Consider the following 71,476-nt stretch of genomic DNA (forward strand, 5'->3'; position numbering starts at 1 on the left):
AAATCCCCCTTTTTTCCCATCTGTTTGTACAATTAATCAGGAGGTTCAGAGCCTTGCATGTTTCCTTCTTGGAACGCGCTTCACTTTTTCCGAAAAGGCCTGCGGTTTGGAAACATGAACTTTCCCTCCATGTTACTTTTCCTTCTCAAGTTTTGAAATAAGTAAAAAAAAGATTGAAATTTTTACCAGAAGAATATGATCACTTGTTTTTACTTACTTGAGCCAGACGACCTCGAAGTAAACAAATCGTTAATAATAACAATAGCACCTCGACTAGAACCTTGTGTTTCTTACGAATTTCTTCTTCTCTCCAGAAGGAAATTATCCTTCGAAGATAAGGCAAAAATTATGGCATCAACTAAATTTCACGTGATATTTCGTTTTCCCTTGCAAGTCGTGAGAAATAATCAGCACGCTAGAGGAACAGCTTGAAACGGCTATCAATACACAAATCTTAATTATCTGAAGCGATCCCAGAAAAAAAAAATTTATCCCAAAAGACTAAGAGTCAAGCAACATCTGGCTAAATGTTTCACTACAGGGTGAAAACCTTTGAAAAACTGATGCAATCTGGGCATAGTAGCCACATGTTACCTCATTTTGCCTATTACAACCTTTACTTAGGGGAAATACACTAGTAAGTTTACATTGTGTTCGATAAAACTCATTCATAACGAGGAAACAACTGGAAATGGTTGCATTTCATAACTTCATTTTGACTCACTCCATGGGGTTACAACTCATAATAACAACCAACAATAAGCAAACAAAATTCTTTACTACAAATATCAATCATTTACATTTCAAGTGATGTGTAGAAATTTTCCACTTCTGCTTCAGTTAGTATGTTTTTCCCACATTTAGTACTAAAATAAGTCAGCATTTGTCTTCTCTTTGCATGTCAATGAAAAAAATTCATGCAGGAATGAGAAAAAATAAACTGATCTTAAAGGGCATTTTTATCAATAAGCAATGAACTTGTCCTTAAAAGCGCTACAAATTCCGAGGAGATAAGTCAGAAAAAAATCCATATTCTCATATTCATGATTCGAATTTGCATTTCAACTTTAAAAACGGAAAGTTATTCTGATTCTTTTGCTAAGAAATTAGGAATCTCGTTTACAGCTGTTGCTACGCTGTTGTTGAATACACTTGCCGATTCACTAGCGACATTGAGGACTACAGATCTGTTGACCCTGTCTTATCAACTTTACAAAAGGCTGACAGAGATTTGCTTCGTAAAATATGATTTCTTCGGTCAACACAGCACTTTTTTCAGACTCGTTCCCAATTCTCTTTCTACCGAAAACGGCCAGGATGGGCGGCACCGAAACGCAAGCTGTGTGAGAAGAAAATGAAAGAGACAAAGACCCCTTCCCATCACTCATTCCTCCCCTATTTTGATCTACTGCACCAGGCGTGGACGACTGGAGACGAGTCAGTTTTCAACTTTCACTGAGTACAACGATACTGAATAAATGCATAAATGCAATACTTACTATTAACTGTAGTCAAGCCTTTGATAACACAATACATTTTGTTATGAAAAAAAAGAGAAAGAAAAAGAAAGAGGAGAGAAGGGTTTTAAGACTGCTGCATCTGGAACTGTTAAAACTGAACTAATTTCATGCCGTTCTTCTGGTACTTAAGGACTCAACTGTACTCAACGTACTACTTACATATAACAGCTGCGACGAAGACCTTTGCTAGGTAGTGTCATGCACTTTTGGAAAAGGTTTTATTCGAATATCAAATAAGTTAATGATTAAGTTTATGATTGTTATGCAAACACAAGTTTCCTATCTTGGAGGAAACGCATCACTATCTCCATAAGGGTGGGGGGGGGGACTATTTATTATTCCTGATTATTTCCTTAAAAGTTCTCAACGTTGTCTCAATGGCATTATGAGCTACACTCCCTTATTACAAAGAGACCAAAATTACGTAAATGTTATGGCAAACCTCCTAAACTTGGAGTTCACACGCACACCGAAACTTGAGAGGTGAATTATCTCTGCCAAACCTGCCATACTTCCTATTAAAACGGTTAATGTTCTCCACACAATTAATACACTTTACAGGGGTAAATTTGACTTGACTCTTAACCCAGCCTAGGATTTAACAGCAAATGGTCCGATCGCCATTAATCGATTATTTGTGATTTAGTTGAGGGGAGAGGCCCCCTTGTTGGTCGTGCAAAATATTTTGGACCTGTCTATCGCCCGTGTTAGCTTTGTTATCACTATTACGCGCATTGCATTTGACAATGAATGCATGCCACAAACAATTTGCATTTCATTCCCGAATCACACTCGTCATTTAAATACATCATATATCAGGTGCTATTCCTTTCTTTTAGAGGGTTGCGTTGGCGTTTCCATGACTACCATCCCTAAGGGTCCATGCATTTGTTCTATGGTTCACTGTTCGGTTGATGATGCAAGCCCAGTCTTCTTCTCACATGAGTATCATCCGACTGAGAAAATAAAAACAGTTTAGAAAAAAAATCAGTCAAGGTAAACCTTACAATGATTATATAAGGCGTATTTTTCAGTGCTTCAAAACCATAGCTTAACTTAAGAAAGAACGACAAGAAATCAAGTCAAATGAAAGCATAAAACCACTTAGAGCCAGGAAACCGCTTCCGTTTGTACACTGACGCACTGCAGTATCTACTCGCACATAAAAAGGACTATATCGGCTTCAAGATGATAACTTACGAGTTGTTACGTGAAACTGATAGATCTACCGTACACGACATTGACGTCTTTAACCCTTTCACTCCCAAGATCTCATTAGTAGTTCTCCTTACTGTCTACCATATAGTTCTTGTGATGTAAGTTTGGAGAATTGGTTATTGGATCAACTAGTAATCTCTTAGTTAATATGTTTTTATTCTCATCACTTTTCTACTTGATATTGTATTGATATTTTAAGGAGAAATTTCTGTCTTGGTCACTCATGGGAGTTAAAGGTTTAAGCAAAACTATGAAACTTACATCATATCCAGCCTCTTCGCGCCGAACAACTTGGAATTGAGCCGTCTTAAGGGCCAGTAAATCTTCGTGTTCTGACAGAGAACCTGTTCTTGGTCTGACACGAACAAGATTCTCTTCTTCTTCATCGTACTCGTCGTCTTCCTCCGAGGCCGAGTACATGTGGTGACCGGGTGGAGAACTGGAACCTAGCAGTTCATCCGAGGATGAGAATGGTAACCACTCGTGAGTGTACGGAGGTTCAATCCGGGATATCTGCTCCGCCAAGTTAGTGAAGGTACTGTGCTCTGACGCCTTCGAAAACAATTCAAAGAGCATGTTCAAAACTAGTTTTATCGTGTCAAGTATGCTTCAAAGAGAAAAAACGGTGCCTAGTCTTCTTCGTCGTCTGGAGAAGACTAGCAGTATGCAGTCGAAACGTCGCGATCTACATCACACGTGACTACATCGTGAGACAAACGAAAAAACTTAGCTTTTGTTGTTATTCACCACGATGAATAACCACAACCTTTTCTACGAAAATATATCTTAATGATCAAATTTAGCCTCATTGAATATACAAGTTAATAGGGTTAGAACGATGCATTGCCAACATTTGAACTCTTTATCAATGTAGGAAAAATTTGTTTCTTGACATTTTTGCTACGGTTACGTATCAATAGTATCACGCCCTGCCGAGCGAGATAATTTTTTCCAGTTTGATTTCTTACCTTCCCCACAGGTTGCCCAGTAGCATATGCGTGGGTCATGTGACTCCTAGATGGATGCTCTCTGAAGATGTCGGGTAATTTGTTTCCTCTGACCCAACCTTTGAAAACAGTCTTACCGTGATGGTATCCCACATCCTGCAGAGAAAATTCAATGAAACAGCAGCAATCAGGGAGATGAGAGCTTAATTGGCAAAAAATAACAAGGTAATGAAACGTTTTTGATGTATCAAATTCAACTCACCACTATCTCATCGAAGCGGCCGAACTCCAAAGTCTTAAATCTGTCAAACATTAATCAAATCAATTTATGAATTCAGTCTTCAATCGAGAAAGTAAGCAAGCAAGCAAGCACACAATTAATCATTCAACCAATCGAAAAATTAGTCACCGATCAATTGATACACCAATCAGTCCGTCCATCAGTTGCCATCAATAAATCAGTCAGTTAAATAGTCAGTGAGTCAGTCAGTCAGTCAATCAGTCAGTCGCCAAGTCTTTCAGATTCAGTCAGTGAGGCAGCCAGTCGTTTGGTGAGTCAGGAAATCAGTTGATCAGTCAATTGGTCAGCTCCAGCCGGTCTGTCCACCAGTCAGTTTTGACTCGTTCGATCAATCAAACAGCTCAGTCGCACATTATCCATCACCGACAGAGAAACCTCGATGCACTTTCATGTACTGCACGGACCCTAAAACTATATCTGACTATTCTTTCCAAGTGTTTTGAATTGTGTGAAGGATTCTGCATAGACATACCTGTCGATTGGCGGTCTTATGTATTCACAGTAACTGCTCTCTTTTACTTCCGCTAATTGCCTAACACAAGATACATAGGCTAAACGGGACTGGATTTCGGCCATGTCTGGAATCTTTCGAAGTAAAAAAAATTAAGAGCATATTGCATTGAGTATCAAATAACAAAAATCGCTTCTCGTATAATCTCACCAACCTTGACAGTTTCAGCAAAAGGATTCCATTTATTCCACAGTAGCCACCAGCCCGATAATTGATCGCCATAGTTCGTGAGATCATCGGGATCTTCCGATCCTACGTCGATCGCTATGATCGTCTGTGCTCCCATTGTCTTCATTACATCCGCTACAAATTGAAACAACACAAGAGTCAGGTGTAAATTTGTTTATTTGTTTATTTTGCCATTTTTTGATTATAATGCGAGGAAACTCTAAGAGGTTTATTCGAGCTACAGGCTCCTCAAAAAACATAACAGGAAAAGTGGTTTGATTAAAATGGTAACACTTGCTCACCGGGTAAATTATTGACGTATCCACCGTCCAGTAACAGATGTCCGTCTTTGGGATCACAAAGTGGTGGTAGATAACCCGACAGAGACATACTAGCACGAACATAACGCCATAAACAGCCTGTAAAGGGAAGAAGCTGTTACGTTAAATTCATTCCCCTCGAATATAATTTAAAAGTGGATTTTTAAAGTAAGTAGTTCGATTTTGTTAACCAAATGACTCCTCATCTCAGAGGAACTTAAATGTTGAAATAAAAGGGAAGACCCACTAGGTTGTAAAGGATCGGTGGCACAAAATTGGCAACGGTTAAGGGCATTTACTACATTCACATTACCGACGATTTTGAATTCCTCTGCACTGGGAATTGGCCTATATTTTGAAAGCACAAATTTCATTGTGTCACATAAAAAACAATAGGGAAAAAGAAAGAAAGAAAAAATAATAGGGTAGTCTTAAACGTGCTTCATGCGGAGTTAATCTGGTTTGGTAGGCTAATTGCGTTTTCATAGGTCGGTAAAGATTTTTCAGAGGGAGTGAGTATTTGTTGTGGTGTGAGCTACATCATAGAATACATCATTAAAGGGTTGAATGATCCAACCAATTGCGATCTGGATCTGTCAAGAAGCTGAAAAAAAAAAAAAAAAAAAAAGGAAAAAAAAAAAAAAAAGCGAAGGGAAGCGAAAAAAAGTTGAATACATTGCAAGACGCGGAATGAGACAAATATAGCACTACTTACCATCGGTATGTACTCTCATTCTCGAAGACGTTATATCAGTTGTGATGCAAAAGTATGGCAACAAGAGATCCTGCAAATAAATGATAAACACAGGTCACATTAGTAGTAAATTTTCAAAGTCAGTATTGAGGACTACCCGCCAGATATGTCGTGTTTAACTCCACTTTCCTCTACGTGATTATGTGTTTGTTTACAAAGAACATCAGTTTGTTTTGCTGTTATTCTTTCTATTTAAGAGTTACTCGATAGGTAAAGAATAATCTCTTACCATACAGTTTGTATGCAGTTAATTATCGCGATAACACAATCAAGTTATCTTTTTCTTTGTACCTCTATTTGACGCTCTCCAAAACTACTTCTAATGCTCGCGTTAAATCCACTTCCTGCAATAGAAGAAAGGATAAATGGCTGCATTACATCAAACTAATCTTGAAAGAAATACAACAACAAAAAACCAATAAAATATATAAAATGGAAAAAAAATTTAAAAATGTCAGAAGATATCAGGCTCAGTCTTTTCTCAGATTCAAATTAAGTGTACTACATGAAAAATCTCACCAGAAAACATGGAGGTGAACGGATACGTTAGATCAAGGATCTTCTTAAATAAGGACGTCATGTCCTGCAAAGTGTAAAGAGAGTAACATTGTCTTGTTAGCAAACAACCCACAGATCAGCCTAGGACTCGTAACGCTTTCCTTCCTCAGGGTATGGCCGAGTTACGAGCCTTGTAGAAGGTGGTTGTTGAACCGATAAAGGTAGGAATTTGTACGAATAGCTCTCGTTTGTTTAGTCTTAAGACTAGAACTAACTCAAAGTGAATAGACAAAGTTTAATGCGAATTTCTTCACAGCATACTACACCAAACCTTTAGGTTACAAATCACGTTGTAAGGAAAAGATGGTCAATCCTTATATGTCTATTTGGGTTTCACTCAAGTGTTGCTCTACAAGTTCTTACCATTGACCACTCGCGGACCTTCTGACACATCCTATTGACGTCAGCAGTCTCGGCGTATGTTGCACCGACAAAGGATCCCATGCTGGTGCCACCCACCATGTCTATAGGTATACCTACAAGAAAAGCATACATGAATGAGATACATCTGATGTCAACTCCCGATTCAGAATATTTGGGTATTGCAACTGTTTGTGATCTCAGGGTATAGAGTCCCAGAACATAAGCCGAAAGGAAATTAAAGCAGTTAGGGAAAGGATGCACAACTTTTTTTAGGTGGTTTAATCCCTTTATACTCTTACATCAGTATGCATCTTCTCCATACTGTTCTCTATACATTTCCTTAGGCGTTGACAAGGAGAATTGTTTAACAATCAAAAGTTTATTTAAATGTTGATCATTTCCTTTATTCGCGTAACCTGAAAGTGTGATTCGGGAGTGACAAAATACGCGACAACCAAGCTTTCCAAAGCCTACAGAAATTCACAGCGTAACATATTTCACAAGTTTTACTACGCTTTTTCTAACTTAAAAGGCTTTTTAATAGAAGGTAGAGAAAGGTACTGTTCGTTTTGTCACAATTGAGCTCAAAGTTTATCATCTTTGCTATAACATTTACACATACGACGCTTTTAACATCACTGATCGGAGTAGTGTACAGTTTATCACACCTGAACTTAGGAATGGCGTAGGTCGTCACCGAGCTCTCTGTTGCTCAGTAGTAGAACACTGGATGGTGAAATACAAAAATCTGGGATTCGAGCGCTAAGGGAAACATCTTCCTTCTTTATTTTAAGACCGAGCTCAAAATTAATTATCTATCTCATTCAATTCACTGGTCCAAGAATCCACATACATGTAAAGAAAAACGTACAAAGCAGGTGAAAGGTCTAACCTGCTTCCTCTAATGCTTTGATGACTCCAACATGAGATAATCCCCTAGGAAATAATAAATTCTTAGGTTAAAGACATTTATATAAGGAAAAAAAGCTGCATACTCCGGTCTCTCTCTTAGACCTAGACCGATGTGCGCTTTTGGACTCTGGAAGCCAGGTTAAAGTATTTATTTCGGTACTGACTGCTGCCCTGTGTTATCAAATATCTTGATGAATGCATTTTCCTTAACTTTTGTTTTTAGGAAGCATCGAAAAAATCCTAAGGTTGACAAACCGAAAAGTAAGTGCTATAATCACCTCACACGAGATGGCTTATGAAAGATACCACGTCTTCCTCGACCAGAGGAGGCGCGCGCAACCCTGTCACCCCCCCCCCCCCCGAGCAAATGTACTATTATCAGGAAATCCTCAAAAAAAAGTAATTTGTACTATAAAATTTTACCTGGCTCCGCCTCCTCCGAGAATTAATCCAATGGAGGTCCCTGTAAGTCTTCGCGCAAGTCGGGAAAAATCAGAATTTCTGAGAGTAAAATAAAAAGAAATTAGCCCAAGTTGTTAAAAGAAATCTTACTTTATCTTATCAGGAGATTGAAAGTTAGGGCACATTCGCAATCAGCTTTAGGCTCGAACATAAAGTGAGATGAGGATAGTATGGATTTCCAACAAAGAGATTAACGAGTTCAAAGAAAAATTTTTCTCTTGAGAGTCGAAAGTATTTAGAGATCGCATAGGTTTTGCTATGCTTTGCTCACCTCTGTCATTGGTATCGAAATATCGCACCATCTTCCCAAACAATCAGATTTAAAACTTAAACCGACAGCTGAATAAAGGGGGTAAGTTTCTAACTAAACTGTGATGCTGCGTCGGTGGGAGAGGGACAGGGTAATTTAGTATTAACAACTGAAATGAACGTAATTGGCCACCCGAAAGAGTTTTAAAGCCGACGTTTGGTGCGTTAGCCCTTCGTCAGACCGAATGTCATACGCTCTTACGAAGGGCGAACGCACGTCAGCTTCAAAACTCTTTATGGTGGCCAATTTATACGTTATCAACTCAGTTGATAATACTTAATTATCACGTTGAACCGATGGCGACTAGATGACGTGTGTTTTCTCGTGTTTGACTCCGGTCACGCGCGTTAGCTCTAAGAGCTCATTGGCACCTTGTGATACTTTTAAATGTCCTACTTTGTTGTGATCACTTGGCATTCTGGTTTAACGAGCCTCTATCAAATCGCGCTCTCACTATAATATCGAGGTAGAGCAACACTCACCTTTCTGGTAATGGGTACGCTGCAGGATTTTGTGCATACTAAAATGAATGAAGAAACAAATAAATGACACATCAACAATGAATCAAATCGAAACGGTCATGATACGCTAACAAAATGACTGATGCGGTAGTTTTGAATCCTTCCTACCCTTTCAGACAACGGGCGTCGTCCAAAGATTTTCTTTGCGCATCGAACCTAGAAATAACAAGTGAGGAAGTAATCAATACGAGTCTAACAATCAACAAGGCACAGTGGAACTACTATATCTCGTTAGAAAGTGAACTTATACTTCAACTAGTGTACTCCATTGTGAGCTGGAAAAATCTAACGCAAGTAATTTTATCTGAGATTGAAAATAAGCGAAAAGGGAAATTTAACTGAGAACTCAAAGTTAAAACAAGCAAACTGTCGAATGCGCAGGAAAATAAGGGAAACGATTCGATTTGTGTAAGTTTTACATTTGATTGGTCGGGAGGACAATGCGGAATTTTTAGATCATTAAAGAGTGTTGTGAAGTGAGACCAAAGCAACCACGAATTACTTCCAACACTCATTTCAAAATAAATTGCTCTTAAATGTGGTCTTACATGATGATGAGCGCAGATCCAGCCGCGCGCGTTCAACCAATCTACTGTGTGTGAAATTCGGAAACCTTTAGCGCCATCCTCACGGTGTAAGAGAATAAGCTCCTTTTGGGATCGTACACCAATATTCTCCAGCTGTTTTTCAAGCTGAAAAGGGAGGTAAATATAACAGAATGATCACAACGCACTGAAATACGATTAACTCTACAATGTACATGTACATCAGAACTTTATATCTTGTCTAAGCCTTTAAACGGGAGATTAAAAATCCAGGATACCCCAAGTAAGCATGTATGTCAAAGAGTTGAATAGTTTGATGCATTTACACTGTTTGTTGCGCCAAAATATAGGGCCTTATTTTCACTACTGCCTAAGTACTGTTCATTACTACGAAGATCACGTTCATTTCTTTGTCCGCAGTTCACATGTATGATTTTCATATCTCTACAGTCATTTTCACACCACTCCAAGGGTTTATTTGGAAACCAACATACTGACCAGTTCCAGTTGGCTTGTTCAGTCAGTTGTTAGAGCGCTGCAATGGTATCGCCGCGGTCATGGGTTCAAATCCCGTACAGGCCTTATTTTCACTACTCCTTATGTAGTGTTCATTACTGCGAGGATCGCTTCTATATTCATTTCTTTATGGGCAGTTCTCAAACTCATTAATAATTAATGCTGAGAAAACAAAGGAAATTACAACCGTGAAGGAGGTTTGGATATGTGATCTTAATTATCATAAAATCTGGTGACTTTTTGCTTTGATTTTCTCCAAGAATTATTAATGGTTTGAGAAGCTATATCAAACATTCGAAAGGGTATTTCATCCGATATCCAAACACCTTGAAGTTGGTTAAAAAATACTCGGCTGCCCCTCGTTTTCTCAACCACTTCTCGGTGTTTGGATATCGGATGAAACGCTCTTCCTCGTGTTTGATATATTACTTCATATACATGATTTTCGCATATTTGTAATCAATGTGGGCCCTTTAAGTGTTCCGTGAGCCAAACTAAGAAAATCTAAACCGCTAGTCAGAATAAAGGACATTATCTTAGCGAACCTTTACAGGAACTCAAAATATTCACTCTCGACCGGATTTAACCGTGGGTAAACTTAGGTGAGGGAGAAACAACGAGCTTTGGTTTAGCGACACTCGAAAGAAGTGCATTCGAAACTCCAAGCTGAATCTGAGAAATGTGTGAAATGGCAAAACTGGTAAGGTATATATGCTTTATCAGAATAGAAGTTTTCCAAGCAGTGCTTGAAGAACAAACTGTTCCAAATCAGAGCGCTTTTCGATCGAGTGTGATAAAACCAAAAACCGAGGTTATCACAAGGTTTATCAGAAGAGAGGAAAATATCAGAAGAACTTAACCCTTTCACCCCAAGAGTGACCAGCATCGAATTTCTCCTTACAATATCACCACTGAATCACACATCAATGTCATGAGAATGAAGGAAATGATCACCAACTAAAGAAACTCTCGATTGTTAGACAAATTGTCCTTGTCAGCACCTTCGTAACTGTCCAGAGAGCAGTATGGAGAATGTGAATACTGATGTTAGGGTGTAAAGGGTTAATAAGAACTTAAGGAAAAAACAAAGAAGACTTCCTGGAGCGTGGGAAAATCCTGACTAGTTTTGGTCGAAGAGGGCATCGAGTTTTTTTAAGACAAGTGAGAGGGCGTAGTAAAGAGAAAACGAAGTAGTCCTTCATTATGGTCAAAATTCAATTGAAAATTGAAATATGAGAGGATTAATCGATAAAAATCAAATCAAATTGATGGAGCTGATACCTGACCAACTGCTGGGCTTCCGTCTGCCACACCAACAATAACAATGGAATCCGCCTGAGAGAGGAAAACAAAATAATACGTTCAATTAAGAAAGGAAAACAAAGAAAAATTATTATTAAATTATGCAATCGACCTTGTACACAACACTTAACGTTTGATGACTGTGCTAGCATTCTTGGCTCATTGTTGTGGCAGAATTTAGTTACAAAGAAGTTAATGCACAGCTCAGTTCGTGGACAACGACCCTCAAATTAACGTGTGAATAAGCTTTCTCAGAGAGGGTGATTTCCCCCGTTATTTCCTACTCCATCGTAACTTGGACCGGGCTCAATATACATCAAAAAGTAATAGAAAAACTCGATCACTGCACACCCTATCTCTCTGTGGATTCGTTTTTCTATCGTTTAACATTGGCCAATGAGGGAAACTGATGATCTGCTCCCCTACAGATATAAAGGATTTGCTCTCTCACAAGGACCAACTATTCTTTGACGAGAACTGAGTTGAGAAGGAAGGTTCAATTACAAGCATAATTTAGGAAGTTTAGGAGAGAGTCTTGCTACTCTTGGGCATCGTCAAACTCTTGAATCTTCATGGCGTCTTTAAGTGTTTAGACTCTAACTTAAGAATGCTTCAAATAATACTGTACGCCATCGACTGTCGCTCAGTTAGTAAAGTATCCCACCGTAAATCTGTGACGATCCGAGTTCAGACTCCTCAATGAAGACTCAGGTCTTTCCTTCTTATCCCAAGCTCGAGTATTATGCTTAAAATCTTTCTTTAACCGTTTATAAAATTTCACGAAGGCCTGAAGTGTTGGTTATACTACTGCTGAATAATTGAGTACTTTACTTACAGGAAAACATATAAACAAAGAGCATATTAAATCTTGTCGTTCCCTTTTGACCCAGTGTTACGTCTTGCGCAGCTAGATGTATCCTGCCAGCACTAATTCTGTTGGGTGTGTTCAAGCGACCCAGCAAGATGTAAGCTTATTACAAAGATGAGTAGCACAGTCACGCCGCCATTTTGGACTCAAGTGCCTTTGCTAACGAATATCTTCGGGAAGGTTTAACCTCTAAATCTCACACTTTCCACAATATAAGCTTAGTTATCCTACTTCATTTTGGTGTAAAGAAAACAAGGTTTGCGACAAAGTGAAAATTGTAAAAAATAAATATTTCCTGAAAATGCGTGAATTTCTGGGTGTAACGCGTAACATGAAATGTATCAGACGGAAGAAAAAAAATAAAATATCTCAATATAGAACGCACATGGGGCCACTATTTTTTGGCCGTTAGTAGTTTATGACAAAAGCAACAGGCAGTATGATTTGCAACAGGAATGGTTTATTCTAACGCAAGTTATAAACGTCTGTTTTTATCACTGAACAATGTAACGCTCGCAACTATTAAAACAACCATAGTGTGCAAAACTAGCAATAATGATAATTTCGACTGTGTAAGCAACAAACTAATAACAAAAATGTGATGGGCATACATCATAATATTTACAAACCAACGCTGAAGTTGAATCGTCAAGTAGAATGTTTTCCAGATCAAAATAAAACGCGCAGAAACATTTCGTAACGGCCATATTGAGCTTAATTCCATCACATATCCACCAGTAGATCCGTTGTCAGACGCGATTCTTGTTAAGTTGAGTAAACAAGCTCACCTCTCCTGGAATGGGCTTGTATTAAGCTAAATTTACAGAACGTTTCAACCCATTTCGTTAGATCTAACGCTAGAAATTTACGTTTGGTCGACGCAGAAACAATTTCCGCCATTGTTTCCGTGTTCATGAACCGTAACGAAGGAAAGTGACGAAGGAATATGGCGAAAAACACCACCAAAACTTTCACGAAATCCGCTCCTTCGCAGCTTCTCTTTGAAAGCACATGGTTTGTTTACACAGACAATAACATGGGAGTCCATACAGAGTTTGCAGGGGCAGATTATTGCACAACAGTGAAATGTTTTACGCGATTTTCAACACTGAGGGAATTCAACCGCAGCAGATGGAAACAAAAGAGTCCAATCTAAATTCAGGTATTTCGCGAAAGAAGGCGGCGCAAGAAAGAAAAGCAGCGGCAAAAAGAGAAAGGGACAAGGCCTATTATCAACAAAACAAGGCAAAAAAGATTGCTCAAGTTAAAGAACGGCGAAAGAAATTGCAAGCCGAGAAATCAATTCGGCCGCACACACGAAGCATTGCCGAAAAAAACAAACGCCAACAAAAAGCAACGGAGCACAGAAAAGCTTCCCGTATCGCAGCACAAGAAAAAAGAGAAAAGACAAGGCAGCAAACAAGAGAAAGAGTTAGAAAATACCGTGAAAAGAAGCGAACAGAAGCACAAGAATTTAATAATAGCGTGGATTCTCCAGGTTTCGCAAACCGGACGTCGAAAAAACGTGCTATAGATGAAGTCAAGAAGATACTCCCTTCCACACCCCGAAAGAAGGCGGAAATTGTCCAAAGCATTGTCAAAAGCCGTTAGTAGTTTATGACAAAAGCAACAGGCAGTATGATTTGCTCATGTTACTGCATCAGTTGCATTGTGAATGATGAGGAGAATTGCGCTAACAAGGCATGGCTTGATGAATGGAAGCTGGTGGAGCTAACCAGAGAGGGTGATGTGGCAACCACTCGACAGGCAACTGAAGCACCAATTTTAGACCATGATACTGCTTCCTACATAGCTGACCTGGCCAGCAAGGGAAGTACAGTTGCGATAGCCGCTGAAGATGATCCTGTCTACGACTTCTATCTCCTTCAGGTCACTTCTGATGGAGTTGAAGAACTTGACAGTAATGTCACAGATGACTATCAGTGTCATTATTACAGAGGAGACAGAGTTCTTAAGGGGCACTTTTACATAAGGGAGAACATTCATGACATGACCTTCACAATTGACGAAAAACGGAAAGCGTTTGTACATGCTGCTACTGTCCGTCACATTTGCGGTGACCTACCAGTCAGAAAGAGAGGACGAAAGTCTATTTACAAACTCCCTTTAAAAGAAAATGAGGAAATCATTGCTTCAATGTGAACTAATGATTACAAAACCTCTTTTTTTCCATTTTTACATTGATTTTCTTAAGATTTTATGAAAAACCAAAAATGTGCCACGCCCACAAGGGATTGTGGGTAATACCAAAATTAGTGTTATTAATGCAAAATAATAAAAATATTTACAGATATTGATTACAATGTACATTTTGATCAAAATTAAAGTCAAAAAGTGATAAAAAGTGAAAAAATAAAAAAATAGTTATTTTTGAACTATGTTACAGCAAATGGCTATGTGACTGTGCTACTCATCAAAAGAAACATGTTTTTATTTGCATTTGTACCAGGTGGCACGAAAATTTAAAGACACGAAGTTCCCTCTGGTGATTTCGCTCCTCTTTGTCCTCATCGCATTTCCAACAATAGATTCCAAGCCTGCGAAGTGGGTGCCACTCAACGAAGAGGTAAGAATTCTAACCACCGTAGACTGTCCTTAAATTCATCTGGTAAGACCGAGCTAGACCGCTGTTTACTTTTTTTCTTTTTTGGCAACTTCTGCAGTGTGGAAGCCCATGATGAGTTTAGACCTCCCATTGGCAAACGTATCGCTGATATAAATTTCAACACTGTGGACGACCTAAATTACAAGTTGCCGGTATCGACTTCAACACTGTGGAAGACCAAAATAAGTTCCGTCCTCCCAGAAGCAAACGCAATGCTGGCATAGACTTCAACACTAAGGAAGATTAAGATGAGTTTCGGTCCTCCAATACAACCCACAAACGAAAGTAAGATGATTTAAAGAGGTTGCAAATAGAATTTTCTAACGATAATCACATCATCTTAAAGTAGCATCACGTACACAAAGTCATGTTTTTTTGGGATAGTTTTTATGTTTCTGGTGATCGCTGAAAGAAACACGAGTTAAGTCCTTCCGTAGGCAAACGCAGCGCCGTCATGGACTTAAACACTATGGAGCGCCAAGATAAGTTAATTCCTCACCAAGAAAAATCAGTGCCAACATCAACTTTAACACTGTGCAAGACTAAGATAAGTTATTCTTCCCCCGGGCAAACGCAGTGCTGGCATCAACTTCCACACTGTGGAAGACCGAGATAAATTTCTTTCATCCGCAGGCAAACGCAGTGCTGGCATCATCTTCAGCACCGTGAAAGACCAAGATAAATTTCTTCCTCCCGCAGGCAAACGCAGTGCCGGCGTCAACTTCAACACTGTGGAAGACCAAGATAAATTTCTTCCTCCCGCAGGTAAACGCAGTGCTGGTATCATCTTCAACACTAACACTGCATCCATTACCAATATTCTGAGAAATGCTCTATTGAATTTGTGACGGTTCATTGACTTATTCCTTCTTTAATTGTCCATGTGTCTATGAAATTTAAACTTCTTTAAGTTTTTAAGACGCTTGTCGAACTTCCCTTGAGAGTCCTTGTGAAGTTTCCAATATTTTCCAAATTGCCAATTTCCAAGATTTGAAGCCATTTGCTGAACTTCAGTTAAGTGTATGGGCAAAGTGTTCACTTTTCTTAATACTAATTTATGTCAAGGTATTTTAACAATTTTAATTAGCCATGCCATCAGTCACGCCACTATTCAAATTCCTACTAAGGCACTTACGGTTCTTTTCCAACCCCTGTGACCACCATTGAAATTAAGTGTCTATTTTGGAAAAATACTAATTTCAACTTCAATTCTAAGCTAAAACCGTTCGGGCGAAAAATCAACAAAAACTTATCATTACAAGTAGAGGAGGAGTTTCTAAAGAAAGTTTCTAAAGAAACTGAAGTACTGCGTCGGTGGGGGGTATGACTAGATAATTCGGTTTGATCAACTAAGTTGATATATAATGCAAATTGACCACTGTAAAGAGTTTCTACGGCTAAAGTTTCAAGCGTTAGCCCTTCGTTAGCCATTTGCTCATTAAAAGTGATTTGTTCACAGTCTGTGTCAGTGACATCGCCTTTAGGTAAAGGAGCAATTTGAAAATGTCTTAAAACCACCCTCCAAAACTGACTCACGCTTGCAATCTCATTTCTCTGTCACAGAAGCTTCATTTTTGCATAATTACCCTAACAATGAACACCAGTCAGGGGTGGCCAAAATGTGATCACTTACGGTCTGCAATGCAAGTGTCCCTCAGACAGCTCACATCATTTAAGAATCCACTTCCATAGTTTTCTGATGATATCTTATAATAGAACACCGAAACTTATATTGACAATTCAGACCTTAAAACTCTTTCAAGTTCAAGGACGGCCGGGACTTGAAAAGCATTTAAGCATATTATGCATGTTAAATTAAAAACCATGTTAAGTAAACAAAAATTACAATATCATTGAACCAGAGCGAGAAAACTCCCCTTAGTCTTCTTCCAGCGTTATTTGGTCCCGCTATGCAACGCGAGCGTGTTGCTCTCCTGCACATGTAAAGACTTGTTCTCTCACAAGGACCAAATATTCGTCGACGAGAACTGAGTTGAGATAAAATTTTAGCTAGAAGCTTTGAAGTACAGGATCGAAAGGTAAGAAAGGTTTAATAACAAGCATAATTTGGGAAGTTTAGGAGATCATCGGATCATGGGCATCTTCAAGCTCTTGTATGTTCATAACATCTTTAAGTGTTTCGACTCTAACTTAAAAATGCTTCAAACAATACTGTTCGCCATCGACTATCGCTCAGTTAGTAAAATATCCGAAAACCGTGACCGTTCGGGCGGTTCAGAATCCTCAATAACTACTCATGTCTTTTCTCCTTGACCTAAGCTCGAGCATTATGCTTAAAATCTTTCTTTAAACGTTTATAAAATTTCACGAAGGCCTGAAGTCTTGGTCGTGTCACGGCTGAATGACTATATAGTTAACTTACATGAAAACTAATAAACAAAGAGCATATCAACTCTTGTCGTTCCTTTTGACACTATGTTGCGTCTTACGCGGCTAGATGTGTACCGCTAGTAGTAATCCTGTTGAGTGCGCTCAAGCGACCCAGCGAGATGTAAGCTCGTTACAAGAGAAACGTGTTTTTATTTTCATTTGTACCAGGTCGCACGAAAATTTAAAGAAATGAAGTTCCCTTTGGTGATTCCGCTCCTCTTTGTCCTCATCGCAATTCCAACAATGGATTCTAAGCGTTCGAAACGGGCATCACTCAACGAAGAGGTAAGAAATCTAACCACCGTGGACTGTCCTTAAATTCATCTGGTAAGATCGCTGTTTTGACTTGTTTCACTAGAAAGATGCTTTATAGTGTTAGAAGTAATTTCCTAACACTCGTCGTTCAGTTGACTATTTCTTTTATTCTCTATTTTATTACGCAAGTCAATACAACGGGGACTGGCTCTGGTCTCTCTAGGAAAGTGTGGGTCACCGCATATAAAGGTGACGCTTACTGTGCTGTAAATCTCTAACCTTCGTCATTCTCTTAAACTTAACTAGCGAATCACGCTAGCTACACAGATCGGAGTTCGCATACTAAGTAGATACCTTCGCGATGTTTACGCTTTACAAAATGTCTTTCTACCTTAAATTTCTTAGTCTCACGGTCAAGGTTGAGCGAAACAAAAACCAGATTGATAATATAAAAATTATAATAAACTTACTAACAGAATTAAAATCAAAGTTGAGGAAATATCCTGAGAGAAAATGGTCCTCGAAGACTGTCACATAACGACAGAACAAACAGAAAATTCGGAGAAGAAAGGGCGTACCCAAGGTTCCGCCCCCAAAAGAGCTACGTGCTATGCGTATAAATTACCTGATTATAAATTCAGTGCGGAAGATGAAAATTACTACATGTTTACACCTTAAGTCACCTCTAAGTAAAAGAGGTGTCGAGCGTGCTAAATTATACCTGTAAGATAAGACCGCCAAAAGGAATAAGAAATGATCAATTGGCTTATTACAACTTTTACTGTGTGGCTTGTGCTAATATATTATTTCCATTCATTTTCAACGTTCAAATAAGTCAAAAAATACCTATAATGAAAATTCTTGCTGGATGCCAATTTGTCTTTTAACAATAGTTTTTTCTTTTTTTTTAAATCAAATTATAGGGAAGCGACAACTTCTACGGTGTAGAAGCCCATGATGAGTTTAAACCTCCCAAGGGCAAACGTTTCGCCGGCATAAACTTCAACTCTGTGGAAGACCAAGATAAGTTTATTCCTCCCCTAGGCAAACGCAGTGCCGGCATCAACTTCAACTCTGTGGAAGACCAAGATAAGTTTATTCCTCCCCCAGGCAAACGCAGTGCCGGCATTGACTTCAACACTGTGGAAGACCAAGATACGTTCGGTCTTCCCCTGCAGGGAAAACGCAGTGCCGGCATGGACTTCAACACCATGGAAGACCAAGATAAGTTCCGTGTTCCCGATGCCGGAATACCTCCTCACCCCTCAGGCAAACGAAAGTAGGATGATTTACAGAAGTTGCAAAGACAATTTGCGAATGATAATCACATCATCTTAATGTAGAAGGATAGCATATCACGTATGCAAAGTCATGTTTTTAAGATAGTTTTTGTTTCTGGTGACCGCTGAAAGAAACACAAAAATTTGCAGATCTAATTAGCTGAGAACCGAGGATAAGCCGAAATTACAAACTTTTTAAAATTTTTCCCGTAACTAAGTTGATGGAACCTTTAACTATTTTCCAAGAGAGTTTCGCCAAAACAAATAAAAATCGATTGCTTGGGACTGACTATCATTTCTCAATATTCTCACAAATGCTCTATTGAATTCTTTGTGACGGTTCATTGACTTATTCCTTGTTTACTTGTCCATGAGTCTATGAAATATACACTTCTTCAAGTTTTTGAGACGCTCGTCGAACTTCCATTAAGAGTCCTAGTGAAGTTTTCAATATTTTCCAAATTGCCAATTTCCAAGATTTGAAGCCATTTGCTGAACGTTAGTAAAGGGTATCGGCAAAGTGTTCAGTTTTCTTAATACTAATTGTGGTCAAGATATTTTAAAAAATTTTAATTAGCCATGCCCTCAGGCACGCCACTAGAAGCTGCGGTGTCATTTCACACACTGCCTATTGTTCAGCTTATCATTTTATCATTCCCGTGCGTCAGAGTCAGTACATGTTTTTCGCTGGGAGTCACATTCACCTGACCTTCGCAGCTTCTAAAAATTTCAATAGCTTTTAATTTGCTTAATTCTAATTCCTATTAAGGCGCTTAAGGTTTTTTACCAGCCCCAGTGACCACCATCGTACTTTAGTGTCTATTTCGGAAGAATACTAATTTCAACCTCTATACTAAGCTAAAAACCGTTCGGACTTCAAACTGAAAACCTGCCAGTGAGAACCGAGGATAAGCCGAAATTACAAACTTTTTAAAATATTTCCGTAACTTAGTTGATGAAACCTTTCACTATTTCTCCTTAAATTCTTCATCCAGGAAGTTTTGGCAAAACAAAATAAAAATCGATTGTTTGGGACTGTCTATCAATTCTTAATAAACTCACAAATGCACAATTGAATTCTTTGTGACGGTTCATTGACTAATTCCTTGTTTAATTATCCGTTTGTCCATGAAATATAAACTTCTTCAAGTTTTTCAGACCCCTGTCGAACTTCCATTTAGAGTCCTGGTGAAGTGTTCAATATTTTCCAAATTGCCAATTTCCAGGATTTAAAGGGTACCGTCTCTAAAGGGTATCGGCAAAGTTTTCAGCTTTCTTAACACTAATTCTTGACAAGGTAATTTAAATATTTTAATCAGTCATGCCATCAGACACACCATTATTCTAGTTCCTATTAAGGCGCTTTACCGCCATCGTATTTAGGTGTCGATCTTGGAAGAACACTAATTTTAACTGCAGTTCTAAGCTAAAAACGTTCGGACTTCAAACTATAAATCTTGTCTATGCAAAGGTAAACAAAAATCAACAAAAACTGTTTCATTAAAAGCACAGGAGGTAAGTTCTCAAGGAAACTGTGGTGCTGTGTCAGTGGGGGAGTAACAAGATAATTCGGTGTGATACACTGAGTTGATAATGTAAATTGGCCACTGTAAAGAGTTTCTACAGCTAAATTTTCGAGCGTTAGCCCTTCGCTCATTAAAAGTGAGTTATTCACAGTCTATGTTAGTAAATACTCCTTTTGATGAAGGAGCGATGAGTTGACAGTGTTTTAAAACTACCCTCCAAAACTGAGTCACGTTCACAATCTCATTTCTGTGTCACAGAAACCTTATTTTCGTATAATTACCCTGAAAATGGACACCGGTTAGGGGTGGCCAAAATGTGATCACTTGCGGTGTGACAATGCAAGTGTCCCTCAGACAGCTCACATCATTTAGGAATCCACTTTCCATAGTTTTCTGATGAAATCTAATAACAGAACACCGAAACTTATTTTGACAGTTCAGACATTAAGACTCTTTCAAGTTCAAGGACGGCCGGGACTTGAAAAGCATTTTAAGCATATTATGCATGTTAAATTAAAAACCATGTTAAGTAAACAAAAATTACAATATCATTGAACCAGAGCAAGAACACTCCCTTAAGTCTCCTTCCAGCGTTATTTGGTCTAGCTACGCAACGCGAGCGTGTTGCTCTCCTGCATATGTAAAGGATTTGTTCTCTCACAAGGACCAAATATTCGTCGACGAGAACTGAGTTGAGATAAACTTTAAGCTAGAAGCTTTGAAGTACAGCATCGAAAGGTAAGAAAGGTTTAATAAGAAGCATAATTTGGGAAGTTTAGGAGAGAGTCTGGCTACGCTTGAGTATCGTCAAACCCTAGAATGTTCATGGCGTCTTTCAGTGTTTAGACTCTAAGTTAAAAATTCCTCAAACAATACTGTTCGCCATCTACTGTCGTTCACTTAGTAAAGTATCCGACTGTAAACCGTGACCGTTCGGGCGGTTCAGAATCCTCAATAACTACACGGGTCTTATCTCCTTGTCCCAACCTCGAGTAATCTTTCATTGAACGTTTATAAAATTTCACGAAGGCCTAAATTGTTGGTCATACCACGGCTGAATGACTAAATACTTAACTTAAAGGAAAACAAATAAACAAAGAGCATCTTAACTCTTATCGTTCCTTTCGGCACAATGTTGCGTCTTACGCGGCTAGATGTATCCTGCCAGCACTAATTCTGTTGAGTGTGTTCAAGCGACCCAGCAAGATGCAAGCTTATTACAAAAGAAACATGATTATTTGCATTTGTACCAGGTGGCACGATAATTTAAAGTCATGAAGTTCCCTTTGGTGATTTCGCTCCCCTTTTTCCTCATCGCATTTCCAACAATGGATTCTAAGCCTGCTAAGTTCCATCCTCCCAATGGCAAACGCGGTGCCGGCATGGATATCAACACTGTGGAAGACCAAGATAAGTTCGGTTTTCCCCCGGGCACACACAGTGCTGGCATCAACTTCAACTCTGTGGAAGACCGAGATAAGTTTATTGTTCCCCCGCCCCCGCAGGGAAAACGCAGTGCTGGCATCAACTTCAACTCTGTGGAAGACCAAGATAAGTTTATTCCTCCCCCAGGCAAACGCAGTGCCGGCATGGACCTCAACACTGTTGAAGACAAAGATGAGCTAATTCCTCCCTTGGGCAAACGCAATGCTGACATCAACTTCAACACTATGGAAGATTAAGATGAGTTTCGGTCCTCGGTGACAGTCCGCAAACGAAAGTAGGATGATTTACAGAAGTTTGAAAGAAAATTTGCGAATGATAATCGCATCATCTTAATGTAGAAGGATAGCATATCTTGTACGCAAAGTCATGTTTTTAAGATAGTTTTTGTTTCTGGTGAACGCTAAAAGAAACACAAAAATGTGCATATCTAATTAGGTGAGAACCGAGGATAAGCCGAAATTACAAACTTTTTAAAATTTTTCCCGTAATTGAGTTGATGGAACCTTTAACTATTTTCCCTTAAATTTCTTCATCCAAGAGAGTTTCGCAAAAACAAATAAAAATCGATTGCTTGGGACTGACTATCATTTCTCAATATTCTCACAAATGCTCTATTGAATTCTTTGTGACGGTTCATTGACTTATTCCTTGTTTACTTGTCCATGTGTCTATGAAATATAAACTTCTTCAAGTTTTTGAGACGCTCGTCGAACTTCCATTAAGAGTCCTAGTGAAGTTTTCAATATTTTCCAAATTGCCAATTTCCAATATTTGAAGCCATTTGCTGAACGTTAGTAAAGGGTATCGGCAAAGTGTTCAGTTTTCTTAATACTTACTGTGGTCAAGATGTTTTAAAAATTTTAATTAACCATCCCCTCAGGCACGCCACTAGAAGCTGCGGTGTCATTTCACACACTGCCTATTGTTCAACTTGTCATTTTATCATTCCCGTGCGTCAAAGTCAGTTCATGTTTTTCGCTGGGAGTCACATTCACCTGACCTTCGCAGCTTCTAAAAATTTCAATAGCTTTTAATTTGCTTAATTCTAATTCCTATTAAGGCGCTTAAGGTTCTTTACCAACCCCAGTGACCACCATCGTACTTCAGTGTCTATTTCGGAAGAATACTAATTGCAACCTCAATACTAAGCTAAAAACCGTTCAGACTTCAAACTGAAAACCTGCCAGTGCAAAAGTTGAATAAAAATCAACAACATCTGATTCATTAAAAGTAAAGGAGGTACGTTTCTGAAGAAACTGAAGAACTGCGTCGGTGGGAGTATGACAAGATAATTCGGTTTGATCAACTAAGTTGATAAAAGCTAGGGGAATGACGGGTTGACCACTTAATACAGGCTAACCACTGAGTACAGGGTGACCACTGAATACAGGGTGACCACTGAATACAGGGTGACCACTGAATACAGAGTGACCACTTAATAAAGGGTGACCACTCAATAAAGGGTGACCACTGAATACAGGGTAACCACTTAATACAGGGTCGCCACTTAATACAGGGTAACCACTAAATACAGGGTGACCACTTAATACAGGATGACCACTTAATACAGGCTAACCACTGAATACAGGGTGACCACTGAATACAGGGTGACCACTGAATACAGGGTGACCACTGAATACAGGGTGACCACTGAATACAGGGTGACCACTGAATACAGGGTGACCACTGAATAAAGGGTGACCACTCAATAAAGGGTGATCACTTAATAAAGGGTGATCACTTAATAAAGGGTGACCACTGAATACAGGGTGACCACTTAATAAAGGGTGACCACTGAATACAGGGTGACCACTTAATAAAGGGTGACCACTGAATAAAGGGTGACCACTTAATAAAGGGTGACCACTGAATACAGGGTGACCACTTAATAAAGGGTGACCACTCAATAAAGGGTGACCACTCAATAAAGGGTGACCACTTAATAAAGGGTGAACGCTGAATACAAGTTCCACAGAATAGGACATTAGCGTTTTAAATCGTTATATATAAATAAATAAAATAAAAAATTTCTTTCCGACATTCTACCTGTCTTATACAGCGTTTTGTCCAGGCAGACATAAATGTATCAGCTTGATACAACACAATACGATGAAGATCCTCTTGTTGTCCAAGCCAGCTGGACAAACGGTATTCATTCATGCTAGGAACACAAAACAGAAGAAGGTTAAATAATACGCAAAAGGAAATTCTACTTTTAATAATAACATTTATTGGGCCAAATTTTCATTAGCACGATTCCTTTCCAACGCAGCACTCAAATACATGAAAGATTTCCTCAGAGAAAAGTCGCCCTTTCCGAACGGCGAAATGAAATTTTTGAACAAAAATACTTGTTCAGGGAAAAATGTGGTTAAACCCCCACCCCCCCCTCCCACACACTCTTTGAGAATTTAATAATTTAGACCAAGAAAGATTAAATTCTACTCCTGCTGCTGTCGTCGATAAACTTTCATTTCCGAATGAAACAAAAAACGTTTCTTTCTTGAAGAACACACTTGCCACGAAAAAGTTTCCAAGAAGTTCAATACCTGTCCATCGCTGAGCTACCAAGCCTGCTTCGGACCAATGAACTGGTCAGCAACAAGGTGGGGCCTGAAACAAACAAACAAACAAATTCCAAATCAGTAAACCTGCATGCAGGTGAATAACAAACCCACATTCCAAGATTTTGTGATGGTTTTACACTTTAGAGTAACAGTCTTTCCGGTGTTGACCCTGAACATCTTTTCTAGTTATTCCTAAAATTTAAAATAACTTTAACCTTTGGAATAAGACCATCTGTATGTAGCAATTCAGTCCACTGGCTTACTTTCTATATGTCACTTCGACCGAGTACCGTAAACCTACAATCAAGGTAATCACACTGGCCGAAAAACATCATAAGCGGCCAATGAGAACTCGATGTAGAACAAGCAAACTGCCTTAAGCGCGGGAAAACAAGAGTGACCATGTCGCGATTGCTTTCAGTTTTTGCGCGAAATTTGCTGTCCAATCTGAGAGTATCGTGGAGCAAAACCAACTTCTCCTTCATTAGGTACTTACCTATAGTATGAAGAGCTAAGCTGAGTTCAAATGAGAAATTTGAGACTGGGACATCCTCTGACGCAGGGATGATGGCAACTGTGCCGAGATTTGAGCCTCCGAATATCTGATTATCAACCGGGAGGTGATTTTCTGCGTACCAAAACGTGTTTACCATATGAGTTGAAAAGAGTATTCCAAGCATCTTACAAACATAGATCTAAAAATGCTTCCCTGTGTGTGTAAAACACCCCAGCACAGAAGGAAGCAAAATCGCTAACCACTAACCAAGACAATCTAAGAACAATTACGGCAACCATCACGATACGAACACGCAAACGAGTATTCGACCCAACAACGGAGAACGGAACGAAGAGATCAAAACTCGAACGTACAACCAAATCCAGTAAACTAGTGAAGCTGGAAATGAACAAACTAATGCCTCTTTAGGTATTTATTTTTGGTCAAAGCGCTCATAGAGTTTATTACAAAATCAAAAAGTAACATTCAAGAGTTGACCAGACTGTCCAATCTGCTGAGATGATTAGAATTTGCCGTTGATTAGTAACTTCGGTGCTGTGAACAATACTTTAAACTTTTTTTATCTTCGTTCTCACACGTACGCTTCACAACACAGTAAAGAAGTATCTTCATACCAAGCAATGTTTCGCTTCTTGCGTAACTTCGTCTGTACTGTCCCAGCAGCCGTTCACCAAGTAAATGAATTAGACGAGTAACTACCTGTAAAAGAAAGAGAAACCAAACTGAAACGTTTTTGCGATTTCTTTCTTTAGGGGATGATTATAAATCCCACTTGAAAGTAGAAAAAATAGGCATGTTGTTAAGTCTTAGAGGACAGCATGGGCTATAAAGTACATTGCCCAGATACAATTGACAGCAGAATAAAACGGTGTTGGTCATTTTGTTTAACGATAATTACAAGTTTACCTGAGGGAAATGTCTCTTGATTGTGTTCAACAACCCATCGGGAAGAACTGCCAGCTCAGTATCCCTGTGTGTGGAAACATGAAAGACCGGTTATTTTCACGAGGTCTAACCTATACCGCGGCTTTACGCACGCAGTGGGCCTCAGAGATTCTATATAAAAGGGTTGATTTAATTAAATAAATGTCCTTCCACTGTTAGTTTTCGGCTCTCTTAACACTGTTCACAAAAGTAAATGTTCAGCTAAAAGGTTCTGCTCAATCGAAGATGGCTTACAACGCTGTTTTGAGAAACAACGGCTAAATTTTGTTTAAATAACAGGCCCAATGAGCATGAGTTTACAATAAAATACCTCAGTTGCAGTATTGAGAGCTATACTGACGGTTTTTATACCTATTGAGTGGTTGCAACTACTAAAAACAACCATCCTTTAATACATGGTTTGATGGTAAAAATTGATATTGAGGTCAAATCTTCTGCTTGAGAGTAGTCCTGAAAAGGACTGATGCCATTGACAATGTCTGACGACTCGACGACTTAAACGGAAGTCATCATTAAAATAAGGTGACTCCGGCCATGACGGATTAATGTCTGTATCAGTATTGATCCATGACGGATCAATGTCAGAATCTGAGCAACTGCTAAGGTTAGGGGAGGGGTAGGTGCGCAGTTTCTCAAATACTGACATTGATCCATGATGAGTACTGCTCAGGTTGTCGAGACGTCACCCAAACATTTTATGGGCTGATGTCAACCATACGTCAGACAACATAATTAGAAAACTTATTTTCAGTGACATCCGATTAATAAAAGTACAGATAGCACTTGAACACACTTCATTTATTTTGATCTGTTACATTGGTGAATTAATTTCTTAATGTAGTTCAGTTTTTTGTTTTTGTTTCAATTCTTTTGTTGTATTTGTATTGTATACGATCGCAATCGCTGCCTTCGAAAGGAATTTAGATGTATCTGTAGAAAATAAACAGCCCTTCATGGAATCATACATACAAAAGGATCTACAAACCGAATAGCATGAACTGTTGTCGCCCTCGGAGCTTGTGTCAGCACTTCAACCTATAAACAAGGAATAAACCTACATCATTGACATAAGTATGTCAAAACCGGCAGAGTGTTAAGATTCGTTTTTAACAACATCGACCATGCTATCGAGTGAATAGCTTTGCCTGGACTGTTCTAGTATGCGAGACCCTTTATAAAGTTAGATAGGGGGATGTCAGTGGGGTAAACTAAATATGGTAAAACAACAGAAATTTGAAAGGTAAAAACGCGAAAGTCGGAAATTCTATCGATAAACGAGAGTTTTTTTTTCTGCTAGTCTACCAACAACAGCATTTACGATCCCTTTCACCAAAATCAGGAAGAAAAGAGAACGAATCCTTTGAATAGTTAAATGTATCTGGCCTTCGCGTGGGAATAGCGAATAAAACACGTAAAATCGCGTGGAAAACAAATAAACGTACGATGCGATGTTCACGTGATAAAAATTCCTTGGCGTTTTCTAAAGCAGGGAATAATCTAGAAATAGTTTAAAAGGGTTTGAATCTTTGGGATTCACACGGGGCTTTTGAGTCTCCTTGTTCAATATTCACAATCCTATCCATGTAGGTAGAAGAGGCAAATGCCCTGGGAACGAGATTCGTGACAATTGTGTACATGACGTAAGTGGACGATACTCACCACTCCCACCAGTTCTCCGCGGCCAGCCTCGCGATCGAGTTCTTTCTTGCCATTGCTTGACGTCACAACTGAACGAAGGCGGCCATTTAACACAATATAAATACAGTTCGATTGTTCTCCTTGCCTGAAATACAATTTACAGAATACGTGGATTCACTTTCCTTTAAAAGTACGCCAAAGAAATATCGCGGTTTGCATAAACTAACAACGCATGCACAGAATCGTGAATACGCTTGCCGACCAAAATCTAATACAAACTGAAAGAAAAAATGGAAGGAAAAATGCAAGGTTAAAAAGGGAGTTTACGCCACAAACTTCAACAGACAGCGAGAAGTCGTTCATCGCGTAACCGAGACTTAAAAAAGTAAAGCACTAGTGTCGGTCATGAGCTCTGAACACACGTGCTTAATTTAAAAAAAAAAACCTGTTATATGCAACAAGTGTACCTGTAAACTGCTCTACCGGCTTCAACATGCATCCAGTCCAAAGCGTAGTCGATTTGTCTCAGGAAAGGAGAAAGATGACCAATAAGGGAATGAGCCACGTTCAGAATAACTCTGGGCTTGTGACGAATAACGCTGAAACACAGAATTAAATCAATCAATGAATCAATCTGTCAATCAATCGGTCAATCAGTCAATCAATCAATCAGTCAATCAATCAATCAATCAATCAGTCAATCAATCAATCAATCAATCAATCAGGAAGTCAATCAGTCTATCAATCATCAGTTAATCTATCAGTCAGTCAGTCAGTGTAACTGTATAACTGTCTGTCAACCCGTCTGTCTGCGAGCAATCTTACTCATTCTCATCTCACGTTTTGAAACGTCCGTTACAACAAAACGAACAAAATTATTATTGAATTAAAAAAAGATTAGATGTTTTTCACTTTAATCGAGTCAAAGTTGGACTTTCATCCTACAAAGGACCTTTACGCCCTTTACGAGGAACGGATTCGGTGTCAAGGGGTAAGGCGCTCTCCATTCGCTATATAACATTGAGTGCCATACCGTCCATTATGCCAATCTCAGAGCGAGGCACTAATGTCAGAACATCATTTAAATGGGAGTAACTTGGCACTTTTCATTATGCTGAGGAAAAATTTCCAACAAGACATTTTTTATTGAAACGACTCGGTGCCCAATAAATACTATCCAGCAAATCTCACTGAAAATTGTACTGTTTAAAATATAAGTGCTGCACTCTTGGATAAAAGTGTGAGGGCGTAATTTCAGATAAGATTCAAACCATGAATTTTGAGATTGAAATCCCAATGTGTCATCACTCATTCAAAAGCCATTGAGCAACTTTCTCAGAAATTTATTGATGTATTTTAAGCAACACGTTCTCGCGTAAATGTGGGAAGGAAACGCTGGAATATAATCTTTAAAATGGAAAACATATGAAACTAAGTTTTCTTCAAAGGAAAGATTCCAAATATGAATTTTGAGAATAAAACCTCAAAGCAAAACCCTTTCTTTAGGAGCCACTTAGCACGTCAAACTCGCATCTTGTTAGCTTTATCGAGTGATCTGTTCGTGTTAAATAAAAAACGAAACACTCGTGTATTTCCATTCGAAAGGAAGAAATATGACACAGTATGTTCTGTTCAGGAAGAAATATGGCTACCTGTGAATTTTCGGAGAGCAAAACCCCAGCGTGTGACCAGTTAAGCAGATGTTAATGGGCCCTTTTTTTCACTGTGACGTCTTTATATGGAAATCATGATCGAGTTTTTTTTTTTTATACTTAACCGAAAAACACCCACGCCAACGCCAGTTTTAAAGAGTTCATTGAGCGAAAACCGCCAACAAGACGCAACTAAATGAGTTCTGTGAGGACGAAATTCTGCATCGTTTTATAGATGGAAGGTATCAGCTGGAACCCTGTTTGCCTTTCATGTTTGCAGGGAAAGATATTTTAAGTCAGACTAAAGACTGGGCAGTTTAAGCGTTCAAGACGGTTTATTCGAACCGTGTTAATCAAAGAAAACAGAAAGCGCTGAGAGAAAAGGGTGTCATTTCCACAGTCAGGCGCTCAATTCCTCGACTTGGCAGGTGGTCTCGCGTTAACTGAAACATCGACCAGTCTAAAATGAAGTTGGATCAATAGAAGATGGCGAATCCCTGTTTTGGAACAGAACTAAAGTTTTCTACATCGATTACACTGGCTTCATTATACGGCGTGGTAGCGCTACCCGCCATCCTTGGAAACGTAGTGTTTCTTTGGGTTATCTACAAAGCTCGCACTATCAGAACTTTTTCCAACCTTCTACTGAGCTCGTTAGCAACGGCGGATCTTTTAGTGGGGCTACTCATTGATCCACTGTGGATCGCAAGGTGCGTCTTACCACGGCGTCCGTATCATAATCCGTTTAAAATCGCCATCGACTCGCTATGGATTCAAACGAGTGTAACCACAACATTTAGCTTGTGTATTGTGAGCTTGGACAGGTACATCGCAGTACGGTCGGCTCTTCTGTACAATCAGATCGTCACAACAAGAAGATGCTGCATGGCGGTAGTATTTGTATGGCTGGCATCTCTGGCGTTTGGACTTTCAAGGATCTTTGTTACAAACCCTGCAAATTTGCCGGCACTATGGATGTGTGTGACGGTAGTGACAATTCTTATCCCGATGGTTTTAATCATTTTTTGCTACTACCGGATTTTGGATGTTGCCAAAAAAAAATATGTAATAATTGCGAAGCACAACGTCCAGCGAGGCGTAGAGCTCGTCATCGAGGGAGTTCGGAACCGAAAGACAGCTACCACGGTAGGCTTTGTTGTAGCGTTGTTTATCATCTCGTGGCTACCAAGTCTAGTTACGTCCTTTATCCATTTGACAACGAGTGATCATTGCTTGAAGCGACAAATGCGTTCAGTGTGGCTATGGGTCGAGCTAATAGCGTTCTCTTCATCCGGAATAAATCCATGGTTATATTCACTACGAAACGACGAATTCAGGAAGGGAATGAAACGCGCTTTCGCAACTAAACGAATTTCTTTACGAAAAAAAAATGCGAAAAGAGTGGACGTGAAGTAGAAACCAGCCATTTCCTCGTTTAAAATCTTATTTGCTGCATTTTTTCTTAACCGGGATATGTATCATAAAAGCTTATTTTTCAAGTAAAATTTAACTAGCTTACAAGATAACTCATTTATTTCACTAAATCTTAGTTTCTGTCTTCAGACCTCATCTTATTTTAACTTCTGTAAGCAAAAAATACACAACAAATATATTTTGTATCATAAATGGTAAGAGCGTCTACGCTATAATGACGCATCCTAATCAAATTATTCTACAGCTTCGACGAGATTATCTTTCATTTTAAAATTCAGTCCGGTTAGTGATTGAAAGATATGCTGATTACAACCGTTCGGACAAAACCCTGCTATAAATATCACAAATGCTTTATCAAGTAATGCTGAAATCAATGGTGGGGCCTTTTTTTTTGTCTATTTTCTGAGCACGTCTTTGACAACTTGCGGACATCGGCTCTTAGAATTAGCAAACATTTACCTAATGGCGGTGGTCATTCGACTAAAGTGTTAAAACACCAGACATGGATCTGACGTTGATGTTTTTAAACAGTCAGGTAGAATGACCGGAGGTCCACAGACGAATGAGTCGTTAAGACGACCTTGAATGGCACGTACGAAGCAAAAAGAAAAAAAAAAAAAAAAAAAAAATTCCGCGATGAGAAAAACAGAGACGGGCAAACTCTTTTTCTTGGGAACTCTTTGCCAATAACGTTTGTTCAAAATGCTCAACGTTTTTTTTAAAAGTCACTACTGAGCGGCACTTTAATCTGCGCTACCGAAAGCTTGGGGCGAGAAATCAATCAGATGTTTCCGTGTCGGAAGTACTGATTCCGATTCCTTGCTGGCAAACAATAAAACATAACATTCTGAATTTGATTATTAACCAGCGATACACAATCGGTGATAAATCTTGGCTCATGGAGCGCCTGACCTCGTCACACGATAAAGAAGAAGAAAATAAATGAATAGGTTTATGAAGTGAACCCCGCCGCTGACAAAAAGACCCATGGGCATCTCAAAAACTCATGCAACCTCATATCACACATCGCGAAATCATTATCACTGTCCAATAACTGGCTTCGGTAATCAGGCTGAGATTACTCAGTGACTTGATCATGTTCAATCTGTCTGTTAAAATTTTTTCTCATATTTTACTGATTTTAGTTTGATGATAAGTAAATAGAATCACGAAAGAAATGAGCCAGAGAGTAAAGGAAACCAAGAGTTATTGGGTAGGGTGGAAGTAGTCAGCTGTTCTCCCCACCCCCGAAAAGCTTGAACGTTGTACTCTGAAAGAACCGTGAGAGAATTGGATACGAGTGTCGAGGCAAACAGCAAAGGCGTGAGGTGGAAGTATCAATCTGTACCCAATTCCTTACCTCGAAAACACCTAGACATCATTTGGAGCTGAGATAAAATGGACACTAAAGTCAAAAGTTTCCAACCAAGTCATTCTTGTTACTTACATGTAAAAGTTGGCCTTGCTGATTATAACCACGTGACATTGCTTGGTTGCCTTGACATTGAAGAAGGAAGGTTCTCCAGTGACAACTGCCAAGACGCCAACAAACTCACCGGGGAGGGCCGTGTACAGGTGGTACTGAGAATAAAATTTAAGACCAAAAGCAAATAAAATGTATGGAATGTATGGAAGATAATTCTCTTTCTTCTTTTTTTGAGAAACACTCACCTAGATGGAATCAGGGACAGCCCCTTGATAATTTTGCTGTATTCTTAGGCAAAAAACTTTACTCTCACAATGTCTTTATCCACCGGGAGTACAAATTGGTAACACCAAACTTAGAGGAAAACAGACGAATGCATTGGGGGGGGGGGGGGGGACGCTTATACCTTAGACTATGTAGATCACTAACGCAAAAGGCGATAGGTACAAACAACCATACCCACAACAGACTGAACATGTTAATTACCTCTTGGTCGCCACTGAGACTCTTCTGTGTTACTTCCAAGGAGTTGGTCACCACGAAATACAAACTGCAATCCTGTCGGTGAGAAAAGCGGGCCTTGTTGGAATTCTATCGGACAATTTTCAACGAAGAAACTAAAGTAAAATAAAAAGAGGGGTTTCAGACAGAAGGAACAAAATTAAATTTCACTCACCACGTCCCCTTGTTTGATAAGGACCGTTCCAGAAGGAATACATGCAACTGAAAGAAGTCCTTCCAGTAGTGAGGAGTCCTGAAAAAACCAACAAAAAAATTCAATACTCAGCTAGTAACACATGCATGCCTGGTTGAATATCGTGCGGATGAAGTTAAAAGTGATGAGCCAATGACGCAGGTCAGTATTTTTCATTTATTAGCAAACTTCCAGGAGGTAAAATAATATCGAAAATTGTGGCTGCCATGTTGGATGAATGCGAGTTGGGGAAAAACATTCCACCCCACCACCCCTCCCCGAAGGTGGTCCACGGGCCGAGGAACGGCCGCGACAACACATCAATAACGTCGCACTTCATAATTTTACACGACAACTATTGTATTCCCCTGATGGCAATTTTCGTACCGGTAAATCAAGACTTTTAGCGATCTCGCTTGCCGCTGTCTTCATCATTTTATCTTCTTCTTCAGGGTCCATAGTGAGAAACTGTTTGGACAGGTCCTCAGTTACTGGAGTTGCAGGGAAGTCAAAACGACCCTCCAAGGAGGAAGAGGGGCTGCCTTCTGTGTCGCTGGCCTCCAAGTCGAACATGGCTGTGCGGCTGGGTGACTCTGGAAAACCAGTTAAGCGCGCACGGCCAAGGGCCGCGTCAAAATCAGAAAGGTCTGCAAGCGAGAAGAAACGGTTTAGCATCTCTCGGTAGGCAGGTAATCCTGCTATGGGAATAGGCCTAGGACTTTTTTAAGCAAATTGGGTGTAACAATATTGGTCACGTTTTGTTCAATTTGAGGGGTAGAATTTAATATAGGAGTTAATAAGCTCATATTATTCCACTTATTTTAACCATTGGGACTTCATGCATGACATTAGGGCGACAGCACCTTGCAAAACTAAACCTTATTTCATTCATTTTTCTTATAATTCCTACATTAACCCTACACAACAAAAGCAAACATTTTCGTTCCAGTACCAAGCGGCTGAATACTGAAAGTCAATTTTTACCGTTTGCCGTAAAAGTAAGGATTTGAAAATTTCTTTATAGACCGGTAGCCGAACCTGGAGACAAAAAAGCCGTCCAAAAACACAGACCGACGATCAGACAAAGAGAGAGAAAGGGGGCTCTTTCCTTTCTCAGTCTTGGTCTGAGACGAATTCAGGAAAACGTGATCTACAGCACTCACCTGAATCGCTTCCAAAACCCAACATGGTTTCCAGGGTGGCAGCTGACTTACAGCGTCCAATTTGTTTGTCAACTTTTCGCTCGTGCTCAGGCTCCGTGAAGCTAACACTCCTGTGTAACGGCACTTTCTTCACTGGGATTGGCTTACTGTTTTCCTTTCCCAAGATTCCCCGTGGCTCTGTTGAAGTCGAACACGACACAAAACATTGACGTTTCAAGTAAACAAACTTAGGAACGGTACCGGAAGGAAAAACCTCACTTACACAAACGATTTCGGATGAACATGGAATTTAAAGCAGAAGTTACTATTATTATTAAACCCCCGAAGGCGCCATGCTTGACGTAGAGTAATTTCGAAGAGTTTCAAGTTTATTTCGTCTTCCCGTTCACATCCACAATACTGACTAGGCAAATTTATGCGTTGTTGTTACTTCTGCATGGTTTTTAAATACAGCCTTCGACTAACTTGGGCCGTGAACAAAGCTGACACTTCAGACAAAACATAAAGTAAAACGGACTTCTGAGCTAAGCACCTTTATTCTCCTTCTCCTTAGGATTACCGACGGCTGAATCAGGTGTCGTTGTTTTACTACTTGCAGCGCTGCTCGCACCAGAGTCAACTTCTAGAGGAATCTTCTTAGTCGTCTTCGTTTGATTCTCTTTCCCCGCAGGAGTTTCTGTCATCTTTCCTTTCACTGGACTTGATGTGATTCCATAAATTGACGGCCTCCGTCGCGACGCTGGGCTCTGAACAAATGTACACAAAATCAATTTGTTGAATAATATTTCCACCACACGTTTAGAATTGATTTTTGTCGTCGACCGCACCAATCAGCCAGCTCAGGGAACTTAAATGAGTCCGGTGAAAGTTCGAAAACAGAAATGGCTGTCTGGCCGATCTTTCACCCTTAAATTCCCAGAAGTGATTCACATGTAACTTCTCCTCATAACATCCATACATAATCCAGCAAACAGGTAATGAGAATACACAAACTAATCAGATAGAGATTGTTATCTTGATCTGACACCAAATTCTCGTAGCTAATTTACAAGGAAATGTGTGGCAGCTAAAGGGAAGAATTATCAGTCAGATTTTTGGAGTGAAATTGTTCAAGGAAGAAAAAATCGTCGACTTGAGGAAAATTGCACGCAGTCGGTGTTTCGAGTGTTGGTAAAATCACAGACAATACAAACGCAGGTGAAAATCATAAACATAAACATATGTAGCCCAAGAACTATTCAATGAAATTCAAGGTAAGGACTATATTTTGTCCCTGTAACAGAATTTTTGGTAAAAAGCGAAGATGTCACAAAAAGCCTGTAAGTAATTTGTCGTCGCAAAAGATTTCTTAGTTTATCGCGAACTTTCAGTGAAGGTTAGTACATGTACACTTACACTCGCAATGAGCTCGTAGCTAAGTCCCAGGAAGTTGTGCAGCGCCATGAATGTAACTTGCTGAAGACGAAGCATAATAATCTGAAAAAAAGAAATAGATTTCAGCCGTGACATTCCAGTTTAAACGCAGAACAGGCAAATTGGTCTAACGATTGACGCTCCTTTGAAACTTTACACACGCTAACAAAAATACCCTGTAAAGGTGATACGTTTCTTTAGTAAAATCTAGGGAACATGAAAACCATTTTTAATATTCCCTTGTTTAATAAAACAGGAACCGATAACACTAAAAATAATTACATAATTTGCGGAGAGGCGACACACAAGGTTTACGCAAATAGGCTGGAATTTAAACCTTCTTCCTTTAAACGTTTCCATGCTATTTAAGCAGAACACTTAAGTTCTGATTTGTTTTTCTGCTGAAACATTTTTGCCATTTATCTTGAAACTTTGGCAGTGGGAATTAGCATGAGAGTTTGACAGACCTGCACAACTCTGACCAAGGAATCTGGATGCTGCTCAAACACTGTTTGAAAAGCCTTGCCCGGCAACCTGGAAAATACATTCAGGAAATTAAAAAGACAAAATCATTAAACTAAAATTGATGCACAATAAATCAAAAAAGCTTCATGAAACTGTGCTAGGGTTGAGACATAATATTGGTGCAAAACAGATGACCCACGCATGACTGCAATGATTGTCTCAACATGACAGCCGGAAAAAATATACCACAGTCTTAACAGTAAGCGCCAAAGCGTACTATAAGGGCACAACGAATGGCGAAAAGTGAATGCTTGAAAGGGGAGTGAACATTTAATTTCGGCGTCGCAACCTTGAGGATGAATCCCTTTGAGAAACAGAAGTGCCAAATGTCTATCCCATTGTAAGACTCGCATTTGCCGCACTGACAACGGGAAATATTTGTATGTAAACGTAATGGTTAAAAAGTAGTCACCTAAGAACATGAGTATCCACAACTGCCCGACAGCATATTTGGGGAAGGGTCATATGATGACCCTATAAGAGACGAATAAAAACAGTTAGTTTTTTTTAAAGTTTTAGTCTTTTGACCCTTTAACCTCTCAAAGTGACTAACATCTGATTTCTCTTTATAATATCACTCCTGAATCGAACATTAAGGCTTCAAGGATAACGGAAACGATCGCCAACTGAAGAAGCTCTTGATTGCTAAACAAATTCTCCTCGTAAGCATCCTAAGAAATGTATGGAAAACAGTATGGAGAATATGCATACTGATATTAGGATGTAAAGGATTAATTTCTAAGCAGATCTTTCACATCAACAAGGCCATTCTTTTTGCATGGAATGATACATGAAGTAGATCTCACGTTACGTCTTATCACTTCATACAGCTTCCACAACAGATCACGACTCTCTGCAAATACCAATAGATCAGATCACGACTACCTACATACATCAGAAGATCACGATTACCCACATATACCAACAGATCACGGTTACGCAAACGCACACAATGTACTGCTGTGGGAACACAGCCACACAAAACTTGGTTATGGTGAAAAATACCAACAAAAAAACCTTATATATTCCTGAAATGTCCCTTTCAATGTCTAATAGGAATGAGTGAGGTGGGGAGGGGGGGGGGGGTAAGTTTCTAAAGAAACTGTGATGCTGTGTGGATGGGAGGTTGAAGCTCTGACGAAGTGCTTACGCTCAAAACCTCTGCCTTGGTTTCATCAACTCAGTTGATGAAACCGCATTATCTTGTAATATCTATTAAGTTAAAAACGACACAATCCCGTGACTTACCGTAAGAACGTCCAGTATAGTAAGCACGCTGTATATGCTCTCTCCAGTGAGAACTTCCTTCATGCACACCTCCGTGCCATCCTGTTAACGTAAAAACACAGCATGCGAGACGCAAGTTGACGATCAGTTAAAATTACTTTAGCAGGTGTGGTAACCCATTGGGGATCTTCTTTTGATAAATTGGTCGATATATTTGTCGATAGTCGGTCGATTCATCAGTCAATAGTCGGTCGATAAATCGGTCGATAGTCGAGCGATAGTCAGCCAATGGTCGAGTAACAGTTGGATGACAGTCCGTTAATAGTCAACCGACACTTGATAGATAGTCGATCCATATTTCGGTGTGGCGATAGTTCGCCGACAACTACACCCGAACATCAACCGAGTACTGGTCGAGTGTCATTCGACTATCGATCGTCTTGGGGCACACAATAAACGACCGATTATCGTCCGATGTACCGATTGGCGGAGTACATGTTGTAACAACTAAATCCACTATATCGACTGAGGCTGCCTGATACACACGATACTCTTCATTTCTATCCCATCATCTTTTAACGGCCTGATTTACAAACACATGCTTGACTGTGTAAGTCATATTTTGGGACATTCTGGCAGGTTCAGAGCCACATTAGGAGCTGGGTCTGGTGACTAATTTCGGCATATGACTTAACCTGTTTTATCTCTAGCACTCACCTTTTCAATTATAGAGACAGAGAGCTTTCCACTCTGGACTACGTATATGCTATCATCATGCTGAAAAAAATTATATCTTCTTCACTATTTCAAGATCATGTCTCACAGTTACACACTTATATGGTAACCCTTTAACTTCCATTAGTGATTGAGACAGAATTTCTCCTTACAATATCAGTACCATATCAAGCAGACAAGTGATGAGAATAAAGAAACATATCCATTAGTTGATTATTAGTTGATCCAATACCAAATTTTCAGAATCAACATCATAAGAATTGTATGACAGACAGCAAAGAGAAAGACTAACAAAATCTTTGGGAGTGAAAAGGTTAAATTTTGATGCAGGAGGCAAGTGCACAAAATGATTTGAGCTTTGTCATTCAATGAACCTTCTTCAATATGACACAAAAAACATTTTTTCCCCAAGGTGCAATGCACCTCTTTGCTAAGGTAATGCACCTTGGTGTGAGAATGCAAGGTCACGTTCTATAAAAGAAACCTGGCAAAATTCTACGAAAATGGACTGGTTCTTTATTCATCACAAATGGCAAACCCCTCAGTCCAATGGCAAACCCCTCAGTCCAATGGCAAACCCCTCAGTCCAATGGCAAACCCCTCAGTCCAATGGCAAACCCCTCTGTGATGCTAGATTGTGGGGCTATTTCATGTACACTATGCATCACTTATAATAGAGAAGTTGGGGTGAATCAGCAGACTAGACTAACTATAACTTTTGTATGTAGACTTGCAATTTCCAATACTTATGAATTGTCTTACCTGCCCTGGTTTAAATAGAAGAGCATTGGCTGGAACCAACTTAGTCTGAATGTATTTGCACAGCTCAAAGAAAAGGGGCTTCTCAAAATGACCAAATACCCTTTAAGACAGCAAAAACAAGAAAGTGGAAAATTTTCACTGAGTATAATTTTGGAAATACAAATTTTGGAAACTCAAATGAGACCTGAAAGTAGAATTAGAACTTTTAAGTTGAACAGATTTTTATCCCTAATTTCTAGCTAAAGTTCAGGACTCATTTGAACTCCCAAATTTGAGAGACATTGAAGCCCTTCCAATTGCTATGAGGTTTGTAAATGTAGTTGTCAAAGTGTGTGCTGCATGTGTTTTCATTTAATTGCAACACACCAAGTCAGTCTTTTCAGCAATAATGTAAGCTTTAAATTAAACTCCATTATTCTCTTCCCTTCTAGAAAGCACATACATTGTGGATGACAACAACTTAACTGTAAGCAAGATTATGGCAAAGCTGTAACTCAATTCCTCTTCCATATACCTTCAGTAGGCTATTAAAGATTCTCAACTCAAGCGAAACAATCTTTCGTTATTGCAAAAAGGTTCCTTAGAAACCTTGGACCTAAACATTGAGGGAATAGAAGGTTTAGGATGGTAGAATTTACCTTACACTCTTCAGCATGTACACAACCTCTGGGGGAAGACGAGGTTCATTGATATCAACCTACATGTAAAAACAACAAAAAAGTAATCAAAAATACACATGAACACCCTTCAGGTTTTACACATACTTGCTCACAGACTATAGCTACATGATGAAGACTAACTCCTACAACCAGTAACATTCCATTGCACATACACATTCTGTATACATTCTGTCACATAGGAAGGCAATTCATCAATTTTAGAAATCCTGATTTGAAGGTTTTCAAAAAAAGGGGTTCTCAGGTCTCACCTCAGCCAAGTCAGCTTCCAGGAATGCTGCTGGTGGCTGTTTAAGTTGCCTTCCAGGCTCATTATTGTCAAACCTTAAAAGCCTGAAAATGAAATGGGAGACTAAGCAGGAATACTACCCATGCCTCACGCATACATACAAAGTTCCTATTGCATGTATTTTTTCTTCAAAACATTTATCATAAACTTTTTGAGAAAACTTTTCATAACCTGACCTAACATACTACTTCATGGCACAAATGCAATGTTCAGAGCTACAGAACACAACTTAGATTTAAATTGCTTTAATTTATGTAGATTTAAATTGTTTGTTTGCAGTGAAAACAAAAAAAAAAAAACTGTCATTATTTTATGAGATCCTTTCACCTAAATTCAGCACCATAAAAGAAGAGATTAGACATCGTTTTCAAGAAAATGTAAGTATAAACTTTTCAAAGAACAAGATGTAAAGCAAATTTTAACAGACTGAAAAAAATTATGTATAACTCAATGAAAATCACAGAGTTAAAGGAACAGTAACGCTTATATCACATTGCAGGATGAATATAATACCATAAATCTCCAGGTAATACCGACCCAATCATTTGATTATCACAAGAAAAAACACACTGTACCAGCTCAGTCCACTACACTCCATGTGTTTTAGATATTGTCTTAAAATGATTTAAATACCAGTCGGTTGATTAGTCATATTGATTAAAGTAATATTTTAAGGATAATGTACAGTAAGTACACAGTATATGATGTTATTCCATAAATGAAGAGTAGTACAACTTATTCATTTTAAAAATTAAATGTCTGTTAGGAATTTTTGCAAGAGACAGCCTCAGAGCAGGGTTATCCTTCATTAGCCCTAAATTCATTTTCAGCTCTGAAGAGAGCAGCTGCCTCTTAAAACTAAATATAAGGTAAATGCTTAAAAGATAAAGCCACAACTAAAGTATTGTTACTAAAAAACTGTTCCCTCCTTACCTAAAGGGCCATGTAACACATGTTTCAAATACATTAAAGTCCAAGCAAGTACTAAAGAGATCCCAGGTGAAATCTGGAATTGATTCCATGGACTCACAGACACAGCTAGATTTGCCACTTTTCTACATGACTGGTAGTCTAATTTTCAAAGGTGCAAACACAACTGTCTATAGTAGTAACCAGAATGCTGTTTCAATGCAGCACTGCAAATGTCCTTGATTTCAAATTACAAAGGTTGCAAAATAGCAACCAAAGATTTGTTTCTGAAACCCAGATTCAGCATGTAAGGAAATCTTTGAGCAAGTAAGCTTGTGGACAGCTGGTTGATGGGTGATCAATAATTAATTGCATTAAGCTCCAACATTTTGCACATAAAGGCAAGTTTACACAATACAGCAGGTGCTACATTCTCAACAACTGGTAAAAGGCTGCTAATATTCTTGAAACACCATAATAACCCCACCCCTAACAACCAGCAGTTGGAATATATAAATCTAGTTGTCAAGTGCATCCAAAAAAGAACTAGTTAAACACATCCTATAAAATTTTCATCTAATTAGGTTTTGCAGTAAAAGTTTAGTTTTCTCAGGTAACATGGGAACTGAAAAATAATTTTGAGAAAAAGTTCATGGGATTTCTCATCAGACTGACATTAAGAGTAACATGTGTGTTTTAGCTGCCCATTCATAAAATTCATTAATTATTATATCTTGAAGCAGCAAACACCTATAAGGGAACACTGTTCTGAGCAGAACAACTGAAAGAACAGGGCCTAATTAAATATGCCATTACAAGTGATCACCTTTCTTTAATATAAATATAAAGGGAAAATTTGGGAATGTTGTCCATCCTCACTCATGCAATAAGATGTTGTTTTTCTTGTTCTTAATTTGTTTCCTCCATTAAGTTAAAAACAAACAAATCAATAAAATTAACAGAGCTGATAACTTTGCTCCAATACAGCATAGGAATGGTTATTGAATCACATTCACTTTGAAAAAAAAAATGTGTTGGTGACTCGTTAAAAAAGGGAGACTCTGACAAGAGTTAAGTGATACACAAAACTTACACCTGAAACATCATGCACTGTATCTCTGAATTCAAGATATATTAAATTTTTTTCACAAGTAGTCCTTAACCTTCCTACAGCTAGACAACACCATATTATTTTAAAAAGTTAGGATGAGCTTCAGATATGGTTAGATTATATTTCAATATTTATTTGTTGGTGGAAAAATTATAAACCAAATTAACCGATTTTACTCTTAGGCAACCCTTAGAAATAAATTGCTCTTCTTGAGGGGTGCAAACATCCTCCCTTTCCCTTTCCACACCTCCTTCAGTAGTCATAAGAACTGATTAAGGGTGTAACTAGAAAAGGTTCCTATCAAATGAACCAAATAGGATCAAAAAAGGAAAAGAGAAAATTCATAATCACTGCACTGGTCAGAAAATTTTATATTGAGCATGCAAGTTAAGGGGTCTTTCTCTCAACAGGTCAGACTGGGAATAATATGATCATTAGACCAATACTTGTATTATATACACTGTAGATAAAAGGTGTTGAGTGAAAATAAAAATAATTACTTAAATTATAACTTCTGTTCTTACTCTTTTCCAAAGTTAAACATGACTTTTTGTCTTTTTCTTATAGTCCTTCTATATCCACCATCTTGTGGTTGTGAGAGCTGTTTCACCTGTTATAAAAACAAATCAACAAAATCACACACTGTAATATTAACTCCTTATAGAAATACAGTATCTTGATTGAACAACAACTTTTACCTGGGATCTCTATCCAGTCTCCACAGTGTAACTTACATGTAATGGATAAACAGGGTAACTTTCTAAAGAAACTGTGGTGCTGCATCAACAAGAGAGTATAACAGGGTAATTTAATATTATCAACTAAGTTGATAACGTAACTTGGCCACTGTATGCCCTGAAAAAGGGCTAACTCTTGAATTATAAAATAATTCAAATAGTACGTGTGCTCTGAGTGGCCATAAAACCATTTTACATGAGTGTATCTAAACACGGTTTTCATACGAATCTTCTCGCGGAGTTCTCCCTACTATTTATTAAGCAGTAACTCAGTTTCTTTAAGTTTGTTTTGAGTACAGTAATGGAAGAAGAAGATTTTCCTAATTTTTCTTTGGAGTTTAATTTTCCCAGTATTTAAGAAACAGCCGAAAAGCCAAATGAACAACAACAACAAGCTCGTCGCTTTCCCTCGTTGCAAGAAGAGGCTCTTTCATTAGTTATTTTATAAAAGAAATGTAAAATGGTTTCTGTGTTTACATAGCCTGATGTAAACACTTGGGAGGTTGGGAGAACACTTGATAAGCTGAAAACCACTCCGCTTCATGTTGTGGTTTCCTACGCTTATCTCATGTTCTCCCAACCTCCTGCGTGTTTACATCAGGCTATGTAAACACGGAAACCATTTTACATTTCTTCAGTGTCAGCTTTAAAACTCTTTTGGGTGGCCAATTTACATTTTCAATTCAGTTGATAATACTTAATTACCCTGTTTTACATGGATTGGGATAAGGAAGCGCAAACAGGTATGAGAATGTAAAAACCTATTTAAGAGAGAATTTAGGAAGCCTTTAACCCTACTATCAGGTCTTCTTCATACATTTCCTTTAGGACTGACAATGAAAATTTGTTAAACAATCCAAGCTTCTCTTTTATTTTCACAATTGTAATGAATGATTCAGCACTATTGCTGTATAGAGAATTAAGAAACAGATCACTCTTAGGGTTTACAGAGTTAATGAACCTTATTATTGAACCTTATGAAAATGTGAAAATCTGTGCAAATGAGAATATTATGGGCATAGTGAAATAACACTCTCTGAAATTAAACTGATCTGATCAGGACAGTGAGTCCTAAAAAATTTATTTGGTTTTGTATAAATATCATACATATTTTATCATTGATATTTTCATGATTATGAGGAAGGTAGTCAAGTTGCATCCATTAATGTTAGATAACTACTTTTTATTCCTTCTGTAAGAGCCCAGTCAAACAGCTTAATCTATCTTTGATTATCTGGAGGTCATGCTGCTTTGGAGTGTTTACTGACTGAGACAAGGCCTTGGAGACTCGTTACTTGACACATCATTGTTTCATTACTACCAAGTGGTATATTTACAGAAATGACGGCATGTATGGTACATGTAAAACCAAGTTCTTAACAGCCACATGTAATGACTATTTAGACCTGCCACTAATTCTTTCGGGAAGTTTTAATTGGAGGATGGATTTCACATCACTTTCAGTAAAATCAGGTAACTTGTATCACTACCTGACATCAACTAACATAGTAGGTTTAGAGAGCAAAATGTGCTCACTGCATGCATCCACCAATTTCTCATTCCATAAACAAAAGCACTAAAAGTGTGGGTGAAAGCGAAACCTTAAGATTTGATCGCGAAGGAAACTTAAATGTTTCTTTATCTGATATTTGTTGGTATTTGTCCTCATTAAAAGGGTATACTATACTTTCCATCTGGTTCTCACACTGGTGCTGTACGTGCAGCCAGCCACCAAAATGAAAAAGGAGACGGCCAACGCAACTCTTAATAAAGTATTCTTAGAGAACAAAAGCTGTTTTTACCCAAACAGGCATTCCCCGGAGAGTAAAAGTCAATTGATGATTTTTGTGTTAAGAGAATAACATAACATGATCAGCAAAGCCGACTGGCTCTCGAGATGGCAAACAACTAAACGAAGCCCGAGACTGCACGCTAAATAAACAACAATATAATTAATAGTGAGCCTCCATAGATGTTTTCAAGTTAATCAGTATGTTAATGATACAAGACATAGTCATCCAAACCTTGCGCAGATATTTTTTGCCGTAAAATATCATCTTATCGCGTTTGCGAAATCTCGGCTCTTGATTCATCGGAACTTCATTTGGGACTTCAACTACCAGAGAGAAAAAGGAAAAAAATAAGAGGAAGTTCGAAATCGAACAAAACTTCGAGAAAAGGTAAAAAAAAAGGCTATGTGAAGTACTCACCTCTTCTTCTATATGTCTTGATACAATAAACAGCAATGATGACTGCAGTAATAAATACAATTCCTATGACTAGATTAACCTGAAACAACAAATTTAAACACCATTACTGTGCTGATACACAATTATAATATCTAATAAACGCTTTAACTGACCGAAACATCGGGAAATAGTTGAATTTCACGAAACTTTTCAACCATGGAGGTAGTCGCCATTCTTACTGAATCCATAGTACAGTAAGGTAATGTTTACTGCCATGACATTAACCGCTGGCTTTTTTGCGTTCGCGGGCTTATATGCTACTTGCCACGTTGTGTATGCGCGGTCTGAACGCGGCATATGCGCGTGGTTGACTTCTTTGAAAGTAAGCAGACAATTATGAATTTAAAACATAATTCTTTTCTTTTTCTGACATATCTTACGTGAAGTGCCCTAACACGTATTTTCTCGGTAAATGTTCAGTCGTTTCACAACTAGGAGAAAATATAATCTGTTTTCATTCATCGCAAATAAGTATCACACTGTGTGATAGGCAGTTGCCTATGATTTCTAAGGATATAGACACACGGCTGACGACGATTTTTTTGCCCAATATGGCCCAGAGTTTGGAAAATTTCCGTAAAATTAGCGAATTTTTAATTTTTTTCCTCATAAACTAGCAGGTATATTCTATTTCCCGTGTGTCTCTTCGGTTACAAATCACGGTGGGCGCGGCGTCAAAATATTGTAAAGAGGATAAGTGATTCACTTGCCAACGGCATGAGTACCACCTTTGAGTCTCTCGTTTTTCTATCAGCATTTTGACGTCTTCTGCGACCTAAAACTGGACAGAAATGCTGAAAAATGGAATCCGCCAGCTAATTATACAATGAAAAATCGAACTGATGACGTAAACTTAATATATTATGACGCCTTTGTAAAAAGCGATAACTATGCGCAAAGATTAATTGCAGTGAGACCATGCCGCTAGTACAAAAGCCAGGACATAAACTCTAATTCCTTCCGCTTTCACCAAAATGACGGCGTTGCTTAATCCCCCCGGACGTTTCGTTGCCCAGCAGCGGAAAAAGGTCCACGATTCTTCGGCGCATATCTATCCTAGTAGCAGAAAAAGTGATGATATGAACAGCGCAATCACGTCTTACGTTATCGACTTCGCCAAAAAAGAAGGAAAACCATCGCTGCCCAGACCTTGTTCTGCCACAAGAAGAAACCGGCCACATCCATCTCAGGTTTGTTGACCAATTTAATAATCACTTTTTGTTAAAACCATGGAACTGAATCACAAACAGACGTAATAGGAAACTTTCACCCCTCCGGTGGCAGTAAAAAAGAAAATTGAATTACCTTCCCAGTATACGTGTGCTATTCTTTATCCATAACGACTATAAGGCAGGAATTTTAATTCATCCTAAAACCTTGGTTAGATACCTGAGTATTTTTTTTAATGAATGCTTCTCAGCGGCAAACCAAAAACATTTCCAAATTTCCAATGAAATCTTGAGATACACAAAACTAAATATCATCATTGAGGAGGGCGTTATACTCAGTTTTTGGCAGAACTCTGAAAGCCTTACGTCGAAAAAGTGGTGGGAATATTTTCGTATGAAAACTTAATAAAAACAGATACACTTTCCAATACTCTACTATCATTTATAATAAAGTTCGGATATAGTGCGCGCTGTCATTGGTTGAAACAGCGTGCTCTATCAGAGTACAGAACATAGAGCAGGGCAACTAAAGCTGTAACGCCATATGCCAAGTTATGTGCTATGTCCAACTATGTTCCGGACTTCTCTCTAGCTTTTTTTCACTCACTGAAAGTGAAATTTTGGAACAAGGAAGCCGGGAAATAGCAAGAGAAGAACCAAACAACGGTTTACAAACAAGCGCCGTAATTGATGTTATTTTATCGTGAAATCTGAAATGGACAGTTCGAGTTTTGAAGGTTTTCACACTCAGTTAGATTGCAAGCTTACTTACGGTTATAAAAATCAAACACAGCTAACACTCGTGTAATATATAATACTTAAAAAACAACTGAAACAGAACAAAACAGGAATAATGAAAAAGATAGCCAGACCGGGCATAACTGTTTAAGTTCATACTAATCATAACGGTGTCAGAGCGACTGCAATCGTGCTGAAGTTCATCTCGGATAGCTCAACTTTGGCTTCTTCGGTCATCGTACTGAATCAAGCCTCAGAAATTACATCGGTCGCCCTTCCAATAAACAACTAAGAGCTTACTCTGATATCTGTTTCTCTCTACACTTCTTTCTGCGTGCTTTGCAACAGAACAGATCACAATCTATTTGTTAATTACATAGAATTTTCTCAACTGGCGCATTCCTTCAAGACCACTAACGGGCCCTAAAACTTCGGACGCAGACGAAGCTTTCCTGAATTTGTCAGTCTTGGAAACCAAGGAACGATTTTACGACGACTATGTTGGCAGTTTTGGTAAGTGTGCTTCTCTTTTGGATGAAAGATTAAAACGCGTTCTCTGCAGTAGTTTAACAACCTTTGTAAGCTTCTGGTTGATGATCTGTTATGTTGTAGGGAAGGGGGGGGAGGAGGGGGGGATAGGGGGTCAGAGTCTCCCGCCTCCCGTAATTTTGTGCCCCTTTACCTCTCGACTCCCGCCCTTAAATATGTTGCACCCGTCTTCAGGTTATTAAAGAGGATCGGAAACCCGAGTTCAACTTTCAAGCTGTGACAAAACTTAGCATTCTTGTGCATTCTCTGGCATTCTTTTGATTGGGGGGATTATTTGGTTGAGATAAACATTATCCAGGTCAATTCTTTTAATTAAACTAAGTTTTCACTAACCTGGTTATCACAGTGTGAACATCGCTTCTGACATCTCGTTGTGCACTGATTACATCGTATCAGTTTCATTTTTTTTTCTCAGATTTGGAAAAGCAAGATCTCTGTGAAGAAGTTGGGCCTATCCCTCCTTGTCGTCTACCAAGTAAGATCAGAACCTCAAAAAGGCTATTGTAATGTTGTTATAGAATTACCTCACCTTCCTACTTAAGAAGCGAAATTCGAAAAAAATCATTTCCGCAAATTTAAAAATATCACTTTAGGTTTGGTAACAACGTTTTATTTTATAGGACATAGGCTTCTTCAAAGAGCTGGCCTACAGGACAAACTAAACGAGGAACGCCGTTGCCCTCGCAGGGTGAGAGGTGTTATAATTCTAAATAAAAACATACAATTGCTGACTTTTATTTCTCATCATAAATATTAGCTTTAACTATAGAGATACTTCTGGCTGTCTGAAAAGGAATGTTTTTGTAAAAAATCCATTAAAGAAAAAAAGAGGCTAGAGTCCAAACTCAGTAGAAAGTAAGTAACTCTGAATCTTCTTAAAATTCCGAAAAAAGGGGTAACAAATTTGCGCGAACGAAAATGAAAAACAACTGACTAAACTCCGTGAAAACAAACAGCAAAAGCAAGCGAAAAATGTCCACGTCAGTTTTCCCATGCCAAGGTTAGAGTTCTTTGACGTGATTGGCTAATTAGTGAATGCAAAAGAATACAAAGGGGGAGAGAAAGAGAAAAGTTGTGATTTGAAATTGGAAAACAAGAGATTTTCGAAAGTTTTGGCTTCTGAGGCCCTTTAGTCTGAACTGCTTCGACAATGGTTTTCCAGGTGGTTGGTTGAGTTAAAGCGCAGTTATTGCCGTTGGAACTCGGGTTGCTTAAGACCGCTGATTGTGTTAGGCCCTCCGACATTATCATCATTGTTGGTAGTAAAAGTCACCTTGTGAGCACATAGGCTCATCTGGCCGAAGTTTTTACCGGTTCAAGTTTCATAAAACTTGACTGTAAGCGACAAGGGATACTTTTCCTGCACCGGTATCTCAGATGTCATGCGTTAAAATCCCCCTACAGGTCTGAATTTTTTTCAGGCCTTACTTTCACTACTGCTATAGTTGTGTTCACCACTGAGAAGGTCGCTTCCATACTCACAGGGATGCTTTTCTTTCCTCCAGATGAGATTCAATCCTCTAGCATTTGTATTACTATCCTCTAGCATTTGTGTTTTCGTGGTTCCCTAGGAATCGGTTGGTACTCATGCATTGATACTCTGAACTGTGGAGTGGCACTGAAAGCGCAAAGTGTCTTGTCCAGGAACCGGACATAAATATCTCACCGGATTACAGCGCAGTAACCATAAGTCAACCACGCTTATCACAACAATAAAAATGAGAACGTAAATGCAGTCAACAACTCCTGCCTTCCATTGCCTTATCTTATAATTTTTATCGAAACCGGGGTTAACATGTGTATTATTTTCCAGCGCACGATGCGACCTCTGTGTATTTCTAAAGACGCAGGAAACGAGTATGATTCTCTAGTCTCCAGAGCACCCACAAAAGGTAAGACTTGACCAAATTAACGATGAATTATGTCTTCTTTCTTTCATTGTCAGGTGGGTGATTCTAGTGGCTAAGCAACACAAGCTGTAGGCAAAGTTATTTTTTTGGCAAAAAAAATCGATCTTTTTGAAAAGGTTAAGCTAGTGGTTCCCATATCAAATTCTCGTCCTCGTTCCTCACCATGCCAAATCCGTTCTACGCTCTTCAAGTCCAACTATGTCGCTGCTAAGTGTGATACAAACTCGCTTGAACGCTGGCTTGAGTATGAAACAGTAGAGCCTCTATTGGATATTTCTACTGAAAAGAGTATCAATATCGATCAAGAATATCAGTTGATATTGTCTTGACGTTTCATGTTATACCACTCGGGCTCACAAGCATATATACCTGTTATACATTTTATGTCACGTTATCTCTTTCCTTATTTTTAGAAAAAAACATTATAGAGAGCTGTTTAGACGCTGGAGATATCGGATACATAGGAAGGGTAAACGATTAATCATTACGCTCTCAGTTGTCTTTTTTGTTTTGAATTTTAAAATCTTATTTAATTCTTAAACCTTCATTCATTTTATTAGACAAGGTTTGATGCTGCTGGTTTAATATTTCGCTAATTAATTTATCAGTAACGCTTTAAAAAATGATAATAGCAATAATAATGAAAATGATAATGACAATGGTTGCAGCATTAAAAATGATAATCTGATAATGATAATACTAATAAAAAGAATTTTCCGCAGAACTTTGCACACGTTGTTCGCCCGGAGGCGATACCTGCCATACACCAGTGGCTAAAGTTTCAAGATGAGACAGGTGATGACTGATTTCCTTTATTTATTTATTTATTTTTTTGCCATTTGTTTGTTGGTTTTATTTTTCTCATCTTCTTTTACGGGTGGAATAGCGACGATTATAATACCCGTGCTGCAATACTTAGCCTTCCTTGGCAACTAACTCGAAGGATAACGGTCGCCTCGCGGTTTTTTTTTCTTCAAGAATTTGATTTATAAATCAATTAACAAATGAGGCCCCGTTAGCGTTTTAAATTGAAACGCCAAAGCTAGTGGACCCTTATTGATTTTGATTGGTTCAGCATTTGGGCGGCTCGTGTTCAATTTTTAGCTAAGCACGAATCGGAATAAAATCTACTGAGGCAAAAACACAGCAGGCTGAGACAATTTTTCAATTCAGTCTCAAACTTGGCTCGCTGAAAGTGTAAGGGCTCGTTACACCCACTTGTGACACCCTCACCCTGCTAAGAGCCTTGAATTCTGGCCTAGGGCGGCATCACTAGACCTTTTATACGAAAACCAAGAAAATGATCAGGAAGCTCTGAGGACGAAGAAAAAATTTCAAATCTGGAGATCCTTGCAATGGCCTTGCCTTTTTACCTTTCAGATCGCGATGTTGTATTCAGGTTTCTTAACAAGTTGAAAAGAAACTCATCGTGCCGTCAGGATTGGGAGATGGATCAAAAATCTTGCAAATTGCCGAACTGTATCGACAAGAACAGGACGGCAGAGTTATCCAGGTAGGTTTGGTTAGGAGACCTGAAAAGGAAAGCCCATCGGACACCCAGTTCTAGACAAAAGTTTAAGAAGCCGAGTCGTCTTCAGTTTGAGAATGTGCATGTCAGAGGGGAGGGTGACTACACAGGATGAAAAGGATGAAATCGAACACGAAACATACTTCCTAAGGAACCGGTCAAAGGTCATTATTTGTCACCTGGGGGAGGAGGGTTGGAAGATTTTGGCCGTGCCACTGATCCCCCATTAACTCTGTAACATTCTTATGACCCCCCCCCCTCTCTCAATGGCAATGAACTGGCAATGAACTTTCTTTAATCCGACCCTTTACTCTATTGGTGACGACCGATTCTCCCTCCGTTCCCCCTGAAAACCAGATGGTCCCCCAAACATTCCTCCACCCCCCGTTTCCCCTCCCCCACCCCCGCAGCGACACAAACAGCTACGCACTCCATTCCTGATGGGATTGCTGGTCTATGGTTTATCAATTCTTCAGGCCTCCTGACTGCTGTATTACCATCCGCACGATTCTGTGCTGAACTTTTCTTAGGATTTTTGCTTTTATTTTTATCTCTCTCAGGGCTGGTCGAAATGCGATTAGCGATCACATTCGCCAAAAGCTGTCAAAAGACAAACAAGCAGTTAAATACCCAACCCTGACGAGGAGCAAGAAATCCAAAGGACGTTCCATGAATGCCACCGGAGACTTCATCACAAACAAGAGAGCAGTGTTCATGCAGCCCCATCGACGTCTCCCGAGCCATTTTGAGATCCATCCCGAGTTTGAAAGTGAAAGCCGATTTATCAATCATTTTGGCACTGAGAAAATCTCATGAAATATTCCCCTATTAGTTTCGAACGAACAACATTGCATTATACTCAGGTCGCCAGCATTAATGACTCTATTTATGCGCTTAATTAGATGTTAGACCTTTTGTTGTCGCTCTTTTGTTTCGTTTTATTTTGTTTTTGCAATATTCTTTGATTAAAAAAGTCAATCATGCAATCAGAGAAATATTAAGCCTGTTTTGCAGATTGTCTTAAATAGATAAGTAAACTGATGTTTAACGAGGAATATTTCCAAGTACTTTGTTATACTTTCCGTTCTTTAATTTACATTTTTTTACCGTGACATTTGCTCAGAATTGATAGTGAAGACTTTGCAATAAAGAAAATTTTTGTAAGAAAACGGAATTAAACTCCAAGAAGGTAACCCCACGGCGCGATACTCTTTTTAATATTCCCCAATGCACGAATGGAGGTGGGCGGGGAGCAAGGAAGGAATCCATCAAAACTTGGTGAAATTTGATTGTTTACAGTTGCGAAGGGGAGAGGGTATCTTAGTTTGGCTTGTAACCCGAACAGACTCAGTGCGTTGATCTGCTTCCATCAATGATGACTAGACCAAGAATGGGTCGAACTTAGGGTTAGCTGATCCTTCACATTAAGCTTGTGAGCAAGTCTTCCCTGGTTGTGAGGGATGATTTTGTAAAATTACTCATACACCTCCTCCACCGCGCGAGAAAGTTTGCTCCCCGGAGGCTAAATTTTCTTCAGGTTGGCGCTGCTGTCGTTCGAAATCTTCTGTTTCTCTCGCACACAACCTTTCGTTCTCTGAATAAGTTAATTTCAGTCACATTTTAATTATCTTTTATCGTTGTTTGTGCGGTTTATAACCTCGTTCCCATGGCCTTTTCCCTTACTAAGGGGTGGCGGCCCAAGTAAGGGAAAGGCCATGGGAACGAGGTTGTGCGGTTTACACACAGTGACCTTCCATGGCTCATATTATTCCCATCGCCGGTCGGCTTTACACTTACCGACTCCTACACGTACGTAGTTTAGCCTGTAGGTCTCTTTTTATTTATAAAAGAGAATTAAATAAATTAATTGAAATTAACAAACTCGAGTTTTTCTTAGTGCATAAAAGTTATAATTAAGAGTGAATAATCTAAATAGGAATTGATAGCATAAATTAATTTCTTACGACAAACGATCTTCGCTGACGAATTCATTGACCATGTTTGTCGGGGCTAGGTTATGAGCTTTGAGCTTTGAGCTTGGTTACAAGCTCATAACAAGGCTCCGTTCAGCTAATCAGAAGGCTAGAAATTCCATAACCGTGCTCCAGTTTTTATTAAATCCGGTTAACGTTTCGCCTGGGTTTTACTGAAATTTACAACAAAGCTTGGCTGAAAAAGATATGTAAACAGTTTTGAGCTGATTGCGTCCAGATAGACGTGTGGTTATCGCTCAAGCTACAGATGTGAGACGGTTACAACATGGGAGGATATTTCCTTATTAGAGTGTTGAAGTTACAAATAGAGTAACGCATCGTGACCTCTGACTTGAATTTAACCTGACTACTTTACGTTTCTTTTTTCTAAAATTGTCTTTATTGACTAGCTTTTAACTTTCATACAACAGAGAAATACTAACACTACGTAAAAACACTTACAGTAATTACGATACTAACAATGCACACGTTACTTACAATACTACCCCTATATCTATTTATACCTATCAATTCTCACGTTTAGGACTACTTACAAAAGGATTTTTCTCTTAAACTAGCTTACATCACAAATTATATGCTGCTTACCCTATTTGCATTACGAACTTTAAATCAATAATTAGCTTACTCTACATACTAAACAGTATTTACTCACATTAGGTGAGGCCTTTACATTTTATGAGAGGTAGATTACAGCACAACATAGACACAATGCAGATCCTTCAGCTTAAGTTCGTCAACAAAAAAAGAGAAAAAAAAAGTAGTACTGACTTTGAATGAGTCAACTACATATTCTCTCCGTGTGGTATAAAAAAAAAATAGATAAATATGAAAAAATATCACGATAATGGTTCCCATCCTTTCCTAAAGTCTTGAAGTTTCTTATTTCTTGTGGCAATGAGCCTTTCAGTCTCTTGCTTAGCTTCTACTTTAATTTGTGTAGAAACAGATTGAACTTTGGGACTGATTTGTTTCTTCTACAATCCCATATACATAGCTTACTTAGAATTATCAGATAGCTTAATATATCTTTTCTATTTAAATACCAACGATAACATCTTTGACAGATAAGCTTAGATTTTCACTCAGAATATTAGACCACCAATTTCACGCGCACATAGGAGCAGTCATAAAAGAGATGCTCATTGCTATAGGTATTCATTGTAAATTGCGCTAAAGGAACACTTCTCCTACACAATTAACCCGATTTTGAATAATTTGGTATTTGTTAACAGAATGTTATTTAATAATTTATTTTGAAAAGGCCAGATATAAGTTTCACTTGCAACTTTATAGGGGGTCGAAAACTCCAAATATCATGCAAATTAAAGGTCATTTAAATTTCTTCAATACGTTCAACGATTTTCTTTCTGGTCCTTATTATCCCACCTTGTTTATCTAACATCGGATTCATTGGACAGTTAAAGTCCCTTCCAATAATCCTCTGGTTTCATAAGCGAGGTCTTTTTTTTCAGGACGGCAAGGAGATGATCATTAAATTGTGCAGCTCATCGTTAATTTGTGCTTGAACACCAATATATCTACCGGCAGGATCTACGAAATTTTGTTTTATTTTACAATCAAAGCCATTTCGTAATAAGATCGCAACACCTTTTGCATTATTGCTCCCATGAGCGAGCTCTAAAGGAACGCCACATTCAGTTTTCCTTTTTTTCTCTTTATCGCGCGTGGAATGCATTTTGTTTTCTACACCATGCAAATTTTGTCGTTTCAAGCCTCTTACATTCAAAGATAACATTTTGAAATCACAAGAGCCCATCGTAATTCGTCTTCAGTAATAATCTGAAGGGGGAACATTCTGTGGGAGGCTGCTAACAATTGATATAACAGATGTAAAGGTTAAGAAGGATCTGAAACGTGCAAAACACACAAATACACACATATAGAAACACAAACATAACGAAATTCTGGCTGGAAAAATTTTCGAGAACATATTTACAGAGTTTTTATTGAGGGAGTCTCGTATCCTTTCCTCCAACAGCCATATCCGGTCCTTATCAGAATATCTAACTTTCCTTTTTTCCAAATAAGTACTCCCTGGCTAACTTATAGGATTTTTAAACAAACATTAAACACATTACAATTTGTAAATAATAAGAACACTTAAATATATTACTAACTATACTACGGTATACTTTACGTTGCTCTGGTAAACTTTGAAACGCCCTCGCCTGACAACACGCTTTCGAAACCATAAGCATGAAAGCGTTATTAGTCAAGCAATGCCGCACGTCTTGCCAAAATTTGGCGTAATTACAGAAATATTGTCTAAGTATTCGAAGTAATGTCAACACGCGTGCCACAACGATTGGAACTGATTTAAGCGGCTGAACACATTACCGAAATGGGTTCCTTACAGGCACTTACGTTTAAATAGGGTAAAATGGTTTTATTAAGAATGGCTAACGGTCGTGGATATACGAATTAATCCAATAATTCTTATAATAAAGGATAATTATCACGTGGTATTAAGATTAAAAAAACCGAGTTCCGCTATTGTGAGGTGTTCCCAACGGAGAAGGAAAAAGTTAGGGTACAGTAAATTGCCAGTGAAAGTATACTGTTGGTAAGAGTGAGAAATTAATCTTTTTTATTTAGGCATGCCTCTATTGAATTTGATATTTCAAAGAACATAAAACTTTCGTTAACTCGACAAAAAAAGCAAATGAGGCCAGGCTGTCAGCATTTTAAATGTAGCGTGACGTAAAGGAGAAGTCGAAAGATTTTTAATGAGTCCCTTGATAGGGCAAAGAAAATACGTAAGTCGGCTGTATACATATTTCAAATAAATTGGCGGCACACCTTAAATTAACAGACGCGCGATGGTCGACGTTATAGCATCGCAATTAACATCATTCTTTACTAGAGCAAGTGAGTCAGATCTCAGAGACGTTTTTCGTCTCAATTTCGAGGTACTTAACTGAAGAGCAAAAGGCTGAAATGACATGTTGTCCTCTTTTTAGAACAGCTGAAGGAAGGAAGTACACCTTCCACCTAGTTACATATTCAGTTCACGTTTTGATGGACTCCACTTGAAATGTACGTCTCACCGCTGGAATGTTGATCATATATCGGACGCTATAGTTAGGCACAGGACAAGAAGTTCAATCAACAAAAACTGTGCAGTCAATGCCGTTAACTCTGCGTGGGATATTCCCTTGCACATTGATTGTTTTGAACGTATCACGATCCATGTCATCTCTCGGTATCAAGAAAGTTTCGTATCGATCTCTAAGTTCAACTTAAGTCGCTAACTCTGTTCCCCTTTTAGTAGGCACTTGAGTTAAATTGTGCACGTCATTTTTTTTCTTTTAATTCTCGTGCAATAAAAACTCTGATGTAAGGGAAAGCTCTTATTATTCTTATTTCAAGGCTTTTTGGAAGCACATGCTTTGAGGGGTTCTCACTGAGAGGGGCTCCCACAGATAGCAGACACAATGACACCTGAAGTTCCGAACACTGTTTTTTATGAAAAAGGTTTTTCTTTTCCCTTTTTCATTTTTAACAATAAATAAACAAATAACTCCCTAGGAACCAAAATACATCCCTTGAGTGTCTTTCTTAAACATATTTTCGATAGTTTTGATTCGAAACCGTCAGATGAATTTACTTTTCCGCTTTCTTCATAGTTACAAACTTGCTGAGCCAGTGAATTCTTCCTCTTCCAATATATAGTATAGGCGAAAAAAATGTGTGTTTTCTAAAGAGCATAAAACACACGATTTACCAGCTTGAGAACATAAGAGTTTTTTTGAAGCCTGTAAAAAAGCTGACTCCTCCCCCATCCTTCTCCCGTAAAACAAAGCACACGAAAAAACAAACAAACAGATATTTTCTTAGTGAACAGTCGAACTCTTCTAACGCTGCGGGGCGTTAGATTATAAAATTTAATAGCTCCTAATTATAATTATAGCACGTAGAATTTAATATAGAAAAATTCCCTGAAATGCGTATAAACCCCACGTCAACGAGAGTAAAAAGAGATGAAAATGGGGAAATTAGATTATTTGGATAATACCTATTGCACAGAAAAGTTGATAAACAGTACATGCCAAAGGCACAATCAATTAAATTTGTATTAAGTTGTACTTTTTTTGTCGGAGTCGACAGAGGAAAAAATTGCGATGTCATCCGTTTTTGTCATGATATAAATAACGTGCAAGTACTACTAGATTATCGCGAAAATTCGTGGAATTGAAATTTCCCGAAGCACTACTTCTTCCTTTGCATATTACGAGCATCATTTCCAGATATGTTCAGCGATGACACGTTTATGTATACCAAGCTTTGCTGATTGAAGTGAAATTTTCATTTGCAAAGCTGATGCTCTTAGAAAATGAATGATCTAAAGATAGTAATCACCTATATAAACCGGAATAGAACTAACCAGGTGATTAATTTTGGGAAGCCCACTACAAAAGGCTCTAAATGAAAAGATATATGTAAAAGAGAAAAAAATTAGAATTTAAGATAAAGAGACGAAGCTTACTGGGATGAATAGTTTCCACATTGTTGCTAATCTTCAGTCCAGCTTACTCTCTTCTCCGTCTCCTTCGTTGCTTCCAGTGGTCTTCGCATTTTCGTATTAAAAGTTTAGCTGGCTTTTATCGGCAAGTGTTTAGTCATATAATTAAACGCATTATTTTCAGTCTTCGATCTTATCTAATACTTCCTACTCTATGATGGTATTGACATAGGATGTCGAAACAATAGGATGCAGTGTGATGTCAACGATTTTTTCCCGTTTTTGTTGAATCAGGCTTTCTTTCACCTGGCTTTCGCTGTTTGCAACCAATCTTGCGCATTTTTGTAAACAGCGTCGAGCATTGTGACCAGCTGCAGTAAGAGGCCTGGCTAATAGGCTAGGAAGAAGATATGAAACGACTGCAAAATGAGAGAAAGTTGTCTTATTAGAATGTTGCATCATGACTTTCGATGAGACGTTAATCTACCATATTACACATCTTCAGTAAAACATTAGACACCCACGCTTGACAATGGGTTTTCAAAACCTTATAAATATAAGTATTTTTAGAAGTCAAGTTCAAGTATTTGGCGTAATGAATACATGCGTGCCACGATGGTTGGAACTGACGTAAGCAACTAAAGACGTAGCTGAAAAACCGGCGTTTACGATTAAATAGGGTTAAATAGCATGATAAGGGATGACTCTCGGTTGTGGATATAGGAATTAATTAAAGAAATTAATTCGGGTAAATATGGATATTTATCACTTGGTATGGAGATAAAAATCAGTGTTACGATATATACTATTGTCATGGTGCGAAGGGGAAAAAGTCACCCTATGGGACGGAAGTTATATGTCAGTAGGACTGAGAAACTTAACTTTTTATCATTGAGCTTTGCCTTTATGGAATGCAATATTTCAGATTACAGAAAATACTTACAGCCAGCTCGTAAAACACTACCAACATCCCAGGGTGTCAGGAATCTAATGCTTGCGTGACTTAAAAGAGTAACCAAAAGGTCTTTAATGAGTCCCTTGGTAGGAAGAAACCCACGTAGGTCGGCTAGGTATTTGAATTGACAACACACTCCAAATGATTTTGCGGCATACTTCAAATAAATCGGTTCGAGAGGGCACAAAAAAGGCAAGCAATTAAGGGCTATTAATGTCGAGGACCATACTCACAATATACTCTCACGCGAAGTTAAGTATTGCTTAAACTCACCAGCGACTCATCAAAGAGTAAGAGACACCGCTTCATTGCTTTGTTCGCCTAAATTAGGTATTTCTGCTTTTCAATACTTTCTGCCTGATTTGGTGACCGAGGTTTTCTTATGATTAGAAGACAATTTTGCAGGAATGTTTAGCCTTTTTTGAAGGAGCAAGTAGTAGCCATGATGGGATCGAGAGATTGCAGTGATGAAATAAATTAGTATCCATTTATAATTTCGTTTTAAAAACAAACAGCATTCTCGAATGGATTCTCTTTGTGATGGCTGTGACGTTTCTTTCTGATTTTTACACGAGTTTATCTGCTTCGTGGAGTTGGTAAATACCTCTCCTATTCCTACAGAGATAAAATCTGTGGATGAGCACCTGCGCCTTCGCAGGTTCTTTTTCCTTTTTGTTTTGTTTTTAACTATTAAGTCATTTATCTCTATTTGTAGTTTTCTTCGTTATTGCTACTGCTTATTATGCAAGCAAGCGCTACGACATAATGACAGAGTATCATCAGGATGTTCAGAGCATGTTAATTCACAATCATGACAATAGAAATGAACGGATGAAGAAACAGGACAATATCAGTGTTATAGTGTGAGGACGAGAGACGAATTTCTTCAACACGCGCTTTACATGATGGTCAAAGAAGTAACGACCGCAACTTACATTAGTCTTGAAAGCAAGTTGATCAGATCTCAGAAACACAGTTTTATGTATAATGATACATGCAATTGTCGGTACTCGCATGCATGATTATAATCGCGCACTTTATGATCACAGAACGGAAGCAGATGTTCTCTTAGAAAAGGAAAAAGATAGAAGGACGTTTTTTCTTTCTTTAGACCAGCTGAAAGAAGGAAGTAGAAATTCCACCTAGTTACATATTCAGTTCACGTTTTGGTAGACTCCAAAGTACGTCTAACCGCAGGAATGTCGATCATACAGCGGTGAAAGGTAACACCTGAGTTTTTTCCTTGCGCATTGATTGTTTTATCGTTTCACAATCCATGTCATTTCACAACTGTTCCTCTTTTAGTGGGCACTTAAGTTGAATTGTGCGTGGCACTCCTTGTCTTCGAATTCTTGTGCAGTACAACTCTGATGTCAAGTACTAACCTCGGGGAAACCCCTAATTACTCTTAATTGGAGGTTTTCAGTGGCTTATGCTTTAAGGGATTCTCAAACAGAGCGGATTCCTAATGACACTAGAGTTCTAAACATTGTTTTAATTTACATTTTGGAACATGTGCATTGAGTTTTCGAGAGGTTTTTTATTTTCTCTGCTTTTGCTTTCCACAATAACTATTTTTAACCTAAAATAATCTACTAACTCATTAGAAAAGAAAAGACACCGCTGCGTGTCTTGCTTAATCATCGTTTCGGTAGTTTTGTTTCGAAACCGTCAACTATCTCTGTAATTACAAACTTGCTGAGCCAGTGAATTCTTCTTTCGCCTAAATATATCGTTTAAAAATGACGTATAGTTCATAAAAGGAAGAAAAAGCCATTGGCGCACCAATATCGGCCAAAATTCAGACTACAAATTTAGTCGTCGACCACGCCAAAATTCAGACTACAAACTTAGTCGTCGACCACGCTTTCACTGAATCGATCGCCGAGAACTTGAAGTCGTCAAATAGTAGTTACCCAGGCTTTGAACGATGTCTTCTAAAGCCCTTTTTGTGGTAAGTTTAGAATATATTTTGGACAAGTAATTTCCTTTGAACCAAGTAATATACATTGAAGTTAGATTTCATCTTTATATTTCCACTCTTTGTTCTTGCACAACAATCACTCAAACTGACTGACAAATTTGTTAACTGAAAGCGTTAGATACGCTTATCTAAAACTCAGTAAGAAGAGATTGTTGCACCTCCTGTTATTCAATGATAGCTCTTAACCAGAGGTAGTAAAGTTTATCTAATTTTTGAAGTTTGAACTAAGATCCGTACAGTTGGGCAATTTTTATCAAACGCTGTTGTTGACTCATCGTTCCCTTTCTTATTGCATCATTCTTCGTGAGCAAGTAAACATGATTGAATCTTTCGATTGATGTGATGCCAAGTGTTTAGCAAGGTTTAAGGTTTAAATAAGTGTCTCATGTTTACACACAAAAGTATTCCCACCTCAGATATATGTTTATTCGGCTGAGAAAACGAACACAGACACAAGACAAACACAGATAAATGCAATTAAGAAGCTTTGAATAAACTGAAGAACACCTCTTGAGTTTTGCAGCCCAAACATGTTGCCGAAAAGTGATAAAATTCGAGGTTTCCTCTAAAATTTCACTCTCTATGAACTTTTGATTTGACTCTGCAGACAAATTTCAGTTCCAGCCACTTATCGAAACGTTTGTCACTATTCCCAATAGCAGGCCTTTCCAGGACTACTCTTGTTAGAGATCACACAATGCGCTTAAATGCAGATTTTCATTTACTCATTTACAGATTGTCTTGGGGATCCTTTTAGCCAGTACTTGTTTTGTAATGTCGTCTAAAAGAAAACAAAAGTTAAAAACCTGGAGAGGTCTTGCAAAGTGTCTCCAGATAGCCGGTGCAGGTACTGTTCGACGCACAAACGCTTCCTTCGCAAGTGACGTTCTGCGCTTCATTCACCGGAATGGTTACCTCATCGTGCCACCATCAAATCCTCCAACACCTCAACAAATAATTGTACCGCCTTTATCAAAGACTCCTGGAAAGAACAGGAGAGACCTCCGCTCCTCCGTTAAGCAGCGTAGTTCCGATAGATGTCCATTCAACATGACAGTTGTTGATTTTGTTAACACCGTTCCGAGGTTTCTGAGCAAAGCCACTTGTGATGGTTGTGATGCACGCTGTAAGCCCGTGATGTACACTCATCAGGTATTATTTAACAAATGCAGTGACTACTGGATGTGGACGGAAAAGACACTGGAAGTCGCCTTTGTCTTGTAGATGGAGGACTAACTGTTGGCTTTTTAACCAATTCTCAGTTTGTTATTTGATACATTATTCACGACATTTTGTTTTTATTTGGTAATAAACAAAAGTTTGTAATCAAAAGTCTGTGGCGTAGAAAAGATCTTTGTTTATTGTGATAACTGTATTCGCAGTTTAGTAAGCTATGTTTCAACTAGGTTCCATTTCAGAGAAGAAGAAAATCTGTTCGGTGACACCATGATCATGTAATTATCTCTGCCCTTCTTGATTTCTGTGCAGGAACCTTCTTGCCAGATTCTCCTCGTGTATTTTCTATAATTTCTAGTTCATTTATCGACCATATTTTGAGACGAATTTACAGTGAGAAAAGGTGTGCATCATTTTGAATTTAGCGCAATCAATCAATATCGAGGTGGCTGTACTTGTAGCAAAACTTTTACTTTTATCTACCTCTTTGAAGTTTTAATGAGGAAGCTTACTTCAAACTTTAATTTAAGGAGAAAGCAGTTTTAAGATACATTAAAACAGAACATTCTTCAAATGTTGTGTTCCTCTCGTTATCTAACAATCTCTAAACTCGACGTACTTTCTTTAGAATTCTCTCATTTATCTTGACTTAAAATCTGCCGACCTATTCTTTCTAACTTTCATATTTCCAAATTTGCTTTAGTTTAGTCCGATTTTTATTTGGAATAGCATAAGACAATTCTGAAAAGACTCATCTTAAAAATAGTAAAAATTGGGAAAGACAAAAAATTTAGGAGAAATGATAAGCATCGTTGATTTAATTCGCTTCGCACATATTACCTAATTTTCATATTTCCAATTTTCCTTTTATTAGTTTAGTCCGATTTCTAATGAGAATGGCGAAAGGAAATTCTGAAAATACTCATTTTGAAAACAGTAAAAATTGGGAAAGACAAAAAATTAGGAGAAAGGATAAGCTTCGTTGTATTTAATTCCCTTCTCACATATTACCTAATTAGGACGACAATGGAATACTTTGTATCTAATTACAATCATCTGGCTTCAGGCATTTTCTTCACCAGATATGTATATGAATTAAGTTAAACGAACTACCGCCTATGAATATCAAATTGATATAGCATATGTTTATATGCTTATACAACTTAAAAGCTCAAAATTATACAGCAATTGACTAGTGAGCTTGCAAAATTTTTTTTGAAATCGAATTACCACAGGCATTTCCAAAAGCAGCATTACTTACAGATGAGAGATCATCGTGAGCAATAGTAATTTTCTAGGTTTGCTATTACACATTGACGTGACCAACATAACGTAGGAGAATCTAGCCTATTCTTCTCGCTAAACCTATACGGGACCATTATGAAACGCACGGCAACTGAAGGGAAAAGAAAAGGAATAGGATGGTATTCAAACCTTTGAATGGAGCAAAGGGCTGCCCAAAATACAAAAAAGTTTCCACTGAATTGAGTATAACTTCAGGGATTATGAAAAATTTAAGGAAAGAGAGCTGATATCAGGGAAATATTAGTCCCCGATGCAACCCACTCTCTTGTTGGTATTATCACGGGATGGATCTAATTACTTTTTTTTTAGATTATAAGTAGGAAGTGATAAAGATAATCAAAACGGTGGCATGCAATAATATTGATGATATTTCACTATTTTTGTCGAGTCAGGCTTCTTAGGAAAATACGCATCGTCAATGGTTCTGCATTGCAAATCTTTGCTGTGTATGATTTCACTTGCGCTTTGTGCACCTACATTCAAAATGGCGGCTTTTTGTGACTACTGAGGTAAAATGTTGTTTCCTTTTGAAAGAGTCTGAAGAAAAAACATTTTTCTGCTTTTGAAGGAACGCAATCAATAGATATTTGATTTTAACTAACTTATATAAGGAAGAGAATTCACGTAACGCTTTAAATACCTATGTTTGCTCATATCAATATTGATTTTAATTGAAAAGATGAAGTACTTTGCTATCTCAATCCATCTGAGAGTTTTAAATCAGGAAAACCTGTCTCTTCAGTAAATTTCCATCTCTGGCTACATTTTAGCTTAAAATTGACGTTCTCTTAAAGAAAATAAAAGTATTAATATGCAGTGTTAAGGAAACTATTTTGAAAATTGTGCTAAGTAATGATTATATCATTGTTTATGAAGATACAGAATTATCGTGACTTTTTAAAATCTCTATGACAATATTATCATCAAACTGCAAGGCGATGTCGCTTATTACAAGGACTTCAAGTTTGGCAAAAACTTTTTAAAATAATTGCTGTAAAGCTGGCCCTCAGAGCCAAAGGCTACGCATCGAAATGTTTGAGTACAAATTTTCACATAAATAACTTGAAAAATGTATTGATTGAAAAACAAAACTGGGAGAGAATTTTATGAGACTGGAGAAAATGATATTTGAGTAAGAAAACAAATATTTTATAGAAAGTTTATGTTATCCTCTGCTGGTCATAAAGCTGATCAACCCAACACCCATAGAAGAAATCACAAAAAAGGTTCATGTAAATCAAATTTTTTTCCTTTTTTTCGTAGTTGAAAACGACGCTTTTTCAACAAATTACCTGTGCAAACTTCAGAATCGATTGAAGATTAAAATAACTTAATATGAATACTGTTGATTTTACCTTTCCTTGTGAGTCTTATAGAAGGAAACAACTTGTACGTTTGCATGAAAACTGGTGTACTTTCTTACTTTTTTCATGTCTTGGACAAAATGAAATGATGCTTATTTAGCGTTTTAGGTGTATTTTCGGATATTGCTCGTTCTCCAAGGAAGTGCTTTTAATTATTTGATCGGACATCGCGCCCAGATGGATTAAAACTTGCTTCTAAATTTAATTCTTCTACTTAAGAGAATAACGATGGTTTTCCCTTAATGGTCGACGTGATCTTTTTAACACTTAAGTTGAAATTTTAAAGATTATTTGGACCACAGCATCTTAATTGAGATTTCTTCTTTTTCTATGTTCCATTATTTTATTCACTCTCTTCGTTAATCATTTTCTTAATCATTACATCATGAGCTGGCTGAAATTTTTTTCTTACTCTGCTTGGGGCCGGCATAAAGCCGAAGCAAATATCTTGAAAAAGTACAGTATCAGTTTGAAAGTATAGATCATTTCTGACCTGTTCCAGCGGACAGAAAATAATGCAAGAAAAAAGAACCGAGATGTCCTGAGGAGAGACAGTGAGCCTCTTGCCTTGCGAAAGGGTCCGTTGCTCTCTGGATTTTTAATTGAATTTCTCAAAGAATCTTTTAGTTCTTTCCCCTGCTGTAACCAATTTAAACGGTAACTACCCCACAATCTTCTGTTAAACGCCGTAAGTACTAAAACTACAAATTGATGGATTCGTTGAATTCCTAACGTTGCTGCGTAAATGTTCTCAACTTTCGCTGAATTAAATTCCCACTATAATTCTTTACCTTACCGTGAATTTTGCCTCAGTACTGTAGAGAAGTTAAGGAATATGCGTCAATTGATAAAGTTTGATGGTATTTAATCAGTAAAGAGATCTCTTGCAATAGCACGTTTTGCTCTACTTTTAGATTTAAGACCTTTTTACTCCCCTGGCAGAAATCGAGTGATCCATCTCTAAATAACTGACCTAAAAAAACCCAACTATGCAATTGTCCATTGTGATCTAATGACTTGATCATGTGCATGTCTCTTGTCAATAACATACTCAGTAACAACGAGCGCAAGTAACCTCCAAATTCTCGATGTTTCTTGCATAAAATGCTAAAATCTTGGATTTATTAAAAAGGTCATCAAGGTGAATCTATTCATAGATGGGTATGATCGTCTGGATTCGCGACGTAAGTCCATTTTATTATAATACTTAAATTTATGTAAGGATTCCAACTCATTTGCCATATCACTATTGAAAGTACAGTTATTTTTAATAGGTGATTCGTTCCAATGATGAGGAAAACAATAGTTTCGATAAATTTAAAATGCAATCAAAGTCTACATCAGTAAGATTAAACTAGGAAGTCTGGGGAAAACATTACAAGTCATTACAGGAACAATTCGCAAGTAAGGTCAAAATACTTATCTGTTCTATGTCAATGGTCTGGAACAGACCTGCCTGTTAAATTTGAAACTTGTTATTGGAATATTGTTATACATTCTCTTTTTGTCCATTGTATTATGACATGATATGCTTTTGGTCGACAAATACATTTAATAGTGATAACGCTACCGAGGAAATTATTCATTCATTTTCTTGTTGTCTGTCGTGTTTGATTTGTCTCGCAACAGCTAATAGCAAACACACAAGACAGATTCTTTTTTGAGCAAATGAAGTCATAAGTTGCAGTGGTCGGTCGTGGACAATGCAGCTTATTTTTGCATTCATGGTGCACTACAAGTGTGTTGCTGAGGACTGATTAACGAAAAGCCCACGAAAAATGGGTTACAAATCGTTACCGCGGAAAAACGTTGCAAATTGAAATGAAGGTTTAAATATTTATTTGCACTAAATAGTGAGCCTGAACAGATTCTCACGTTAAGTTTAAAGCCTAAAGTTCATACAACTTACATTCTTAATTTTTTTTCTGCCATATAGTAGCATAATATGCTTCTAGTCATCCAAAAACTTTCAGTCATATCCATAATAAGGAGAAAAATAATCACTTTCCAGGACTTTTTCTTGATCGATTTGCGTCGCAACAGCTGATAGTGAACCCGCAAGACAGATTCTGTTTTAAGCAACTGAAGTCGTACGCTACAGTCGTCGGCCGTGAACAATGAAGATTTCTTTTGCATTCATGGTGCACTACAAGTGTGTTGCAGACACGAACAGCCCTGATCTTCTTAGTACATGAGTTAGCAACTGATAAGGGTGTTTGTGACAGTATTTGTGCCTCTATTGCTCCACAAGTGACGCTTCCATTTACAACCGACATAGAAGGTACTGGACTTAACTGTGGTCTGGCGTCAACATAGTTAATGGTACCAAGTGAGAGAGCCAACATTATGGCGACTGTGAAATAATGAATCTAAAAAAGAACGCAGAAACACGGCGGGATTCAGATTTGATTCGTTTCATTAAGTTCTTTGTTGTATTGCATGATTCTGAAAGGATCTATTTCATCGGTGTTCAGCAAGAATAAAGAAAAAAATAGAAAACGGAGAAAGGAAGAGAAGTTTAAAGCAGCAAAAAGGCAAAGGAAGAACCGCCTGTTAGTAAAATGTATGGCATCTCGGTAACTTTCCACCAGTTCTTTTTAAGGCTTAAAATCTGTTATGTCAAGATTACAAAGTTTTTAATCAAAAGTTGTACTCGACGAATATACATTGATGTGGCAAACACATCTTTTTTGACCCACGTTACTTACCTATAGGTCAAAAGTGCTTTTCCTTAACGTAACTCAGGCTAAAGATATCAAAAGAAAAAAAAGTATTGAAAACCTTACTTGATGTAGATGGAGGACCATTTTGTCTTTCTTTGGGTTCTTCTGGCAAAAAGTAATCTTTTATCTCAACTTCTGGAGAGTGGTTCTCGTCGTAAACTCATAGCTTTATATACGCTAGAAAAATACTAAAAATATTTTAGTTGTAGGCCAACAACTGGGAATAAATAATGTTTCATCGCTAACTGGGGCGTTTAAACGTTAGCGAAAAGCTTTTTTCCCTTTTGGCTTCCTTTCAGAATATAACAAAGTTATAAAAAATGAATCGACCAATTATAACAATCAGTTACCACAGTCATTTGCCTTTTCAATGTTTCTATTTTCCTTCGTCAATTGTTAACCAATTTAGAAACAGAAAAGCTGCGGAAGAAGTTAATTGAAAATTGAGTTCTTTCTATTCGGGTATTGATTAAACACTTACAACATCACTTTATTCCCATCATCATCCAGCCTGTTATGCCATTTACCAATTAAACCATGCATGGTTGTCCTCAGTAATGGAAAAGGGGAATCTGAAAGTTGACAAAACGAATCTAGACCTAAAGTAAGGACAATCTTTTTTTTCGCCGAAACACCTCAAAGTAGTATATATGCGATTAACCCGGTGTCTTTCGGAACTAATTCGTGAATTGAGTTGACAATCTTAAACACTTCCTGTTATGATGATCTTTATTTAAATCAAAATCGAAACAAATAACGTGCTGAGCAACCAAGTAAAAACGAATCGAAGCGTCACAGACCCTCTGTCACAATTTTTTTGTGTAAAGTTGTGGGTCAAGTAATAAAAACGTCACTTGGCTACAGGTATTTAAAAGCTTTAGAATATATTTGTGAGCCCATGTGTTGGGTGATGTGGCATGCTTTAGGAGCGAAAACTTTATAATTCTACCAGCAGCTGTCCGCAATCCAAGCCTATTAAAAAATTTCTACTTCAAAATTTTCTACTACCGTTCCGAAACCCCACTTTTCCCTGTTTTCATGGATCGGTGATTCACTGACGTCAAGCAGTCTGCATGCACAGCTGCGTGCTATATCTACCGATGAGGCAATAACCTCATATATCCACTTCCCCGTACGTATAGCTCTTTATTATTTTGAAGGCTATCCGAGAGTGGCATAAAACATATTTTGCCCACACATACACATGAACAATCCTAAGGCAACTTTTAGATACAGTAATTTTATCTTAATTACTTAGTGAAAATGAGCATTGAATGATTTGTTTTTAAGCGGAACGTTTGATTCAGCAGTTGAACCTGACTGACTCGAACCCTTTTAGGAAAAAAGGTTCAGAATAGCGGGTGGTCTAAATAGTTCGCTATGGCGTAGTGAACCCAAGGGCACTGCAGGAGGTTTTTGTATATTTTTAATTTTGAGGGGTATATAAACAGTAATATTTAGATGAAAATCATCCGTGAAATCTGACAGCATTTGAGAAGAATACCGAAGACATTGTATCCAAGAAGTTAACACGCGTCAATATGGTGAGAGTGGTACTGTTTTTTTTTTAGAATCAGTCCCTATCTAAGAATAATGTTGTACCTTCGTTGAAATTTTAGTTAATGATTTAGCAGATTTAAATTGACTTCGCCGGAAAAATACAAACCGATGATGGATGCTCCTTCATCAAACGATGAATTAGATTAGTACATAAAACATGCCCATTTTAATAAAAAGATTGTTGTAGGCTTTTCGTATTTTCCAGACGGCTGTCTTGCAATTAAATAACCTATTGGGTCACTGGCCCTCAGTTCATTCTGTTTTTTGTTTGTTGATTTTAAGGTTTCTCAGAACGGTTTGTTTATGTTCAACCTATTACATGATCCATTTTTCCCAGTCATAATTTTTCTTTAATCGAAAAACGTTTCGCAACAAGTTGCTGTCATTTTTGTCGTATGCATCATATTTTTAAATGTTGTGATTTTGCAATTGTAACCTATTGCACTAAGTACATAGGACTTCATAGGACAATTGGTAAAGGTAAAGGTACTCTCTCAAATTTTCAGTTCCTGAGGGACAATCTCTATGAAAGAATTCGAAAGAAACACAGGAAAGACCTATACGAATTCATAAAAAAAGTAAATATCCAGACTTGCAGAATACCTCCTGCCTAGTGCACTGGCACGACGTCGGTTCAAATGTGATTTTATTTTAGAATAAGGTAATTTTCTGTCAAGTAGGCTGGTGGTAAGGTTATAATGAATGGAGTGACCTGGTCACTTTCTGAGCGGAATCAGTCCCCAGCTCAGTTTTAGTGAGGACTCTGTTGATTCCAGATTCATCAAGACACTAACCAATCTTTGCACCACTTGCGCCTTAGGTCGTCCACTCGTTTACTCTTACTCTGTTGTTGGTTCTATCCTTTTGTACCATTGGAAATATTGACGCCAGACCTCAAAGTTCATTGCAATCTGCACGAGGAAATGTAACTTGCAGAACAATCGAAGCATTCATCAAAACTCAAACAACTCTGCAGCTGGACGTGTCAAACTCTTGCACTGAAAGTATAAGAGCCATGAGAGTCTGCAACATACCTGTAATCCACCGTGTTTGTAAGAAAAATTGTCGAGGGAAAAACGTCGCCATCGACTTTTCAAATTGCTTTCATCAAGCTCTGACATGCAAGTTTACCTATGATTGTTGTTAATTAAGTGGATGGAATGTACGTTTTAAAACACTTTACTAGAAAACACATAGGTAACCAGGATCGACATGTATTTAAGAAATAAATTTTGCAGTATTTCATGGTTGAGAAGTTTGATTTATTCGATCTTTCATGATTTCAAGTGGGCTGCTTTACGCACATACCGCCTTGATGGATGCTGACTAATCCATGAAATCGACATTTTAGGAAAAATATACTAGCTAGCTTAAAGTGGGTGAGCGAGTTTAATTGTCAGAAAGTTTTTCCTTATATTGGATTCAAGGGAACAAATAAAGGGAAACATGTGAACGCCAAAAATGCTTGAGAATAATCATGCCTCAAAATAATCCTGATCAACAGATGTATGTGTATTTATCATGCCTCAAAATAATCCTGATCAAAAGATGTATGTGCATTTAGGACTGCAGACATATATGTAACTTTGTGCTTTTTGAATATGAAATTCCTAATGATCAAATGAATCTTTGATAACTGAAAAAAAGGATTTTAACATGTAGACTCTCTAACCACGATTTTATCGTAGTGCGTATACGCTGACAGAAATAAAATTTAATTAAGTGCATAAAGATTACCTCTAACGTTTCCACAAATTGAAAAAAAAAATCGTCAATTGGCTCACTCAGAACAAGTGAGCATTGTAATTGGTATCTTCTTTCTCACTTTTCCTTTCACTTTTTCTTCCACTTTTATCTGCCTTATTCATTCATTAAATAATGGTGCATTGTGAAGCAAATTTCGTTATAAAAAACCTTCTTTGCAAATATCTTTGTCAGTCTTTCTCTTCTAATTGCGCTAATAAGGAAAACGTACTGAAATGTTCCAAATAAAGTTATTTGAGCTTCTTGTCACTGTGATGGGGCTTCGTTGCGTAATTTTTTTCATGTATCTTATTAGGTGATTAATAAGATGAAAAAATTACTCAGTTCTGATTGGTTAAGATAAATGCAGTTTTCAGGTAATTTAATGCAGAAAAGGGTTAATTCAGTGCAAAGAAGTAACAAACCAGGCTGAACAATTCCTTGAACTATTTTGGCTGGACTTTGAACTTTTTTGCGCCTTAAAGATGTGAAAATATCATTGTATATTATTCCGAACGGACACTTTTGAATAAGTTATTTTTTCACTTAATGCGCGCGCTTTGCTTCTTCTCGCGCAATTTGGAATAAATATGCACTTGCAAATTTTGTTCAAAGACCACAAATTGCAAATTGCAATTTTATTACTCGTGCTTATTTTTTCCAAATTGCACTCGAAATCATGTGATTACTTATACTTTAAAAGATGTGTTGTGTTAGAAGTGGGTATATTTTTTTCGTTAGAATTAATGTTATGTTTTGTTCTTCTGCCGGACAAAGAAAGTTTTCAATGTACACAACTTCTTTTCAGCCAAAATTTAAATTTCAGTCGATAAAAAACTGGTCTCTTCGATGTAAACTCTTTTTACTTCCTGCTGGTAGAGAAATTGTTAATCGAATATCCGATGGTTGCCAGGGATTGCATCCACCAATGAAGGAAAAGACTGGTTATCGAGAAACCTAAGAAAAATGGGTTACAAATCGTTACCGGAAAAAAAACGTTTTATATTCAAATGAAGGTTTAAATATTTATTTGCACTGAATAATCGGTCTAAACAGATTCTCTCATTTAGTTTAAAGCTAAATTTCATACATCTTACATTTTAATTTTCTTTTCTACCATATTATAGAGTATTACGCTTCTGGTCATCCATAAAATTTTCAGGTTATATCCATGGTAAGGAGAAAAATAATTATTTTCCAGGACTTTGTCTTGATCGCTTTGTGCCGCAACAGCTGATAGGAAACCCGCAAGACAGATTCGGTTTTAAGCAACTGAAGTCGTAAGCTACAGTCGTCGGCCGTGAACAATGAAGATTTCTTTTGCATTCATGGTGCACTACAAGTGTGTTGCAGGCACGAACAGCCCTGATCTTCTTAGTACACGAGTTAGCTACTGATAATGGTGTTTGTGACAGTACTTGTGCCTCTATTGCTCTACAAGTGACGCTTCCGTTTACAACCGACATAGAAGGTACTGGACTCAACTGTGGTCTGGCGTCACCGTAGTTAAAGGTACAAAGTAGGAGAGCGGTTGTCATAGCGACTGTAAAAGCTTGGACCTAGAGTACAACACGAAGAAGACACAGTCAGATTAAATTCGTAATTTATAGCCCTGTGTTGTGTTCAGTGATTATGAAGGGTCTATTTCACGGCTGGCGAGCATGAATCAGGGAATGAAAACAGAAACAGAAAAAAAGTAGAAATCCGTTCAGGAAAAAAAAAAACGGGAAGGAAGAAGATCAACTCGATATGAAATGTCTGACATCCCGTTATATTTCTCATGCACTTCTCTCTAAGGGTCAGGATTAATCGCGTCAAGATTAAACTGTTTTCAATTAAAAAAAAAAACTCTACCTCGGCGAACATACATTTTTGCGGTAAAACCTCTCTACAAATCCAATGTAATGTCAGCGTGTTTGCCCTAATTTGGAAGTAACTGACACTAGTTAAACTAGAAGCATCTGTGTTAAAAAGAAACAAAAATAACTAAAAGCCTTACTTGCTT

At 38.1% G+C, this 71,476-nt stretch overlaps 6 protein-coding genes across 7 annotated transcripts; 5 read left to right on the top strand and 1 right to left on the bottom strand.

Annotated features, from left to right (window-relative positions):
* Positions 1-914: 914 nt before the first annotated feature.
* Positions 915-44,488, bottom strand: LOC131778166 (patatin-like phospholipase domain-containing protein 7). Of its 2 annotated transcripts, XM_059094546.2 has the most exons (43): positions 44,404-44,488; positions 44,252-44,330; positions 44,066-44,157; positions 41,829-41,914; positions 39,247-39,328; positions 38,957-39,015; positions 38,319-38,418; positions 37,539-37,598; positions 36,843-36,923; positions 36,007-36,068; positions 35,537-35,603; positions 35,052-35,132; positions 34,189-34,402; positions 33,657-33,833; positions 32,881-33,140; positions 32,476-32,553; positions 32,286-32,357; positions 31,821-31,954; positions 27,755-27,886; positions 27,309-27,432; positions 26,635-26,684; positions 25,611-25,674; positions 25,319-25,403; positions 24,684-24,815; positions 24,170-24,233; positions 23,667-23,781; positions 11,208-11,261; positions 9,414-9,557; positions 8,974-9,021; positions 8,827-8,864; positions 7,996-8,073; positions 7,553-7,596; positions 6,661-6,773; positions 6,259-6,322; positions 6,031-6,083; positions 5,701-5,770; positions 4,968-5,084; positions 4,652-4,800; positions 4,459-4,571; positions 3,948-3,987; positions 3,707-3,841; positions 3,000-3,290; positions 915-2,476 (listed from the first exon to the last, which is right to left on the bottom strand). In XM_059094546.2, exons 1-43 carry the CDS (start codon positions 44,476-44,478, stop codon positions 2,414-2,416), a joined length of 4,239 nt encoding a protein of 1,412 aa, XP_058950529.2. In that variant the 5' UTR covers positions 44,479-44,488; the 3' UTR covers positions 915-2,413. The 2 variants fall into 2 exon arrangements, with proteins under 2 accessions (XP_058950529.2, XP_066022102.1); XM_066166005.1 differs by lacking the exons at positions 41,829-41,914; positions 44,066-44,157; positions 44,252-44,330; positions 44,404-44,488 and adding an exon at positions 40,218-40,408.
* Positions 12,210-14,645, top strand: LOC136280568 (uncharacterized). The gene is given in 1 exon segment (XM_066166006.1): positions 12,210-14,645. A coding segment is annotated over 1 exon segment (1,077 nt). The 5' UTR covers positions 12,210-13,182; the 3' UTR covers positions 14,260-14,645.
* LOC136280118 (uncharacterized) lies at positions 14,331-16,190 on the top strand. The gene is made up of 4 exons (XM_066164802.1): positions 14,331-14,357; positions 14,567-14,688; positions 14,766-14,908; positions 15,275-16,190. Exons 1-4 carry the CDS (start codon positions 14,331-14,333, stop codon positions 15,568-15,570), a joined length of 588 nt encoding a protein of 195 aa, XP_066020899.1. The 3' UTR covers positions 15,571-16,190.
* On the top strand, positions 16,605-22,195 carry LOC131778165 (uncharacterized). The gene is made up of 4 exons (XM_059094545.2): positions 16,605-16,761; positions 17,282-17,398; positions 18,292-18,647; positions 21,439-22,195. Exons 2-4 carry the CDS (start codon positions 17,303-17,305, stop codon positions 21,854-21,856), a joined length of 870 nt encoding a protein of 289 aa, XP_058950528.2. The 5' UTR covers positions 16,605-16,761; positions 17,282-17,302; the 3' UTR covers positions 21,857-22,195.
* LOC131778164 (trace amine-associated receptor 7c-like) lies at positions 29,158-30,374 on the top strand. Its single transcript, XM_059094544.2, has one exon. It carries the CDS (start codon positions 29,426-29,428, stop codon positions 30,353-30,355), a length of 930 nt encoding a protein of 309 aa, XP_058950527.1. The 5' UTR covers positions 29,158-29,425; the 3' UTR covers positions 30,356-30,374.
* Positions 44,489-45,264: 776 nt separating the features above from the next.
* On the top strand, positions 45,265-51,000 carry LOC131778173 (uncharacterized). Its single transcript, XM_059094565.2, has 9 exons — positions 45,265-45,480; positions 46,578-46,710; positions 47,162-47,221; positions 47,367-47,434; positions 48,560-48,638; positions 49,070-49,125; positions 49,379-49,451; positions 50,037-50,169; positions 50,745-51,000. Exons 1-9 carry the CDS (start codon positions 45,265-45,267, stop codon positions 50,998-51,000), a joined length of 1,074 nt encoding a protein of 357 aa, XP_058950548.2.
* Positions 51,001-71,476: the final 20,476 nt, after the last annotated feature.

Source organism: Pocillopora verrucosa, chromosome 4, assembly GCF_036669915.1.
Source record: "Pocillopora verrucosa isolate sample1 chromosome 4, ASM3666991v2, whole genome shotgun sequence".
NCBI lineage: Eukaryota > Metazoa > Cnidaria > Anthozoa > Scleractinia > Pocilloporidae > Pocillopora > Pocillopora verrucosa.

Bases quoted from the DNA above. Each gene is read 5' to 3' on its own strand.
- LOC136280118 (XM_066164802.1), top strand. From the start codon at position 14,331: ATGTGCCACGCCCACAAGGGATTGTGG. The intron at 14,358-14,566 runs GTAATACCAAAA...CATTTGTACCAG, and splicing joins ACGCCCACAAGGGATTGTGG to GTGGCACGAAAATTTAAAGA. The intron at 14,689-14,765 runs AATTCTAACCAC...TTTTTTCTTTTT, and splicing joins CCACTCAACGAAGAGGTAAG to TGGCAACTTCTGCAGTGTGG.
- LOC131778165 (XM_059094545.2), top strand. From the start codon at position 17,303: ATGAAGTTCCCTTTGGTGATTCCGCTCCTCTTTGTCCTCATCGCAATT. The intron at 17,399-18,291 runs GTAAGAAATCTA...ATCAAATTATAG, and splicing joins GGGCATCACTCAACGAAGAG to GGAAGCGACAACTTCTACGG. The intron at 18,648-21,438 runs GTAGGATGATTT...GGTGGCACGATA, and splicing joins CACCCCTCAGGCAAACGAAA to ATTTAAAGTCATGAAGTTCC.
- LOC131778164 (XM_059094544.2), top strand. From the start codon at position 29,426: ATGGCGAATCCCTGTTTTGGAACAGAACTAAAGTTTTCTACATCGATT.
- LOC131778166 (XM_059094546.2), bottom strand. From the start codon at position 44,478: ATGGATTCAGTAAGAATGGCGACTACCTCCATGGTTGAAAAGTTTCGT. The intron at 39,329-41,828 runs GTAAGAACAGAA...TTTCATTTTCAG, and splicing joins ATGTTTAACTTTGGAAAAGA to GCTTTTAAGGTTTGACAATA. The intron at 26,685-27,308 runs GTGAGTATCGTC...CCTTGTTTATAG, and splicing joins GCGGAGAACTGGTGGGAGTG to GTTGAAGTGCTGACACAAGC.
- LOC131778173 (XM_059094565.2), top strand. From the start codon at position 45,265: ATGACGGCGTTGCTTAATCCCCCCGGACGTTTCGTTGCCCAGCAGCGG. The intron at 47,435-48,559 runs GTGAGAGGTGTT...ATTATTTTCCAG, and splicing joins AACGCCGTTGCCCTCGCAGG to CGCACGATGCGACCTCTGTG. The intron at 48,639-49,069 runs GTAAGACTTGAC...CCTTATTTTTAG, and splicing joins CTCCAGAGCACCCACAAAAG to AAAAAAACATTATAGAGAGC.